Source organism: Emys orbicularis, chromosome 24, assembly GCF_028017835.1.
Source record: "Emys orbicularis isolate rEmyOrb1 chromosome 24, rEmyOrb1.hap1, whole genome shotgun sequence".
Taxonomy (NCBI): Eukaryota; Metazoa; Chordata; order Testudines; family Emydidae; genus Emys; species Emys orbicularis.
The window spans coordinates 15,338,740-15,405,476 of record NC_088706.1 but is presented as its reverse complement, the minus strand read 5'-3'; the positions used below and the strand labels follow the sequence as shown (position 1 = coordinate 15,405,476).

The following is a 66,737-nucleotide window of genomic DNA, read 5'->3' as shown; positions in this document are numbered from 1 at the left end:
CACCTGCCCCCAGAGCCGCTGGTGCCGCCTGGAGATGGGGGCAGAGCCAGGGGCCAGTGCCAGGCTGCAGAGCAGGGGCTTTCTGTCTCCAGGTTTCTAATGCATCCTCACCCTGGTATCTGGGTACCTGCCCAGGGCTTCCCCACCCCCGCCTGGCCCTCCATCCTGAAGCTTCATCCCACCCTGGCTGAGGTCCCCCACGGCCACCACCTGGGGCCGTTGAGCTAGGGACCCGATAGCCATTTCCTTTCAGCCCCCTGCTCCCTTTGGCCCTCGTTTGCTCCCGCCCCCATGTGCCGACTGGCCTGTCCGCACACCTCTGCATTGGGAGCAGCCCCCGGATGATGCTGCACTCACCCCCCCCTCCCGGGGGGAGCCGGCGCCATCCCACCCTGTTCGCTCCCCTTCCCCCACTCGTTCCACATGCTCCAGAGGGGAGAAACCGGTGTGTGTGGCAGAGTCTGCGTAGGCAGCCAAGCAGCAGCTGAGCAAGGCAGGGGGCTGCGCGCAGGAGCATTACTACACGCAGGCTGTAATTACCGCTAATTTCCTAAGAGCAACAGAAAAATGAGAACCCAAACAAAGCCCAGGCGGAGCGGGATGGGGCAGGCACAGCCGGCGACGCTGGGCTGAGGGGGACGGCGGGGCAGGTCCTCCAGCACCGTGCTGGCACATGGCTCCTGGCCACCTGCCCAGGCTGGGATGTGCCTCTGGGGCCGATCCCGCTCCCCTGCCCTGCTGGCACAGATGGATTTAGCCTTGCAGCACCCCTGGGGGAGGGAAACTGAGGCACGTGGCGCTGGCATGACCTCCAGAGCTCACAGAGTAAGCTAGCGGCACAGCTGGGAATGGAACCCAGGAGTCCTGACCTCCCCCACCCTGCCGGTCCTCTGATCTGATCGCTAGAGCACGTCCCCACACGTTCCCTTTGCGGGAGGAACCCCCAGCTGAGCCTGCCCCAGGAGCAGGAGGGAGCAGGACCCCTGCCCTGCCAGTGGCTCTTCTCCCAGGGCTCGGGCAGCTGCACCAAGCCCCTGCCCCTTCTCTGAGATTCTGCAAGGGACCCAGGATCCACCAAAGCCACCTGGGCTTTCAGGTTGCTCCCCAGTGTGGTGCCCCAGAATGTGCTGCTCCGGCCCCCCAGGATGGACCCAGTCGCCAGAACGCCCCCGCCCCCAGCTCTGCGGGTCCCCTGCAGACAGAGCTGGGACCTGGGGTGATGGGGTATCACCCCCCCCCGTGCAGCGGGGGCTGGGCAGTGACAGCCACACGCTGTTCTGCAGGGACGACTGTGGCACTGCAGCAGCTGCCCTGGCAAGAGTCCCGGGGGGTCATTGCCAGGCTGGGGCGTTGCTGGGGCCCGGTGCTGAGGCAGCCCCTGGGCCTGGTTCTCTTTGTTCAGATCTCACGTTTCTCAACCTTGCCGTGATGTGGAGCGACGTCTCTCCCCAGCCAGCCTAGCGCCCAGCTCTGCCAGCCAGCGCACTCCAGGCCCCAGCCCCTGCCCAATTCCCCGGTTCTCCCGCCAGGGCCATGGGCTCCGGCCCGTCTCGCTCCTCGAGGCCTGTCCTGCGTCAGCTACACCCCACCGGCGTGGCTCGTGTCAGCACTTGGACACCACGGTGACGGGCACTTGAGGAACACGAGAGAGGCCCCTTCCCGGCTCTGAGCGGGTGCTGGTACACTCCATGGCTGGGCTGCTTCCCTCGGTGCCCAGGGCTGGGCCTGCAGCTCCGGGCACCATGCTTATCCTCTGCCCAGGGGCTCGCGTAAGGGCAACTGGCAAGGGGGAGAGAAGGGGATGATCGCGTCCATCAGCTGCGGGGAGCTCCCACCCCAGCCAGGCCGTCAGACTCACCACGTCTGTGCCCGACAGAACCTGGCAGCCGAGACCCCAGCCAGCACGTGAGCTCCCTGGGCAATGGGGCCTGGCTGAGCCGGCTGGAGCCGTGTGGAGCAGCCCTGGGCTGGGAGCCCCGTCTGGTGGGTTGGAGGTCTCCGCAGGACAGTCCCTGGAGCCAGACTGTGGCACTTTGCAGAGGTGGCACATCCAGGAACTGGCAGCCATGGCCTGGGACTCCTGGCTGAGCATGGAGGGCACCGAGGGGCACAGACCCTCTGTCTCCCACTGACCGGGGGCAGCTCCCATCCCTGGCACATCCCCATTCGCCTCCAGCTGGGATCCCCCTCTGGGCTGCAGAGGGCAGGGGAAGGGAGAAAGGCAGGCGTGAGACATCCCATAATGCCCAGGCATGTGTCCATTTGCCCCAATGACAGTTGGTGTAACTGACCCTGGGCCGGCTCTGTGTGTTCGATGGGTCCAGCCAGACCCGCCAGCCTGTGTGTGCGGGGAGTGCTGGGCCCTCGCGTGTGCAGGCGTGTGCCTTCGCGCATCTGCAGCACTTGGTGACAGATACCGGCTCAACTACAGATTTAGAAGCATAAATCATATTGCCGAGGAATATCTGCCTGCAGTTCATCAGCGCCCGGGCTCCAGGCCGCTAACTGAGCTGCAGCCCTGGGGGTGCATGGAGCATGTGCACGAGGCGGGAGCGAGGTCATGCACTGTTCAGCCACTGCTTAAGCTGCAATGAAAAGGGATGAAGACACCTCCCCATCCCATTGGCAGATCGGCTATTCCAGCTAAAACGCTCCCAGCACCCCCAAGAGGGGCGCTTTGCTGGGGGAAGGCAGCCAGGAAGCCTCCCCACTCTCCTCCCTCCTCTGGTTCACGTCCTCACATGCAGTGGAGCTGGCCGGGGAGCCCAGCTCCTGGGACCCCGCAGGGCAGGTGGCTCTGGGAACCCGGGAGCGCTAAATACTCAGTGGGGGTGAGGGTGGGAACAGCCCCCGTGGGGCAGGTGTGCAGACCAGTAGCTTCCATAACCGACACAAGGTGGCGCTCTGGCTCCTCGAGAATCCAGCCGCCTGTGTGTTGTTCTGCTCCCGAAGGTGGTGGGCGAGGGGCGTTGGAGTGCGTGGGTGGGGGCATCAGTGGGGGCAGGTGGGGGGCATCAGCAGGCGTGGCAGGGAAGGCCCAAGCACTGCTCCCTCCATCCTGCTGGAGACATGGCTCAGTGGGAGATTTTTGGGCCCGTTGCCTGCCTGGTGGGGCCATGCGAACATGTTCACAGGTGTCGGGGGGGGGGGCGATTAACCCCGTCAGTGCCAGCATGCTCTGTGCAGTGGGGGGCAGCATACTCTGCTGTACCCTGGGGAGGGCAGGTGGAGCCTGGGGGCTGGGCACAGAGCAGCCAACATGATGCACAGTCTGGGGAGGCACCATGCCCTTGCCAGCCCCCTCCCCGCTAGTGGCCTGGGGAGAGTGGCGGTCACCGAGGAGGCGTTCGGGGACCCGTCAGCCTGACTGCAGGCGCGTGCTGAGTCACCGGCTGATGCCGAGCAATAGGCAGCTCTGGGCAGCCAAGCTGGCTTCAGACCAGCAACCTCCAGGTGCCAACCCAGAGCTCTCCTGCCCCCCGCCAGCCCCTCCCACGGACCGTCCCCACAGCTCCAGCCCTGCCACCTCTTCCCACTGACCTCAGCTGGCTGTCAGCCCCAGCGGCTGCCTCCTCCAGCCCCCCGCTGGGGGTCCCACCTTCCCTGCCCCCCTGAGCACTCCCACACTGCCCCCTGCTCCCTACGCTCTGCAAGGTCAAGGCCTGGGAGCAGGAGCCTCCTGCTCCGGGCTGCCGAGTGCCCTCGCCCATGTGCCCTCAGCGCAGCCCAGCAGCCCGAATGCAGGAGGCTCCCTGAGGGGGCCGTGCCTCCCAGGGCAGGTCACACGCCCACGGGCAGGGCTGTGACGGGCTGTCCGAACCCTGCGCTGGCCAGGACGGGGTTATGGAGCGGCCAGGGGGTCACAACCCCCCCCCCCCCCACACACACACACACACTGCGCCTGTGCTGGGGACATGTGGCCGCAGAGAGAGGGAAGCCCGGGCGGTGCGGCCGGCTGGGGGCGGGGGGGCGGGGACAGGCCGCTCTTAGTGGGGCCAGGAGCTATCTGGGGACTCGAGCCAGCCCAGAGTGGGGCCTGGGCCTGGGTCTTTGGTTTGACTGAAGCCCAGGCACTGGGCACTGAGTCACGCAGTGGGGGGCAGTGGGCTCCGGCCTGCTGGAAAAGGGGCTAGAGGCGCAGCCAGGCCGGGCCAAGGATTCCCTCACTTTATCCTGTTGTCATTGGCCCGTCACCTGGGCAAGGGCCAAGCTCACTGGGCTGACAATGTGGGGAAACTGAGGCAGAGCTGCCAGGAGGGTGGCACCTCTGTTACCAGAGGACACAACAGAAGAGAGCTCAGACCAGGTGGTCACAGCGGCCCCTTCTGGCCAGAGCATCTGTGAATCCGACTCCCCTGGGTGGGGCCCTGCAGGCTGGCCAGGATCATGCCTGCTGCCCGGTTCACTGTCACACAGCACCGGTGCTGTCCCCAGGATGAAGACGCTGGACGGGAAGATGGGCCACGGCTCTCCCCTTTCCCCATCACCCTGGTGCAGAGAAGAAAGCAAGAGTGTGCATGGAGGGGGGCGGGGGGGGGGAGGTTACTCGGTCTTTAAACCAATTCTCTTTCCGTGAGATTTCTACATGGCAGCTTGGCCAGGAAATCTCTTCTTAGGGGGGTTATTTCCCTCGCTGGCGTATCAGCGAAGGGGCTGTGTTCTCGTAGGGTTTGTACATGCCATGTTTATTATTGCAGGTTGTGTGTGGCTACGGGGTTGCACCCACAGGTTGCTGGGGGGCTGCTGATGCACTATGCTGACAGAAGGTTGCTGGTGCCTGCTGGGCCGGTTGTGCTGATCAGTGGGGGGGGCTGTGGGTCCTGGCATGTGGCTTGCACACACGGGCTGCAGGAGCAGGCTGAGATGCATGTCGCAGGTTGCTCCTGTGCATGGGGACGGGTTCTGCACACTGGCTAGGGGCTTGGTTGCCCTGAGCACCAGGATGAGGAAACAGCTGAAATGACTAAAAATCGGACTTTAAAGGTGCTGAAAAGTGCCTGGTAAGTTTCCAAAAAGCTCTGGCGTTTCTTTCTGTGCTGAAGGCCCATTGAAGAGTGGCTGGTGCTCGCAGCTTGGGGGGACGGAGGGGAGCCTGGAAAATCCCCTGCCTAGGGCAACCTTGCAAAACAGCCATCAGTGCTCATCAGCCCAGGCACAAAGTCTGCTTGGCCGCCCTTCCCGGGGGAATGGGAATAATGGGAAACAGAAGGTCTTTTACCTGCACGTGCAAACAAATAATTATGGATACAAACAGCGAGAGGTACACGCACACACAAACACATGCACACACACACATGCACACCCAGATGCACCCACACGCAGCCAAGGCCAGTCGAATTCTGCAGGGCTCTGTCAGACAACACCACTTCTCTTCTCTGTGTGTGTAACAGCCGCAGCAGCAGGTTCTGATGTCCTGCTCCCCTGTTCTTTATCAGTTTGTGGAAACAGGATCTCTGCTTCTCCATGAGTCACCCGCTCCCACTGCTCATTCCGATGACCTCACCCGGTGACATCACCACTGGCTCTGCGATGTCACCGAGAGCATTGGAACAAGCTGTGGGAGCTGGGAAGCTCGTCGGAGACCCAGGGCCCTGGTTGCCCAGAACACGGGGGAGAGGATGGAACGTGCCAAACGCAGCAGCCCGGTTCTGGGGGAAGGCAGAAGAGTTTCTGAGTTCGATTTGAACAGGCCCACCAGGCACCTCAGCAGGGGCGGAGCTGTACACGGAGCCTCCTGGGGGACTGAAAGGAGAAGGCTCAGGGGCCCAGCATGCAGAGAGCTGAGCCCAGCCGTGCGGACCTGCCCCTGCATGAACCGGGCTCTTCGTTCTCCGGGGTCCCTCCCGCAGGGATTGCAAACGTGGGTTCTGCCGTTCCCTGGCAAAGCTGGCCCAGGATGGCTAGTTCCGCAGGTTATGAATCCTGTGTTACTGCAATGAACAATCATCCCCCGAATGCATCTTTCAGTGTGGTTTATGAATGGGGGGGGAGCAAAGGAAATCGCCCTTTCTTTCCTCGATCCTTCCCATGTCCAAACACGCCGGGCCGGCAGGGAAAGGAGAGCCGCTGGGCTCCCAGGGGAACTCGCCCCGGTGTAACTGTGGAACTCCACGGAGTTACTGAGAGCCAAACTGGGCCCTTAGCTCCGGGGTGGGGGGCAGCCCCTCCCCCAGGGCCAGGGCCACCTTGGGCATCTTCAGCCCTGGGGTCGCCACCCATCTCCAGTGCTCCCTCGGCCCTCTCGGCCGCCCTTTTGGGCCAGCCTGTCTCAGCTCCAGGGCCAAAGCTGTCTGCCGACGGCAGGAGACAGCTCCAAGCCCAGCCAGACCTCTCGAATGGCTGCGGCTTCCTCCCCACCACTCAGTTCCATGGAGCCCCCCAGCCACGGAACTGGGGGAGCGGGTTCAGCTCCGGGTGTCACCCCGGTTCTGCTCTCCTGTCGGCCAGCGGCAGCTCAGTGAATTCAGCAGAGTCGCTCTGGATTTCCCAATGTCACAGAGCAGAGCCGGGTCCCAGGGATGTGCAGGCAGCTCCAGCACAGCTTGCCTGACCCAGGGTTTAGAGAAGAGCAGGGGCTAGTGGTCAGATCACAGGCCTGGGCCCCAGACACTCCTGGGCTTTCACTAGAGCTGCCCAGCATGCGGTTGACAAGACGTGTTTTCCTTGCACTGCAGCGGTTTGTCAATGCTGGAAAGTTTCACAGCGATGTTGTGATTTGGGGGAATGTGAAGGGTTCTCATCTGAGCTGAGATGGGGCCAAGCAAAGCCCAGAGCCGGCTGCCGACTCTCCCCAAGTTGCTGAGCTCTGGCCGGGCCCACTGCAGAGAGAGGTTTGGGTCACACGGCTCTAGTCCCCCCTCCCCCTAGTTCTGTGTGAGTGGGTCAGACCCAGGTTTCTGCCCAACCCTGCTCCAAAAATCCAGCACCAGGGAAAAATCAAGAGACTCCAGCCTTATTCTGGGGCTTGTGAGGAAGATCCCCAGTGCATGAGTGCCCCCTCCTGGCCCCACGGCGGCTGTGACAGGGCCACTCCTCACCGTGGGTTCCCCGCGCGCCTTTAAACCTCCTCTGCTCATTCCACACAAAGCCCTGGGCAGCGTCACCCCAGCACCTCTGTCTTTATGGGGTTGGCTTGCGGCTGAGCCAGTCAGCTCCCCCCTTGGGATTTCAGGGCTGCAGGACGCTCCTCTCTTGCTCGGGGGCTGCTCGGCGGGGTGTAAGCATGGGGGCCACACCGGGGCAGTTTTCCAAGTAGCCATGGCTCCAAGCGCTCCCATGGGGGGGTTGAACGTGTGGCATCCAGATTACAAAGTGCTCATCCACCCCCACCTCCCCCTGGTGATCAATTCAGCAGAATCAGGGTTCGACGGGCTGGGAGATGGAACCTCAGCCAGGTGGGGGCGAGGCCTGTCCCCCCTCTGTCTTTGGGGCAGCCAGGCTAGCATCAGGTTCCCCTGTGCAATTCACCAAGAGAGAGCCCGGGGTGCGGGGTGGGGAACGAGTGGGCATCTGCTGCTCTGCACAGGGTGGGAGTGCTTGGCTTGTGGCCTGGGGCTGGAGCCACCCCACGGGGGAACGGGAACCGTAGCCTCCCCTGCTGACAGCCCACTGGCACCCATGCACCGAGGTCATGAGCACCCTTGAACGGGAAGCCCCTGGCACAGCAACAGAGACGCTGGATCCCAGTGCTGAGATACTGGGGCGAGAGGGGGCGGCACAAGAACCCAAATAGAATTGCCCCCCCATCTCCCTGGGGATCCCGCTCTGCCCACGGAGAAGTGCTCTGACTTTCCACACAACGCCCCCCGGCCCCGCTCAGCATCTCCTCCCCTCCATCCTCCTCTAGTGGGGCCTGGGCCACAGGGAGCAGAGAGGCCGATGAGCTAGCCGCAGCCTTGGCTGGGCCCTTAGCTCCGGGCTGCTGACAACCCTACTCGGGGCGTGAGGTGCCATGTGCCACAAACCCCCAGTGTCAGCAGGGAGGCCCCGGAGTTTGGCCTCCGTCTGATTCCCAGCCAGTGAATGCAACAGCCTCTCGAGAGGGGCCGCAGGCAGAGGGCGCTGGGGCTGCAGGATTTGCCTTTTCACCCACTTGGCTGCCCCAGGCCCCAGCCAGAGGCCAAGCAGCGCGGATGCTGGAGGTGTAGTTTGGCTGCTGGACAGGGACGACTGGCCTGGACACGGCCTGTGGGGGTCAGTGGTGACTGACCCTGAGTGCAGGGGACTTTGAAACACAGCCCCTTGGCACATCCATTCCCAGCAAGTGGTTTCCACGATATTCGGAGAGTCCCGAAATCTCTCCCAGCTGGGCTCCCTGCACCCCGAGGAGGGGCAGTGTTCCTCTCGGCCGGGCCTCCATGTCCTGTCCAGGGGAGCCCTGGAAATGTGCATTCCCCTGGGTTAGCACCCAGATGTGCCAGTCACACACGAAGCAGAAACAGACTAGCAGTTTCTTCTTCCTTCGAAGCCAGAGCCAGACCCGGCAACCTGCGCACACAGGAGCTGCTGAGTGAAAATACCCATGGGGCATCTCCAGGGAAAGTGGAAACAATGAAGGAGTTTCCTTCCAAGTGGGCATTCACCCACGAAAGCTCATGCTCCTATACGTCTGTTAGTCTGTAAGGTGCCACAGGACTCTTTGTCGCTTTTTACAGACCCAGACTAACACGGCTACCCCTCTGATACTTCCCAGCCTAGCTGGTCCTGAAATGGTTTCCCAGCATGAGGGACAAACAGCAAGAGGGGGTTTGGCAGAACGCAGTGTCCAGGGCTGGCAGAGGGGTGGTGGGAGCAGGGGGGTGGGTGCAGGTTGCTGGGTGCTGGCAGTGGGGTGCTGGGAGCACTGGGTGTGCTGGGCGAGGTGCTGGCAGTGGGGTGCTGGGTGCAGGTTGCTGGGTACTGGCAGTGGGGTGGTGGGTGCAGGTTGCTGGGTGTTGGTAGTGGGGTGGTGGGAGCACTGGGTGTGCTGGGTGAGGTGCTGGCAGTGGGGTGCTGGGAGCTGGGTGCTGGGTGCAGGTTGCTGGGTGCTGGCAGTGGGGTGTTGAGAGCACTGTGCAGGGTGCTGGTAGGGAGTGTGGGGTGGTGGGAGCACTGGGTGTGCTGGGCGTGGTGCTGGCAGTGGGGTGCTGGGAACAGGGTGGTGGGTGCAGGTTGCTGGGTGCTGCGAGCACTGTGCAGGGTGCTGGTAGGGGGTGTGGGGTGCTAGGAGCACTGGGTGTGCTGGGCGAGGTGCTGGCAGTGGGGTGCTGGGAGCTGGGTGCTGGCAGTGGGGTGCTGGGTGCAGGTTGCTGGGTGCTGGCAGTGGGGTGCTGGGTGCTGGCAGCACTGGGTGTGCTGGGCGAGGTGCTGGCAGTGGGGTGCTGGGAGCTGGGTGCTGGCAGTGGGGTGCTGGGTGCAGGTTGCTGGGTGCTGGCAGTGGGGTGCTGGGTGCTGGCAGCACTGGGTGTGCTGGGCGAGGTGCTGGCAGTGGGGTGCTGGGAGCTGGGTGCTGGCAGTGGGGTGCTGGGTGCAGGTTGCTGGGTGCTGGCAGTGGGGTGCTGGGTGCTGGCAGCACTGGGTGTGCTGGGCGAGGTGCTGGCAGTGGGGTGCTGGGAGCAGGGTGCTGGCGGCACTATGCTGGGGCTGCCCATGTTAGCCTTGGGTAGAGTCTGAGGCTGGAGGAAGCACGTGTCAGTGTGATGGGGGTGATCGAGGGGGGCGCCAGGCCGGGGGGTGTCACGGTGGGGTGTCTGCACCGTGCGGGGCGGGGAGAGCGCGCGCGCGTGCAAAATCCCCCGCTCCAGCCTCGGCGTTGCCCTTTTAAGAGCTGAGCCGGGGCGAGGGAGGTGGCGCCGTTCCTGGAACAGCCAACAGAGAAGAGAGAGAGCGCGCGAGGGCGAGCGAGCCCCCCCTGCCCGGTGCCTGCGCGGCGGTTTCAAGCTCCCCCGCCCGAGCGCCGCTGCCGGGTTTGCGGCCGCTGCTCCGGGCCGGGGCCGGCGGGGTGGCCGTGGCTATGGGGCGCTGCGCCGGCCGCGCTCGCTGACGGGCGTGCACAGGCGAACCCGGCCGCAGCATGTACGCCAAGGGGAAGGGCTCCGCCGTGCCCTCGGACAGCCAGGCCCGGGAGAAGTGAGTCCGCCGGACCCCGGCGTGGGCCGGCAGCGGGGGGCGCGTGGGTCCCGTTCCCCGCCCCCTCCCCGGGGGGACTCCACGCGGGAAGTTTGCCGGGCGATTGGGGCCGGAGTTGGTCGCCCGCACGTGGGGGCGCAGCCGGCAGCCTCCGCTCCGCTCGCCCTGGGCTGGGGGCGGCGTGTGGCCCCCGGCGGGGCCGGGCCCGGGGCAGCGGGTGGGGGTCGGGGGTTTTGCACCGCCGCGGACGGGAAAAATCGGGGGCTGCAGCCGGCTCGGAGCGTCTCAACTTTGCGCCGCCAACTTTGCGCTCTTGGGGAGGCGCAGGGGCCGCCCGGCTGGGGGGCCGGAGCCGGGCGGTCCATGCAGGGACTCGGATCGGGGGCTCGGGGTGCCCGGTGCGCGCTGGGCGGCTCTGAACGGGGCCGGGGCTGCGGGGGCTTGGCTCTGAGAGCGGCTCCGCTGGCCCGGGGAGGCGGCGCCCAGCGCGGAGCCAGGCGGGTCCGGCCCAGCGCGGGGGGCTGCGAACGGCCGCCCCTTGGGTGACTGCAGTGGCTCGGCTCCCCGGGGCCCCCCGGCCCTCCCGGGAGGGAGTCTCCGGGAGCGGGCGGGGGGTCAGCAGTGCCCCGGGGGCCGGGCAGCCCGGCGGGGGTGAAGTGGGGGCGGGGCCCCCGTGCTGCTGCTGGTAGCAGGTGTTGGTCCTGTCGGGGCCCCGCAGGACCCAGTCCCAGCCCTGCTGGGATCTGGGCAAAGGGGACTGGGCAGGCGGAACCCGCCGCTCCTGGGCGCTCAGTTTTCTGCCCGTCTCAGCCTGAGCCGCAAAGCCCGACTGGCAGCGGCCAACCGAGGCAGCAGGTTGTCCTGTGCCCCCCGTACCCCGTCCTCAGGCTGTGGCTGGGCACATGTACAGTGGGGGGGCTCAGTATGATGGGGGGGGGGGAGTGCTAGCTTAGCCCTGGGTGTTGGGTCTGGGGGAGGTGCCAGTTCGTGCAATGCCTCACCATGTGCAAACAGATTTTCCCCTGGGGGGGGCAGTTACTCTGTGGAGAGCCCTGTCCCCCTCCCCGCCCGCCTCTGCCCCGGGGCAGCTCCCAGCGGGGGCTTTGCGTCTGTGCCCAGGCCGGCCCATCACGGCCGTCCTGCGCTGGCTGGAACGGGCCCTTTGGCTCGGTGCGCAGCCTGAGCCCTGGTGTTTGCTGTCAGGCAGACGTGGGATCCCGCAGGGCGGGGGGTGAACCTCTTCCTAACGAGACTGGCACTCGGACCAGAGAGTGAAAGGAACCAGCCAGAGACCCTGGAGGGGGTTGGTAGCCCCCCCCCAAAGTCTGGCCCATTTGGGGGGACTTGGGATATTATTTCAGCTACAAAGGAAGACAATGCAACCTTGGGACCAGACGGCCGCTGCTGTCGCCTGCCCCTGGAGCTTCCCGGGGCTGGCGGGTGACAGTTGGGAGCAGGGGGGTTCCTGTAGGATGAGGCCCGTCTCCGCCAGTGGCTTTGTGTGTGTCTGATCCAGGGGCCAGAGGGTGCTTCGCGGCCCATCGGCTGCTGCTGCGACGGGGCCAGGAAGGCTGCGGGTGCTGGGACGGAGGGGGCGCAGGGCTGGAGCGTTTGCTTAGGAAACGCTGGGGCTGCTGCACAAGCAGGGAAAAGGCCGGACGAGGGAACCCCAAGACCGAGCTGCTCCCCGCGGTGCCAGGGCAGGTGCTGGTATTCGAACGGAGTCCGGACAATTCTCCTCACTTTGATTCTGGGGCTGTCCTGGCTCAGAGCCTCTCCTCTCCTGTGGGGTACAGGGAGCAGAGTAGGGGAGCTGCCGGGGTGGCTGTGTGGGCCCTGGGGTGCCAGGCTGGGCCCTGGCTGAGTCACTCGCGTGAGCCAGATGCTCGACCCGCCTTTGGCGCCGGTCCGTCCCGTTGAAGCAGCCGCGCTGACTCTGGATCCAGGTGAGCAGCATCTTCTTAGCGGCTGCTGCTGGATCCGTCCTCACGCTGTCACTCGCTCATTCATAAAAGCGGCTCCTTGAGAGCAAGGGACGCGCCTCCTACAAACACAGCAGTCAGCCTGGGGGGGCTCTTTGCCTGTGTGCGTCTGTCCGTCTGCCTGCCCTGTGCATGTCTGTTTGTCACCACGTCTCCCTGGCAGGTCCATGCAAGACCCTGTTCTGCTCCCTTTCCCCAGGCGATGCTAGGCCAGGGGGGCCGAGGGACCAACCCCAGCCTGGCCCGTGGGGGGTTCCCCGGCCCCTTTGAAATGTCCCCGGCTTGTATCTGGAATCCAGGGGAGAGGGTCTGTTCCATGACATGACCATTCTGGGGGGTGGGGGGATTGCAGGCTGGCTCAGCGGTGCTGGGGGTTGTGAGATGTGGGGGCCCAGCTCCCAAGGTGGAGGGAATGGCTAGAAGAGTGAGTGACCTGCCCCAGGAGCCACGGGGCCTGCGGTTCCAGACCCTGGCCTGGTTTAGTAACTCGGGAGGGAGGGAGGGGGTGGGCAGTCGGTGCCCCCGGCTGGTTGGCTCCACACGGGGTTAGCTGCACACAGGGGGGTGACTGCATTGGAGTCAGTGCAGCTACTCAGGCGAGTTTACTCACTGCAGGATTGGGGCCATGGTCTTCCTCTCAGGGGGGAGGGGCTGCTTCCCCCCACCCCAGCTTGCTGGCTGGGAGCCCTGGTCTTCTCGTCTCCGGCCTGGGGTTCAGAGTGTGGCCCAGGCCAGCTTCCAGGCTCCTGGACAGGGGCATCTGGGCCCCCTCTCCCAGCACAGAGCCGTTCCCCCCCCCCCCCCCGTGCGGTGCCCCTGCTGTGTCTGTGCTGGCGCTGCCAGTGCTTCCTGCCTGCCTGGTGAGGACAGCTGGTGCTGCTAGGGTAGGTCAGCCTGGCCCCGTGGGCACCTGGGGCAGGCAGAGCTGGGAGCTGCTGCTGCGGAGGCTGAGGAGAGAGATGTCAGAGGTTGGGACTGAGCCTGGGGGAGATACCAGGGGCTTTGGGTGTCGTCGTCGACGACCCTTCTGCTTTCCCTGGTGTGGCAGGAGGAGAGTGAAGAGCTGGGGGTGGGGCTGGAAGGAGACAGGTGCGGGTGGGGAGTGCTGCCCGTAGGGGCCCCGTCCCAGCCAGGTCCCATGGTGACACTCACCAGCGATTGTTCCCGTTGTTTTCTGGGCTTGGTTGGTGATGTCTTAGAAGCTGGGATCTCAGCTTGGACTCACTGGCATTGGTTTTCCTCCAACACTTGTGTGCACATAAGTTTGTTATTGTAGGGTTGCCAGTAAGGGCTGAGCCTGCATGCACTTCTTTGTTGTTGTAGCTGTCATAGGGGGACTGGCCCTTTAAGGAGGACAAGGCCAGTGCACCTGTGACTGCGCATCTGTCGCCCAGCTGAGCTCTAAAGAGGTCTCCTGAGCCCGGGGGCTGGGGGCCCGGAGAGGGCCAGGGCCAGGCAGGCGTGGCAGAGGGGAGGGGGACCAGGGAGCTGTTGGGGAGACTGCAAAGTGCAGAATACGATCAGTGAGGCCGGGCTGGAGCTGGGGAACCTCTGGGGAGTTGCAGGAGCTCGTGCAGCAGCTCCTGGGAACGTGGGGTGATCACGCCTGGCTGCGGGAAGCCAAGCCTGAAACGGTGGATCCCAGCAGCCGGGGCAGGGCTTCCTGGTGAATGGAGCATTGGGGGGGGGGTGAAGCCCCCTTGCAGCAGGCCAGAGTGGGAGGTGCTGGGAGGAGCCCAGGGGATAGGGGTTGGTGCTGGAGGGAGGATCCAGAGCAGGGGGTAGGGCTTGCAGCGGGCAGACCTGGCTGAGGGGAACTGCAGGGAGCCCTGGCCTGGGGCTGGAGATGGGGCAGGGGGGAATTGAACCGGGGACCTCTCAGGTGGACGTCCTGGAACGGGGGCAGAGAGACTGGCACCAGCCTAGACCTGGACTGGTGGGCGGCTGAGCTGGAAGGGATGTCCCTGGAGGGGGCATGGCAGTCCGCTGGGATTCGCTGCACTCGGGCGTTTGGGGATGACTGTTCTGTGGGTCGGCTCGGGGCTGCCCTGCTGCTGGCGAGCTTTGGGCCTCCCTGTGTTGGTAGGTTATCGCAGGTGAGCCCTGGGCTGATGGCTTTGGCTTCGTTTGTTTTGCTTTAAGGAAAACTTTGCATTGGAGCGTTTTCACTGAAGCGGAAACACCTGAAAGCGAGCCGAACCCTGCCAAGGCCCCAGCCTTACCTGTGGGAGGCGCTGCTCTCTGGAGTAGCAGGAGCAGGCGAGAGCCGTGCTGGGGGGAAGCCGGGGGGTGGGCGTTGTGCCACCATCCAGGATCTCTTGGAGACCCTAGAGCATCACTCTGGGAATCTGCCCCATATAGACTGTCTGGGGCGCCCCTGCCCTCACCAGCCCCGGTCGTTCCAGTCTGTGCATCCCCTCATGTGCCAGCCAGCCACCTCCTGCAGCCTTCCCTCCATGCAGAGGATGAGAGGGGTGGGATAGTATGGCCTTCCCGGGAGGGGGCGCCTGCTCAGAAGACAGGGTGGGAGGCAGTTGCAGCAGCAGCACTTTCTCCAAGAACTTCTTCCATGTGTCTCCTAGAGAGTTTGGCCTTTCGCGGAGTGTAGGGGGAGAGAAGAGAGCTCAGTGCCCAGGGCTCCTTCAGCCCTGGGACTCTGCCCTGGCTGCCAGCCAAGGTGGCCGTTCACTTTCGATGGGAGGCCAGTCTGGTGCCTCCTGTCCTGTTTGTGCGTCCCTGGTGCCGTGCCGTGCTGGGCGAATGGAGGGTGCTGCTAGCTGCAGGCCTGGTTGGAGATGTGGTTTGCATTGATTCTCTCCTCTGCAGCAAGAGGCTGCCCGTGAGAAAGCCCAGAGCAGCGCCCCCCGCTGGGGGAGCAGTGCGCCTGTCTCCGTGCCTGGGGGGGGCTGAGGTAACTGCAGCTGTGGAGCTGCAGGTGTCAGACCAGCAGAGGTGGGGAGTGGAGCCAGCCCCGGGGTCTGTGCCTGGGTGTGGGCACCGGCTCTCCGGGGTTTGTCCGTTCCTGGCTGCTGCTCCGGGAGGGGAGAAGACGACCTGAGGCCGAATTGTCTGCTGGTGTCGCTCTGCCCACTGCAGTGGGATGAGGTTGGGTTGCACCAGCTGAGGATCTGGGCCTGGGAAGCAGGGGCTAGAGACTTTCCCTTGGACTGTCTCAGGGAAGTGCGGAGTGGCTGTTCTCTGCAGGGCCTTGCCCACAGTACTGTGTGCAGCACAAACACCGAGAAACAGGACCGGCCCTGCCGTCTCGAATCAGGCTGTTGCAGATTGTGCCTCCCCGCCCCCAGAAGTCTAGCCTGGTGCCCATCACCATAGTATCTGGGCTCCTTCCATGTCCGGAGCAGTAGCCGCGTCCCCAGTGGGCTCCGTGGAGTGTCTGACCCCCCCTTCCCTTTCGGGGAGGTTTGCGTCTGGCTGGCTCTTGTCAGAGGCTGTGTCCTGGGGCTGTCTGGGGGGGAAGGATGCTCGCGTCACTCGGGCTCTCCACGAGGAAGGCTTTGCAGAGACGCTCAGGCTGCGCTGGGTCCCCTCCACTTGGGCCTCAGATGTCAGGCTTGTTCCCGGGCTTTGTGAGCCACGGCGTCCCAGACCAGCGCGTCCCAAGGGTCTCTGCCGTGCTGCCCACTGCTCCCCCAACTCCAGAGACCCCGCTCTGCCCCCAGCCCGGCCCCAGGCAGCTCCCCAGTCAGGCAGTGGTGGAAGCCCACAGGGCTCGGTCCTAGGAGCTCCTGGCTGCGCTGCTGGGGTTCCAGGGCCGAGGCTGGAGCGAGGTCTCCGTCACTGGTGGCTGGGGTGGGAAGCCAGCGTGTGCCAGCCAGGCCTGAGCGTCGGGGCGTAGTGGGAAGCTGCTCCTGCTCTCCCCTCGCCTGGCCCTGCTGCTGCTGGCTGCTTGGGCCCAGACGTGGCCCATTCCCCTGGGGGTTTCTCGTCCCAGGAAGCCCTGTGCAAGTGACTGTGCCCAGCAGAGCAGTGCTGCCCAGCCCAGTAACAGCCCTGGGTGCTCTGTGAACCCCAGCTTGGTAATGGCAGGGCCAGAGACCCCGTAACTGCCCACGGCACGTGCCAGGTAAACCGTGGCCAGGGGACCTGTTCGCAGGATGGGCTCCCTGTAGGAGTGTAGGGAACTGGGTCCTGGGCTAGAAAACCATGCACCATCTGTTCCAGCTGGCACGCTCCCGGCTTGCAGCCCCTCGGCTCCTGCCCCCCACGCACCCCTGGGATGCCCTGGCACCATGGGGTCATTTCTTGGCAGGCTGCAGCGTCAGGGTTGGGGTGTGGTGGAGCCTCCCTCCAATGCACTGAGCTGCTGTCACAGCCCTGCTGTTGCTAGCCATGGGGCTGCAAGCCCCATAGCAACCGCTCAGAGGGAAGCAGGAGGGCCCCGGGAGAACCTGGGCGTGTGGCGATCCTGTCTTGGGGGCGGCTGTACTGGGCTGGGGGAGGGCTCGGGCTCTCCTGGCACCCAAGGTATCTGTACAGCGCCTAGCGCTGGGGGGGGCTGTAGCTGCTCCTCCCGGGGAGCCAAGCAGGACATCCCCAGCTCCCCACCCTCCCAGCTGGCTTCGAGGCCAGCTCAGCCCTTGCCACATGCACGGCTCCCGTCAGGGCCTGCCACTGCCAGCAGTGGGGGGCAGTGCAGAGCAGTGGGGGGCCGTCCCCCTGCATTGGTGGGATGGTCCCATTTCCAGCCCCCCACCCCACCCCTCCAGGGACGCAGCTGGAGCAAGCAGGTGCCCCGGCTTCTCTGCCATCCTGGCTGTCTTTACCCTCGCACAGAGGTTACCTCGAGCCTGGCGTTCCTGCGCCGTCTGGCTTGTTCTAATCCTCTGCCCCCCGTAGCATTAAGTCCCGGCACTGGTGGAAGCGCGCGGTGGTGTTAACCCCCAGGGTGCTGGGCAGGAGCCGATGGAGCCAGCAGGGAGGGTGGAGATCTCCATGCACGGCCCTGCTGGGTTGGGGCTGCTGGCACCTATAATCACCGCTGCCTGGCATGCCGGGCGGGGGCCCTGGCAGGACTGCGGGAGCGCAAGGGGCCAGTGTGCAGAACGCCCCTGCGGTGAGAGGATGAGCAGTGCCCGGCTGGGAGCGTGGGCTGGGCCCTGCTGTGGAGCCAGGGTGGACGGACAGGGGGACTTTCGGGCAGGGCCTGACCTGAGCTGGGCTCTTCCCCTCTGGAGACCCACAGGCCATATCCTGAGCCTGGCCGGCTGCTAGCCATGACTGGGGGCGGGCTGGGCACCTGGCCGATCCCAGGACGCTGTGCCCGGTGTTCGGGTGCTGGATTGTGCTGTCTGGTGCATCCCCAGCTAGCTGAGTGGGCAGGCGTGCCAGCGCTGCCCCCGCCACAGCTGTGTCCACAGCAAGTGGGCACTCGCTGTGCAGCGTGAGTGACCTGGGGTAATTCTCTGTCCTGGGGACACTCCCATCTCTGCCTACTCTGGGCTGCTGCTCTCCAGCCGGCCCTGCCTCCTCATGCTCCATGTGCCAGAGCAGGCCGGCCGGGCCCCTCAGGCTCCTGCACCGATAATGCTGGGGGGGGGGCCCTTGCGGGCCAGGCAGCCTGGTGGGGGAGCTGGTTACTCGGGCAGAGCCGGAGCGGTTCTCTATGGATTTGTCCAGCACTGCGCTCTTCCCCCATGGCATGTCTGTGTGCCCAGCAGGGCCCTGGTTGGAACCCAGCTCCTCCCGTGGCGAGGGGCACCTCCCTGCCTGTGCCAGCTGCTAGCAGTGTAGGGAGGTGATGGCCGTGCCCCGTTCTGAGAGCTGTGGGGCTGAACTGCCTGGCTCCAGCCCTGGCACAGGGAAAGGCTCCTGGCCATGTGTTGGGTGGAGGTCCATTCCTGGCATGGCCATGGCTGGGGGGGCAGGTTCCATACCCCCTGTGCCCTCCAAATGGGGCTGTGAGGACAGCAGGAGGCCCCTCCCCCGTGTGTCTAGATGCCAGCCCCCCATCCCAGTGCTGGTGGTGCAGGCTGGGCTGAGGGGTCTGAGCTCCCCGGTTTCGTCACCCCTTAGAACTGGTGCCCTGCCTGCTCCCCATGGGGGCTCTTCCCCTAGGAGCAGAGCAGTGCCCGTGAGCCTGTTGGCCTGTGTGCTCGCTGCATCCCGGGGAGTGGAGGGAAGATGTTGCATGGGTGGGGAAGTGGCTGAGTCCCCCCCCAGCTTATCCCTCTGCCCCCCGCTTTTCCCTGCTAATCCCCCCTCGTGCTCTTTCTCTGCATCGCTCCATGGCTGGGCTGGCTGGGAACACCCCACCCGGCAGGACTCGGTCACCAGGAACTGTTGCCAGTGCAGTGAGGTTTCACTGCCTGCGGCCCCGGGGGACCAAGCCCTGCATGGGACGCTCGTTTATGGCTCCTGGTTTGCCAGACGGGTACTGGCTCTTCCCTGCCCTGGCTGCCGGGGGGTGGGGGGCGGCGGAGGTGCTCTCAATCCAGGGGTTAATTCTTGGTGCTCTAGGAAAGCTCCATCTGCGCCTCTCATCATCCCCCTAATGTCCTTCCCAGCCCCGCGGATCCTCCCTTGGGCCGGAGGGTCTGGCTGCCTGGAGGAGCGGAGGTACCCTGGATTCTGGCAAGCCCAGCATGCTGGCCCCTCTGAACCAGCTCAGCAGCTGGGCCCTGTCCAGCTCCCCGTGTAAACCCGGCAGGGCTGCGGGGGAGGGATCAGCCCCTGCTCCCAGGTGACACTTTAACACCCAGCCCTTGTGAGTCTGTGTGAACGGGCTGGCCTGGCATGCTGGGGCCACAGGGGGGTGAAACAAACCTTGCCCCCTTCCCTCCACTAGTGATGGACGAGTGGGTACGGTGAGGAGAAGGCGCCAGCTGTGAGAACTGGGGCTTGTGGGTCAGCACTGGGGCAGGAGGAAGGGTGGGAACCGGCCCCCAGGGAGCCAGGGTTCTGCAGACGAGCGGGGTTGTGGGTGAGGTGCGTGAGGGGGACCAGGCAGCGGGGAGCACGGGGCATGTACCTCCCGCTCCGCAAGGCCTGCTGGGCTCCCTGCTGGGGCGCGTCTCAGCCCAGCCGTGCGGTGCCTTTGTCTGGGGGGCAGGCGGTGTTGACGCTCCGGATTTTCTTGCATTGTGGCGGCTTTTCAACCTGCTCAGGATGTTCTGAATAATTGATGCTTTGCGGTGCTGGCAAATGGATGGGGAAGCAGGAGCCAGTGGCAGGGCTGGGCAGGCCCCATGATGGGGGGCAGGGCAGAGCCCAAGGTGTAGGGGGACGGGGCGGAGCCGCCCCACTCTCCCTTGGACAGCCTGGCTGGGAATGCATTTCCCCTCTGGTTCTGGCTGTGCCTCGTGCCCCAGGGGTCGTGGGGGGTGCCGGGGGGGCTGCGTGGTTCGCTGTGGACTGTGCAGTGTCTTGTCCCGCCGGACCCATCCCCTCCCCCAGCCAGAGACCCCTGTGTGGGCTGATGTGTTCCTGGGTGCAGGCTCTGGGCCGGTCAGGGCCTGTGGCAGACAGGGTGTGCCCAGGGGCTGTTCTCTGGTCCCAGCGCTGTGCCGGGGCAGCGAAAACCCCTCTCCCTGCAGGGAAAGCCTGGTGCCCAAGGGCGCTCCCTGTGTCACTTCCAGGGCACCGCATGGCACTGGGGGTGCCTTGCTGGTTGCAGAATGAATGCCCTGACCCCCAGGTGGATCCCTGGGGCACTGCCCCTCCTGCTGCAGCCAGGGTTACCCCCTGGCTGGGTTTTTTCTGGATTTGCCAGTTGCCAGAAAAATAACTTAATCTGCTGGGTTGGTGGTGGTTTTTTTAATATGGGTCTAAAGATTTGCATCATCACCACCATACACTGGGGTAGCAAATGGTGAAAGTTTCGGTGTCCAGCCAGAGATGCTGCAGCTTGAGATAACAGATCAAAACGGTTGCAAATACAGCAGCTGCCTGCCCACCAACGTGCCAGCGCCCCACGCGGGCGTGAGAGGGTTTGAGTCACGTGAGAGTGGGGGGAGGGGTTTGCGGCGTTGCCTGGGGGTGCAGCGGGCTTGTCTTGTGCGGGGAGTGTGCGCCTGACTTTCTGCATTTCAAAGGTGGTAACCCCAGCTGCAGCCCCCTCATGCTCTGTGGGGCAGGAGTTGGGCACCCCTGGGGCACATGGGCTGGCACTGAATGGTCTAGTCTGAGTCCTTTGCCCAGCCCTCCCTGCTCCATGGAGCCTGGCATGATGCCAGCTGCGCTGGGCTGTCTGCTCTAGACACAGGTCCCAGCATGCTGGACTCTGCCCTGTGGGCCTGGAGGGCGTGCGGTTCCCCTTGGCTTTAGCAGGGCCTGGCAGGGATGGGCACTTGCCAGACTGACACTGTGCTTGGTTCTGTGGGGCACAGGGTATTTGGCTTCCTGCCCCAGCCCGGGGTGTGGCACGGCTGTCGTGTTCCACTCCAGAGGCAGCTGCTTGACCCACTAGCTCCCCCAATGGGAGGCGCTTGCTAATGCTAGATCTGGGCCTGGGGAGGGGCCTTTGTCTGCATCCCTGTTCCTGGCAAGGGGAGAAGGAAACCTCTCCCCATGGGGAATCTGGTGTCCAGGGGGCTCCTGGAAGCACTGGCCACATACTGCTCCCCACAGCCCCTGTCCTGCATGGGCAGAGCTGTGCCCGGAGGGAGGAGATGGCAGAATTGGGCTCCCAGGCCAGATAGCCCAGTGGGGCTGACCTAAGTGGCCTGGTCTGTGGAGGGTGGGGGAGGGGTACAGGCCCCCCGGGGCTTGGCTCTGTGGGGCGTCGGGACAGAACTAACCCGATTCCTCCTGGGATCAAACGCTCTGGCTGGCTCGGCCCCATGGGCCCCTTGCATGGGTCCAGGTCCTGCTCCAGAGCGGGCTGGGGGGGGGGCAGGAGGCATTCCTGGGACTGAGGCATCTCTCGTCTCGCGCAGGCTGGCGTTGTACGTGTACGAGTACCTGCTGCACGTGGGAGCCCAGAAATCTGCACAGACCTTCCTCTCGGAGGTAAGACCAGGGTGGCCTGGGCACATGGCCCAGCTGCTCTCCCATTGCCTGCTAGAGCTTCCATCTCACCCCTGCTCACGGGCCAGTCCCATGTACTGGCCAGGGCCGTTTTGGCACCATGGGCTGCCAAAGCTTTCGATTGGCCCTTTGTAGGGGGCAGTCCCAGGCTGGTGAGGGGCCCCAGGTGCATGGCTCCCAGCCAAGGGGGGCTGGGACATAGGGTCTGCAGCTGGGGCAGGGAGAGGGACGCCCAAGTGCGGTGGGGATGGGTCCGGCGGAGGCTGGGTCACCTGGGTGCTGCCACAGCTGGCTCTGTGCCGCTGCAGGGCATTGGGGCAGCCCTACTGCCCGGTGCGCTAGAGTGGGGGGAGGGAAGGGCTCTAGGGCCGGAACCCTGGGGTGATTCCTCCATGTAAGGTCTTGGGGGGCAAGGAGCCGGCCGAGGGGCTTCTCGGCTCTGGGGTGATGGAACAAATGGGGGCTCCGCACAGCACGTTGCTGAACAAGGGCCCCGGAGCTCTGGTGCCCCTCGATCCTGCCCCGCAGCCCCCACTGCTCTCCTGGGTGTGGCTGGCTCAGCGCACGGGCCACAGGAGGGGGATCCTTGCAGGGACCGCACACCCTGGAGACCATCAGGGAGCTGGAGGCGTGCCCGGAGCCCCGACCCCTCTCCTCCCTGACCGTACGATAACCCCCGCACTGAGTCGCCCACGGCAGATAGCTTCCTGCACACCAAGCCTACAGGCTGGAGTTGGGGGGCCAGCAGACGGGAACGCTGCAGGGGTTTGTGCCTGCTGCTGCATTTCCAACTGGGGCCCCCTGTCCAAACATGGCTCGGGTGACCTGCCCTCTCTCTTGCAGATCCGATGGGAGAAGAACATCACGCTGGGGGAGCCCCCGGGGTTCCTGCACTCCTGGTGGTGGTAAGTGCCCTTCCCAGCTTGCGGGGGGGGTGGGGGGTGGGCTCTCCCCTGGGCTACAGCCATGGGGTGGGTATGCAATTCCCCTGATCAGCTGGGCTCTGCGTGGGGGGAGATGGCCCCCTGCCCTCTCCTTGTCAGCAGAGCAGGGAGCGGGGGGTTGTTAGTGGAGTGGGGAGGGGGAAGGGCTGGTCCCCCCCCCTCCCCCCAGTTCCTGTCCCTTGTGGCTATTCCCTCTGCCGCTGACACTCATCACCTCGAACCCCATAAAGCTGCTGCTCTGCTTTTCCCATCAGCCTGCAGGAGCAACTGGAATTTATTTTAGGTCTCCCCCCATCCTGCTTCCCGGAAACACCCCGGCTCCCCCAGCGCTGGGCCCCACCAGGCCCGGCTCACACATATGGAGACAATTTGGCTGGCCCCAAAAAGGCAGAAAGCACCGTTCCTAGGCAGCCACGGGGCTTCGTCCCGTTAGATCTGGGCCTGACCTACTTTTCCGTGGCACCCCCACGTTCTGGGACCAGCGGGATCCTCTCAAGTTCACACAGCTCAGACAGGAGCGCAAAGGAGACAAGGGCCCAATGGACAAACGAGGCAGGATTTGGTCTTGTCCTGCACAGCTCCTCTGTTAAAGGGGGGTAGACTTAGGACTCCAGGAGGAGTTCATGGTCGGGGTTCATTTCTTTCCTCCCCCAGGAGCCTCGCTGGGCTGGGTTTGGAGCCAGGTCTGGTTCTGGGCTGTTCTGATGGCCCAGGCTGGGGGGCGCGGAGCTCCCATCCCCGCCCGCTGAGCTGTGCGTGCCCTGTCCGGCCTGTCTGCACCATGACAAAGTCGCTGCCAGATGCCCTGTGCCTGGCTCCACCTTCTGGTGCAGCCCAGCTGCCGGGGGCGTAAACCGCGCCTGGCCCCCGAGGGAGGGGCTGGCTCTGAGCTGCAGAGAGCTCTCCAGCCCCACAGCTCTGTGCTGGGACAGCCCGGCTGCATGGGGCTGGGATGCCTGATGCAGCCTGGCATGGACTCCTGGGTCTGTGGGGAGTGCTGACCCAAGGCATGTCTGGCTGGGGGTGCTTGTGGGAGGATGCAGGTCGGGGGGGGGGGGGAAGAGGAGGGGCTCCTACCTCTCCTTCATGCCCCAGCTAGACGGGGTTATTCAGGGTCCTCTCTGTGCAGCCCAGCCAGCTGTCTCTTGCTTCAGAGCTTGCCCCCCCCCCATCCTCTGTTTGTGACATCACAATAGTCCCCTTGGCAACCAGCTGTGATGTCACAAAGAGAAGGTGAAGGGCCAGGCAGCCTAGGGCAGTGGCTGGAGCGCAGGGGTCTGGGGTCTGTTCCTAGCTCCATGTCCTTTGCCCCCAGAGCCGCAGGGGAATAGGGCCCAGCTCCTGGAATGGGGCTGCTCGTGTTGGGTACCCACAGGAGATGCCGGGGGGGGGGCTCGCCTGCCAGCCGGCCCTGGGAATCTGAGTCCCCCTGCGTGCATGCAAGGTGCTGTAATCTCTGCTCCTGTTCCTGGGGGCTCCTGGGGGTGAATGCAGCAGAACCGCTCCCACCCCATGGGACGGGCTGGTGAAAGGCCCCAGAGCTCAGGAGAAAGCTGGGGTGCAGTGAGGCTGCTTGACCCACTGTTGCCTTTGTGCTCAGGGTGTCTGTCCATCCACTGTGCTGTGCCTCCGTCCTGGGGGTGTGTCAGAGCCTGCTGAACTCTGGACGCCCCAGCTGTAGCATGTCCGTGTGGGGTGGTCCCTGCTCCTGCCGGGAAGGAGGAAGGGGTTCAGGGCTGTTGGGGGGGCTGTGATACCCAGGGCAGGGTATCCCAGAGCAGCAGGAGGGATCCCCTAGCAGCTGGGGTTGTGGTGGAGGGCAGAAGGGGGATGAGGCAATGGTCCATGCCGATGCCCAGGGCCGTGGGGTTGCGCCCCTGAGGTCGGGGGTTTATGGCTGGACGGAGCAGCGTCGCTGGTGCCTGGCCTCCTGCAGGGGGCGCTGACGCTGGCCAGACAAGTGCTCCATGATAGGGTCAGTGCCCCCGGGGCCTGGCCCCGCTGCCCCACCTCCCCTATGGGCACCCCTGGAGTGAGCTGAAGTTCAGGGCAGGTCCGGGGGTGTGTGTGAGATGAGATGGTGACATCAGAGCACTCAGCCACTCACCACCTGGCTCCCCATAGTATATTTGCATACCGTCATCCTATTGGTTGGAAATGCCAGGAGTGGTTGACAGCTATTGGTTTTTAAAGGGGCAGTGCTAGACATATTCAGGGCTGGGTGAGTCCGGCCCCAGCCGGGGGCGAGCGCTGCTGGATCGGCCCTCTCCGCTTGGCCCAGTGGCTTCGACGGACCTGGCGCAGCCCCTGCATGGCACCAGGCTCTGTGGGCCATAAATAAAACCAGGATCGACCGGGGAGAATCGCCGCCAGCTAACTCGGGGCACAGCTCCCAAAGCCCCCAGCCAGCAGCGGGGCGGAGGAGCGGGTCTCCAAATGGCCAGCTGCAGCCAGCGTGTGTAACTGGGGCTCCTGGAGCTTAGGCACATTGGCAGGAAGAAGCAGGGCTGACAGCCTGGATCACCGGGGAAGGGGTCAGTCTGGGAGTCGTGGTAGCCAGGTTCAGTCCTGGCTCGGCCCCAGACTTCCAACGTGACCTTGGGCAAGTCCGTCCGCCTCTCTGGGCATCGCCTCCCCGTCTGTAGATTGAGCAGGATAGCTCTGCTCTCTGCTCGCAGAGACAGACCCATCCTGCCGATCTAGCTACAGGGCCTAGCAGCAGTGTGCCTGTGAGTGCCCCCACCCCACCTTCTCCTGGGGCGCTGGGAGCCAGTGGGGTGTTTGCCTGTCGGGACCTCATGTCTGTGTATTTAGCTGTTTCCAATAAACTATTAGGCAATGGCTTATAGCAGGCATGGGGGGGCGATTGGGATTAACCCTTGGGCTGCTGGAGTAGCTCCCCGGAAGGCCTCGCTGGTGCATTATGCCATGGCCGAGCAGGGGAGCAAGACGTGAGTGAGGCTGGTGGCTGCGTGATCTGCACGTCCGTGTGGCTCACCGGGGCCACGCCGTGCTGCCCACAGAGCGTGAGCAGCCACAGGCGAGGGGGCTGCAGGCTCCCTTGGGGATTCAGAGATCGCTGAGCCTCTTCCCAAGCCCTGGGCTGCCCAGAAACATGGACACGCACGTCCCATCCGCCCCGTAGCCCCCTCCTGTGTGCTTGTCAGCCCAGTGCATGAGCGAGCCTGTTCGGGGCAGGGTGGGCGCCAGCAGCAGGGTGGCTCTGGCCGGGCCCTGGCCTCCCCCTCCCCAGGATGCCGCAGCCTGGTGGAAAGTTCTTGGAATTTTAACTTCAGCTCCAGCTGATGTTCTTAGCAACCGTTACCGGGGAAAACACTCTGCGGTGGAGCCTGCGGGCTGAGCGGGAGCCGGGCCAGCCCCTGGGCCTGGAGCAGCCACTGCATCTGGAATGGGATGGGCCAGGTGCAGCTGTGCCCTTGCTCCCCCAAGGGCACGGTTATTCTCCGCTGCGGGCGATCGGCCCTGACCCCGTGGGTCCAACCTGACCCCACGGCCGTGGCTGGCACCAGCACAGAATGGGCCTCCAGGGGTTCAGATCCGTGGTGGAGTGAGTTTTGGTGGGTCTTGGCTGAGGGGCTTCAGCAGTGACTTTGTGGCACTAGTTAACCCCTCGTGAGCTGGCTGGCACTAGGGCCCCTCCCCAGCTCAGACTCGGCCGTAGGCCTCATTGTCTACCCTGCAGCTCAGCATAACTGGGAGCTGCTGCTCAGGGAGGCCCCGGGCTGGGGGAACGGGGCTGCAGGTCAGTGAGGGGCACCGGCAGAGCTGGGGGCTGTGGGTTCGGATTGAGGGGCACTGGCAGAGCTGGGGGCTGTGGGTCAGGATTGAGGGGCACTGGCAGAGTTGGGGGAGCCCAGGGCTGGGGGAACGGGGCTGCAGGTCAGTGAGGGGCACCGGCAGAGCTGGGGGCTGTGGGTTCGGATTGAGGGGCACTGGCAGAGCTGGGGGCTGTGGGTCAGGATTGAGGGGCACTGGCAGAGTTGGGGGAGCCCAGGGCTGGGGGAACGGGGCTGCAGGTCAGTGAGGGGCACCGGCAGAGCTGGGGGCTGTGGGTTGGGATTGAGGGGCACTGGCAGAGCTGGGGGAGCCCAGGGTTGGGGGAACAGGGCTGTGGGTCGGGATCGAGGGGCACCGGCAGAGTTGGGGGAGCCCAGGGCATGGGGAGCAGGGGCTGTGGGTCGGGATCGAGGGGCACCGGCAGAGCTGGGGGCTGTGGGTTGGGATTGAGGGGCACTGGCAGAGCTGGGGGAGCCCAGGGCATGGGGAGCAGGGGCTGTGGGTCGGGATTGAGAGGCACCGGCAGAGTTGGGGGAGCCCAGGGTTGGGGGAACAGGGCTGTGGGTCGGGATCGAGGGGCACCGGCAGAGCTGGGGGGCTGTGGGTTGGGATTGAGGGGCACTGGTAGAGCTGGGGGAACCTGGAGCAGGGGGCTGCGGGTCAGGATCAAGGGGCACTGGCAGACCTGGGAGGAGGTGTTGCTGGGGGTTGCCGGCTGGGCAGGGGACAGGGCCTGACTGATACGCTCTCTCCCCACAGCGTGTTCTGGGACCTGTACTGTGCGGCACCGGACCGCCGGGAGACGTGTGAGCACTCCAGCGAAGCCAAGGCCTTTCACGACTATGTGAGTAACTGCGTCCCCGGCGGTGGCTGGGGCAGGGCAGAGCCGGGGCTGCGCGGAGGCTCCTGTGCGGAGGGCTTGGGGCAGGCCAGTCCCACAGTGCTCTTGGCTGGGCTAGGGTGGGGGGGCCTGTACTGAGTAGCCCCAGGGGACCCAGCTGTGTCGGAAGAGTTGTGGGGCTGCTGTGGGGTGTTGTGTAGCCTGGGGGTGGGGCAGTGTGCTGTGACAGGGCGGGGGGGGGGGGGCAGTGTGCTCTCGCACAGCCGTGTCTGCTGGCTGGGTGCTTGTGAGGAGCCCCCTTCCCTCCCGGCCGCACTTGGGGCTCAGGTGTTGTTGCTGGGCCTGTAGCTCCAGGCCCTGTGTTCTGACCTGACCCCGGCTGGACGCTGTGTGGGGCCTGGGCAAGGTCCCGCCTGGCAGGGCTCTGGAGCAAGGCGCTGAACATCTGGGCTGCAGACTGACCCCTCCTGGAGAAGGGCCCGGGGGGCTGGGTAACAGGGAGCCCTGCCTGTCCACGTCCCCAGCCCCTGCATCGGGCGGTCCCTGGGGCAGGGAGCTCTCAGCCTGGCCTTTTGGCTGCTCCAGCCGCCCCATCACCCTGTGGGGCCTCCCCAGCCTGCAGTGGCTCCTGGCAGCTCATGCGCCCTCTGCCCTCCCTGTGGGATGAGCCTCCCACCCCCCTCCCCTCCCCCACCCCCACCCCATGTCCAGCTCCACGCGGCCTCGTGTCTGGCTAGCACCGTGCTCACACCCAGCCCCTTCCCCACCATGTGCTGCACTGACGGGGGATGTGGCGTGTGCCCCGGAGCTCCCAGGCCAGGGGGGTGGCGTCTATGGGCTGGGGGCGCTCTGAGCCAGCAGCAGGCTCTTAGCCTCTGGATTCCCAGCCAGGAGGGGGTTAGCTGGGCGGCCCCAGAGCTCCTGGCGTCAGACTCGGGCACTCGCGGTGGTTCCTGGTGGGCAGGCTGCCCCCTCAGGCCTGTGTCTTAAACAGCGCCAGCATCCCGGGGGTTAAACTAATCCTCTGGCCATGCAAGCTGCCTCCCGGCCAGCAGTGGGGGGGAGGTGACCTATTTTAAACAGGACATGGAAGGTGGGGGAGACGGACCCTGTATTTCCAGGCCAGAAGGACTGTTGTGACAACCTGCGTAACACGGACAGAGACTTGCCCCCACCATTCCTAGTGTGGAGCGGTTAGGGAAACAGCCCAGGGACGGAGACTTCTCCCCAGCCAGTTGTTAATTACCCTCAGATCCACCCCTTATCCCCTGTCTGAGACTGGGGGGGGGCTGTGACCTGGTGGGGTGGGAGTGCCCAGGTGTCACCCAGTGGGGGCTCTGCTGGGGTCACCCCGGCACCCTGCTGGGTAGTTCCTCACACATCCACTGTGATCTCTGACCCCCCCTGTGGGTGATCATAGACCCCGGGCCATGGGCAGGCGCCATCTCCACCTCGGGCGTGAGCTGCCATGACCCACCGCCCAGGTCCCTCCCCGAAATGGCAGGCATGCGTGCTCTCTTTGCACGCGCATGTGCAAGCACACTCGCCCGGTTGTGCAGGCGCAGCAGGGCGTAGGTGGTTCTCGGCACCTCCCAGCTAGCGGGTGTTGGAGGAGGTCAAGGCTAAGGGCTGGAGCGTGCAAGGGACACCTCTCTTGGGCAGGTGGAGAGCAAGGGAGCCCTCAGGCAAGCGTCCTGGGCTGGAGAGTGGCTGCCCCCAGGGCGGAAACCTCCTGCAAGCACCCAGCCCACTGCATTGAGTTGGTCTACCTGACAGGGCTCTGTGCCGCCCATCTCTGTGCGTCTGCAGGAGCAGCCTGGGGCGGGGAGCCCCCGCGGGACCCGCTGCCCCATGCCCCGTGCTCCTGGCATAACTGGAGGGCGTGAAGCACTTGGACTGGATCTAAGCGGGGAGTTCTCTGCAGGAGCTGGGCGTGGGGCTGGAAGTGGGGACAGGTTTGCTGTTACTTTGTGCCGACAGCTTCCTTTCTCCTGTCGTTCAGTTTGTGTTTTCAGCTGTATTGTCTCCCTGCTAAACACCCTGTTTGCCAGCCGCGGAGACGGGGCGTGTGATGGGAACGTTTGGACAGGTGGCTCGTGTGTTTTGACTGCGCTCGTGGCGCTGTGTGTGTGTGTGTGTGTGTGTGTGTGTGTGACAGACAACTTCTACACAGCCAGGGCTGGAGCCATTTTCCTGGCACCAGTCCCCGTGTGCTGCGGCCAGCTCTGGTGCAGGACAGGGGCAGTGATTTAACCACATGCCCAGGTGAGAAATGTTAACAGGCTGTTGCGTGGAGACTCACTTCTCAGCCCCCCTCCCTCTGCTGCGGAGGCCGCCAGCCACATGGCCAGACCAGGCCTTCTCCCCACTGCAGGGCTGACCCCCGGGGAGCCAGCTGTGAGGGCGGCTGCATGGCACAGGCACCCATCCGTCTGGGACCAACTGAGAACCTGCAGACTCAGGTCACACAAGCCATTGACTGTTCCTCAGGTGGCGTCACTGAAGGGTGGGGTGAGATTGGACCCAGTGCCCACGAGGGAAAAGCCCCACCCTGGGGCTGGATCCGAGCCGGTGCCCCCTGGAGGGGAAAGGTCCCAGCTCCAATTGCCCACCCCCCTTGCCAGCCGTGGCCGAGCACGCCAGGGGCTGGGGAATCCGTGGCTCCATGCAGCTCCCAGAGCAGGTGCCAGCACCTGAGATGGTGGCCCGGGCAGCAGAGAGGCCACGGACTGGCTTGTGCAGCGTGGGCCCGGCAGAGCAGGGCAGCCTCAGGGTCCACTGATGAAGTCTTGTTGTGTGGGGCAGGGTGGCAGGCTGGCGTCTGGGCAGGGAAGGGTTAAGGCTGTGGTGCAGTTGTACAGAGAAGGGGAGATTGGTTCGCAGGGTTTGCCTCGTGAAATCAGTGGGGAGCTGGCTGGGTGCCAGGCTGTGGGGGGCAGGGGCTGGCCGCTGCACGTGGCCCCTGGTCACGCTCTGCCTGCAGGGGAGAGCAGCAGGGCTGGAGCTGGGAGAGGGAGGCCCTGCCCCGGCCCCTAGCTGGGATTTGGGGGCTGGGCCATGTTGGCCAGAGGGCGTCGATGTCCGGACTGGATGGGACCCAGGTGTCCTGGCTCTCTGCACTAAGCCTGGGCCGCACGCCCTGTGGGAGGTCGTGGCAGGGCAGGGAGGGGCTGCACCCCACTCCCAGCTCACTGCCCTCCTGGGGCGAGGGGCAGGGAGTCGGGGTTCGCTAGGACCCAGCGGGCTGGCGGAGCTCTGCTCCCCTCCAGGCGGCTCTGGTTACACCAGAGAGGGGGAGCCTGGTGCAGCTGGAGCCAGGCCCAGGCCGCCCATTACCAGCTGCAGCCCAGAGCTGGGGAGGTGTCAGTAACAGAGAGCAGGGGGCACAGCTGGGCGTGTTTAGGTGCAGAGCCTGAAGGGAGGAGCAGGGGGCTGCATGGGGCCGGTCAGGGAGCGGGGGGCTCCTGCCAATCTCCTGTCCTACTGACACTGCCCCTCAACCCCGACCCACAGGCCCCTGCTATCCCAGCCCCCACTCCCCCCAGCCCTGCCGGTGTTCCTCTATCCTGACCCCCAGCCCCCTGCTATACCAGCCCGGACTCCCCATTCCCCCCCACCCTACTGACACTGCCCCTCAACCCCGACCCACAGCCCCCTGCTCTACCAGCCTGCGCTCCCCCCAGCCCTGCCGGTGTTCCTCTATCCTGACCCGCAGCCCCCTGCTATACCAGCCTGGACTCCCCCGCCCTACTGACACTGGCCCTCAACCCTGACCTGCACCCCCCTGCTACACCAGCCCAGGCTCCCCCCAGCCCTCCTCCCCGCTATCCTCACCCGCAGCCCCCTGCTCTCCCAGCCTGCGCTCCCCCCAGCCCTGCCGGTGTTCCTCTATCCTGACCCGCAGCCCCCTGCTATACCAGCCTGGACTCCCCCGCCCTACTGACACTGGCCCTCAACCCTGACCTGCACCCCCCTGCTACACCAGCCCAGGCTCCCCCCAGCCCTGCTCCCCGCTATCCTCACCCGCAGCCCCCTGCTCTCCCAGCCTGCGCTCCCCCCAGCCCTGCCGGTGTTCCTCTATCCTGACCCGCAGCCCCCTGCTATACCAGCCTGGACTCCCCCGCCCTACTGACACTGGCCCTCAACCCTGACCTGCACCCCCCTGCTACACCAGCCCAGGCTCCCCCCAGCCCTGCTCCCCGCTATCCTCACCCGCAGCCCCCTGCTCTCCCACCTGGGGCTCCCCGCCCCCCCTCCCCCCACTGCTGTGCTGGTGCCCCGGTCCTGCTCTCAGCCTGCAGTAACGCAGGCCCCATGCAGGCTGTGTGGCACCTGCCTGGCAGTGGTGCAGGAGGCTAGAGCAGCGCCCTTCATTCCGGAGTGGGCAGGGTGCTGGAAGGTCCCAGGCTGGCTGGGGGCAGGAGCCAGAGACTGGGCTGGGAGGGGGGTGGCGGTCTCCCCTTTGAGCTGGCTGAGGGGCTTTGTGAGTAGCTGGGATGCCCCGGGGCACGGTGGGGGTTTTCCTTCGGCAGGGCTTGTGGCCTGTGAGCAGCCCCCCAGCCCAGCCCCTTCCTAACCAGTCCTAGGCCTTGTGGGGGTGGTCCAGGGACTCCTGCTTCCCTCCTCTTTGTGCAGAAGCCTCAGCGCCCGCGGTGGGGTGCCTGGCCGAGCCCGCGCCTGCTGCCTCGGGCTGTGCAGAGCAAGCAGATGGCAGCTACCCCCTTCCCCGGGTGCCCCTGCAGCTCCGTAGGGTGTGCGCAGGGCGGCTGAGGTTCACGGTGCTGGCCGCGCTCTTGCCCTGGCTGCCCTTGGCTGCCCGGCTGCTGCACGCGGGGCATTAATATTTCAGGCCCGTGCTGCAGGGAGCGGCGCAGCTCCTGCTGGCGCTCTGTGCACATGAATAATTTTCTGGGAGGGGAGTGGAGCGCCGGGCCGGGCCCCGTGAGAATCAGCCAGCACGCTCCGGAGAGTGCGGGGCGCGCCAGCCCTCAGCCTGGGGGGGGGGGGGGGCTTAAAGGGGCGGCGGCTCATTCCCAGCGGGTGTCTGCCGACTGCCCCCTGCTCTGAGCTCAGCCATAGGTGCTGCTGCCCCAGGCCAGGCCTGGCAGACTGTGCTCACACATACACGTTGTGCTCCCAGAGAGAGAGACGCACCCCGTACACGGGAGCGTGCACAGAGCATGGCCGTGCGTGTGCACACAGCCCCTATGAACACACACACACCACACAGTCATGCAGATACACACCTCACACGTGTGCGCACACCCACTGTGATAGAGACACGTGCACGTGCCCCATCATGATCCCAGGCCCCTGGTTGCTCCCCGGTGCCCCCCTCTCTGTCAGCCAAGTCTTCAGGGTTCACTTAAATCCCGTTTTCAAGGTTTAATTTGTAACTAGAAGGGCTGCAAACCGGGCCCCTGGGGCTCAGGAACCAGTGGCCCCGGGCTGGGTCTGCGTCCCCTCGTGTTAAGCAAGGCCTGGCCTGGGCAGGCCATGGATAGCAGACCTGTGTGGAAATGGCTGGGCTGGTGCGCATGGGGGTGCTCTCCCCGCCAGTGCTGACCCTGGTGCCCTAGAGCAGTGCTGGGGGGCAGTGCTAGGGGTGGGCAAGACGTTGCCGCCTTTTCTCCTCTTCCCAGAGACCTGGGACAGCCTTGGTCCCTTCTTCATCTTCCTCTGCCACCGCGAGGGGGGTCAGTTTCACGCACCTCCCGCTGCCCAATGCATGCAGAGTCCCTCCCCCTGCACTGGCAGGAGTGCTCTAACGAGCAAGGGAGGGGGGGCATGGCCTCAGCTTTGGGCCCCATTGTGCCTTCAGCGGCTCCGCTCCCTGGCACTGCGCAGGGCTTGGCAGGGTGAGCAGCAGTGGGGCAGCCAGTCAGATTGCCCTATAGCCCAGCCTGGCTGTGGGGCAGGTGTGGGGTGTGCTCGGGGGACTCAGGAGGACGCCTCTGGGAGTGGGGCACTGGATGTCTCTAGAGCTTGCCTGGGGAAACGGAGCACCGGGCTCGCTTAGCTTGGCTGTGGGGGGCCGAGCGCCTCGGCCATCTGGAGAGAATTAGCCCTGGGAGCAGGAGCCAGGGGCAGCCAGCAAACGGGTTGTCGCTTCTCGGCTGCGCCGGGCTCTGGGGCACCCTGCCAGGCTCAGGGCTGGAGTGGCACCAGATTAGCCCCTGCGGGCCCCGTTCCCTGCACACCCTATGTCTCAGGCAGCCACAGAGAGAGGCCCTGCTCCAAGGTCGGGCCCAGCACAGGCACCATCCCACTAGCCAGAGACCACCCTGGCTTCCCCTCCAGTGCCAGCCCTGCAGGGACCCCATCCCCATCGCTCAGATGCTGCCGCTTGCCCCTAGGAGTCACTGCAGAGCCCGGGGGATGGAGCGCACTGCGGGCTGTTCCCCTGCCCCATGGTGCTCAGGCAGCGCTGGGGGTCAGGGCTCCGCAGCAGCTCGGGCACTTATCTGCACGGGGCTCCTGGGGAGTTAATCAGTGGCCACAGAGTCAACAGTGCAGCTGCTGCCCCTGGCTGCCTGTGTTTGACTAGTGTGGGGCAGGCTCCCCAGCTGTTTGTCCTGGCATTGGCATTGCTGCTCTGCTGCCAAGCGCCGAACTGCCTGGTGGCTGGCGGAGTCGGCAAATCCATCGCTGTGGGCATGTGCCATGCTGTGCCTCGGCCATGGGTGGGCCGGGCAGCCCCTCTGGCAGGGCAGGGTCCTGGTGGGACAGGACAGCTCACCTCTACACTGGATGGGCTGCCCAGGGCGGGGTGGGGCTCCTGGCCCTGCATTGCTCAGCAAGACAGCAATGGCCCTGCGGGGGATACCCGCTGTGCAGAGTGGGAGGGAAGCTCTGCCCCAGCACTGAGGAGTGTGTGGGGCACCAGGGAGCCAGCTGGTGAAGTGGGCAGGGGCTGTGGGGCGCTGGTGCTGGGGGGTCCAACTGGCTCTGAGTCCAGCCCCAGGCTGCAGCAGGGAGACATGCTGGGATGGGCAGGGGTGGAACATGCCCATGGCATGCTCGGGCCCCCATGCTGGAAGCCTGGTGGCTGAGGCCAGGTGCGGGGAGGCTGGTGCTGGATGGAGGGCAGTGAGACTACTGGTGGAGATGACCCCAGGGGGCACACCGATACCTGCTATGAAGGAGCCCCCTTGGCATGGCACAGTGCTCCTGGCATGGCCCCCTTAGCACGATGCCACCCCTTCACCCTGTCCCTGGCATGGTCGTCCCCTTCCCAGCTCTGCCCCCAGCATGGTGCCCCCCTCCCAGCTGCCCTCCGGCATGGAGCCATCTGTTTGTTTTGCTGGCTCTTTAATTACTCGGGTCTATTTACTGACACTGCAGTCAGGCTGCTGAGAAGGACACGAATTGCCATGTGTGTAATCCCTGGGCCATGCAGCCCCAGCACCGTGGGCACATGCCCTCCAGGCCAGGGTCCCATGCGCTCCCAGCTCCACGGTGCAGCCTCAGGGCTGGGGCCTACCACAGGCCAGCTCTGGGCAAGGGGTGCTGGTGTGGGGCAGCTGTGGGGTGTGCCAGCTCGGGCCCTGCACTGGATCCTGCCCAGGGACTGGCTTTACTCAGGGCCTCTGGTGCTGGGGGGGCCCTGGCAGCTCAGGAATACTCTGACCCCAGCTGTGGGTGCTATTGGGCCCTGCCCCCATCGCAGCCCCGGGGTGGCACGGGCCCCCCCAGCCTCCTTTGGGGAAAGTCCTGAGTGGAAGGAGATCCCCCGGGAGGCCAGCGTGATCCCAGCCCTGTGCTCGGCACCATGGGGGGGGATGCGTGTGTGTTGGGGGAATCAGCCGTTTCCAACCAGCCTGCGCATGGGGGGAGGAGATGAGATGGGCCCCACTGACTGAACCAAGGGGCCTCCTGCCTCCTACCCTGCCTGGGCAAACTCTGCAGGGGGAGAGGATGCAGGCTCCCTCTGTCCCATCCCCCACTTCCCTCCCCCCAGTCTAGGTTGGCTCGAAAATGCTGATTTCCCCCCCCCTCCCCCAGTGCTGCCACTCCCCCCCCCCCCCCCCCAGCACTGGCCCCTTTGTCTCCTCCACGTGGAGGCAGGAGCCGGGCTGGGCTGGTTCCATTGTCCGTGCCAGCCCCTCCCACCCCATGGCTCCCTGGGGCTCCTGCCACCCAGGCAGCATCTTGCCCAGGAGGGGGTGCCGGCGTGACAGCTCTTGGGGCCCATGTCCCCCAGCAGCAACAGGACACCCCCTATCCCCGTTACCTAGGGGAGGGGCTGCCTGCATGCTCCAAGCCCCCTGCACTGGGCTCTACCCAGAGCTGGAGGAGGCTGGCTCTGCCTGGCTTCCCTGGAACGTTGCCCCATAGGGCTTGGGGGCTCTGCTGCTCTGCCCAGCACATGCCCCTGGAGTGCCCCAGCCTGGGTGCCGCTCCCGGACGTAACCAGCTCTGGGAAGACACAGGCTCCGGAGAAACCTTCTGGGCAGAGCCACCCCCACGCCCCCGGCTTGCCCAGCACCCCCTCCACCAGGTCTCCCCCCCCCCCCCCCCCCACACACACACCCTGGATCACCCAACCCCCCTCCCCCAGGCCTCCCACGCCCTCCTCCCCTGCATCTCCCAGCCTCCCCACCCCCACAACCCCCCTCCCCTGGATCGCCCAGTTCCCCCTCCCCCTGGATCTCCCACTCCCTGCATCTCCCAGCCCATTCTCCCCCCCCCCCCCCCCCCGGATCTCCCAGCCCCATGCCCCCCTCCCCTGGATGGCCCACGCCTTGCTCGGTCAGTAGCTGGCGAGGGGAGGGAGAGGTCAGGCCTAGATGCTGGAGGCTGTGTGGGGCTGCAGCCCCCTGCCCTGAAGTTAGTTGGTGCCCTGCAGCCAGGCTGTTGCAGCAGCCGCTCGCAGGCAGTAGGTTCTAGTTGTTACAGGCGGGGTCGGGGAGTCAGGCCTCCTGGGGTCTGTTCCCAGCTCAGCCCCTGAGTCACTGTGTGGCGTTGGGCAGGGCTGAGTCTGTCTTTCTCTGGCTGCAAGGCTGTCCTCTCTCTAGGACGGTGTCTAGGTTCAGCCCCCCGGGGTCCCTGCCCTTCCCCTCTGGCCACGGGGGCTGCGGGTTTGCCAAGTGCTGAGTGTTTTATCAGGTGAGGGTGCAGTGGGGAGGGGTGCTGAAGGGGTTAATGTGCTCTCTCCCCCCACCTTCCAGCCCCGGGGAGCAGGGGGGACTCAGAGCCAGCTCTGTGGTGCTCACGCAAACCCGCTTGCCAGGGGCCCACGGCGCAGCCAGGTCCTGCTGTTAGCAAAGGCCCCCCCGCCCCCCCCGGCCCTGTGCTCTGTGCAGAACTGATTGCCACGCTGGAGTTAATGAGAATCTGGCGCAGCGACGCCGCTCGGGTCAGACGGCACAGGCAGGCCCCGTTGCCATGGCAGCGCTGCCTTGCATATGTAAAGCGAAAGTGCTTTGGGAGCAGGGAGGCCATTGGGGGGCTGGGAGCCACAGCAGAGGGGTGCAGCCATGGGGGGTCGGGGCGCAGCCCCACAGGTCGCTGCCCCAGTGCCAACCCCCTGCCCCCGTGCGAGGGTGAGTCAGGACTGGCACCAGCGCAGCTCACCCCCAACGCCTGGCCTGTGATCGATAGCCAGCTGAGTGGCATGGCTGCCTCTCTCAGCTCCTTGGCTGCAGGTATTTGGGCAGCGGAGAGAATTGATGGTATGTGGAGCACACAGCGACCAGCCTCCTGCCGGTACCAGGCTGCCTGGCCAGAGCCCACGTGGGCACCGGGGCAGGCCCCAGAGATCATGGGGGTGGCTCTCTGGCCAGCAGCAGAGCGGCTGAGCTCACCTGGCTGCAGGACCCGGGTCTGACTCTGGATTGGCTCCCTTGGCCCCTTCCCTGGTTCTAGCCTGTCTGGTGTTGGAGCAGCAGGGCTGAGAGCCCCCCACTTGTGGGGCTGGGGGAACAGGGCCCCCAGAACTTGCTTCCCAAGCTCCCACCAAGCCTCGGTGGAGGTGCCCTGTCTGGGAATGCGAGGGAAAGGCCCTCCGGGCTGGGGCCCTGTCTGCAGGGGGGTCCTGGGGCTGGCCGTGGTGGGGACCTCGACACCCAGGCCTGGCGCTGGGAGCGGAGCTGAGCCCTGCCAACGAGATTTGGTGTCGTGCCACAGGGGGTGTGCGCTGACAGCCCCCCACGTACCATGGGCAGGACCACGTGCATGCGGCTTAGGACACACACACCCTGGGCTGCACCCTGCTGTCTGAGCTGGGGGCGGGGGGACGCGCATGGGGACCAGCTGCCCATCTTGGCCGCCAGCCAAACCCTGGGGCTGCCCATCCAACCCTAATGGCTGATGGTTCTCTGCAGCGCGCTGCCCCTTGCTGGTGCCCCACCTTGGGGAGCGGGCAGCAGCCGCTCTGCTGGACTTGAGAGTGTCTTGACCGCGGGGGGCAGAGGGGGGGGTGGCTGAGTGTGCGTGTGGGGACAGGGCCCTGGCTGGGGAGGGATTGTCTGAGGAGCAGTGAGGGGAGACGCTGTGTTATCTGCCCCCCTCCCCGCTAGGCTGGCATTCGCTGGCCGGGCACTGACGCCTTCGCTCAGAGCTGGGCAGGGTCCACTGCCCCCACTGCTGGGCAGTGTGGAGGCAGGGGGCGGTGCCCTGGGGGCGAGGACACAGGGCATTGGCAGGGGCTGAGTTCCAGCGAGGGGCACTCCAGGACCCTGACAGACACAGCGGGGTCAGGAGTAGAGAGAGCTGTGCTGGCAGCCTGTCCCCTGGAGCCTGGGGAGGACACGGGGGTGCTGCATGCATGGTGGGGGGCCCCGGCCCCTCTGCTTTCATGATCCCTGAACAATGCACCCCCCGTGGGGGTGGGCATCAGGGAGGTGGGGGAGGATTCTCATGCTAAGGGTGCATGTGTGTGTCCACACAAACATGCTCCCCCGCCCCACGTGGCTATGCCCCTCCCTCCCTGTGCATGGTTATGGGCCTCAGTGGCTACTTAAGATATTTGTGCTTCTTCCCAGGGGGAGGTGGAGACAGCAAGTCTCTGCCCCTCTCCCTGCCACAGCAGGTGGTGTCAGAGCAGGGCAGAGGGCGTGGGGATCCTGCACCCCTGGGGAGCTCACTGCCTGCCTGCAGGCTCCAGGCAGTCCCTCCCCCCACTCTTTATTCTCTGTTAATGCCTGTGTCTCCCTGTAGTGCCCGTCACCGTAGCCTCCTGGCGCCGCTGGCAGCAGTGGGCTGGTGCAGGGCACCAAAGCTGTGCCTGTGCCCCCCGGCCACGGTTCTTCCTGGGAACACCCCTGGGATCCAGGCCCTGCTACCCTGCGCACCCCTCTGCGTGCTGCCCAGCGGCCCTGAGTGTGGCACCCCCAGCCCCTGGCTATTCCGTGACGGAGCCTGGCACCAGCGCGTGCCAAGTGAAAGGGGCGGACAAGTGAAAGAGCTGGTGGGGGGTTGGAGACAGGCTGGGGGCAGGAGGAGGTGTTGCTGGGACAGCCGGTGCAGAGGGCAGGTGCTTGATGGGTCTTTGGGAGCCCCCCGCTGCCGTTGCTCGCACCCCCGTGCCCCCACAAGGGCCTGCCTCAAGGCCCTGGCAGCTTCTCCCCCCACAACTTTGGTGTGCCCCCCCCCCCCGCCACGGATGCTCTCCCCTCCCCCGCACATCGCCTCCCATCCTGCCCGTCTCTTGCCTCTCCCAGCACCCCCTCCTTCCCCTCCCCCGCACGCCCCCTCCTCTCCCCCCACCCCCCCTCCCTCTCGTTTCTCTCGCTGGTTTTCGTGACCTTGATGCAGAGACTCCCCAACCTGTTGCCATGGCAACACCTGCTTTGCATCTCCAGGCCTGGAGCTGGGCTGCGATTGACAGCGCTGGGGGGGTCCCCAGCCCCACTCCCCCAGCCCTGGGCAGCCCCTCACCTGCCTTTCTCATCACTGCCTCTGCGGCAGCGCCCGGCCAGCCGGTGTGGAATTGGCCCCAGAGCCCATGGCCAGCCGCCCCATGGAGCTCGGCTGGGTGACGTCCCCAGGAGCTCTGACGGGGGGCAGCTGGCCTGACCCCTTCTTCAGCGCTGACCAGAACCAGCCATGTCCCAACTCACCACACCCTGCTCAGGGGGCGTGTGGGGCCTGGCGCCGGCTCGGAAGACGCGTGGGGCCTGGCGCTGGCTCAGGGGGCGCATGGGGCCTGGCGCCTGCGTGGACGGCTCAAGGGGGCTTCCAACCTGTGGTGCCAGGTTCCCTCGGGTGCCTCCTCTGTTGGGGCGCTGGGCGCTTGCCCTGCTCTGTCACACACACTCCTGGGCACTGTCAGCCCGCGCTGCCCCTCCAACTCCTTCCTCGTTCCCCCCCTACACGCCCCAGCCCTGCCTTGGAACCGTGGGCCAAGGCCAGGAATCTCCTGGACCCCACGTGTTCTACGGGCAGCTCCTAGCGACCCTGCTGCAGACACTGCTCCGCTGTACGGACACCTCCAGCTTTATCTCTCTCCGGGCTGCCCTGTCCGTGCTGACGCCAGGCATCCTCAGGACTCACCGCCCTGATGGACATCGTCCCCTGCCCCCACATGGGCTTTCCTGCTGCCCTTGTGTCCCGCCCACCTTGGGCCCTGACAGATGCCAGCTGGGGTCCAGCTGGCACCCCTCACCCTGCTGCCTGAGTTGGCTTCTCGGCAGGGCCATGGGCAGCAGCTGGCTGTTGGTGGCCAGGGGGACGCTGGCAGGATGGGAACGCCAGGTCCCAGTCTGTACCGTCTGTGGGACGGACTCAAGACCACAGCTGGGAGCGAGCCCCAGTGCCAGCAGCTCTCCTGGCCATTCTGCTGCCACAGCTAGCTCCCCCCTCCCTGTGACGGCTCCTCCCCTGCTCCCGGCACTGCCCTGGCATCCCTGGGGCTCTGGGCCTGGCCTGCAACGGCATGGTCCCTGGGGGCACCAGAGCTCTGCCCAAGCTGGGGGCAGGGGTGCCAGCTCCCTCTTCGAGATCCTTGCACTGGCTCTCTTGATTCTTGAGTCGCCCCAGTGCTTTCTGTCTTTCAAGGAGACATATGCCAGCAGCCCTCCTGTGCCGGGGTGCCCACTACCCAGCCCAGCGCCCTGACCCTACCAGCCCTGCGCTTACCATTGCCCCTGCGATAACATGCATGTGTGCCCTGAGCTGCGGCGAGGAGAGCAGCTGCAGCGATGCGGGGAACCCCGAGGGGAGACGGCAGCTGGCTGGCGATGGGGGGCCCTTGGGGAGGCCTGGAATTGGGGTGTGCGTCTAGGGGGATTTGCCAGCCTGCCAGGCCTGGGTGGGGCTGGGAGCCAGCCCAGTGGCAGTGTGGCTGGAGGGGGGGTGCCTGTTGGGGCGAAGCGGGGCCAGGCTGCGGCCAGCCCCAGACAAAGGGCTGCGTGAGGCGGGTGCAGGTGGCCAGGCGGCGAGGGGGTTAACGAGCGCGGGTGGAATGGCGGGGGGGGGGGATTTGCGCGGCTGGCGTTGGGGAGGCCGGTTTCATGGGGTGCCGCTCGGCTGCCTCGCCTCCGGCGCTGTTGGTTTTGGCTGCCTGCACAGACTCTCCATTGTCTTGCAAATGATTTGTGCATGGCTGTAAAGTGAGTTCAGCTGGGCCCAGCCTGCTCTGATCCTGCAGCTGATAAATGAGGCAGGGGGCCATAACCGTGTCTGCTCGGCCAGCTGCAGGGCCCTAGCGCTCGCTCGCTCCCACTGGAGCAGAGAGGTTGCCTGGGCCAAGCCCCTGGCCCACGGGGACAGGGCATCAGGGCCCCGGGGCCTGGCGGGGGGGGGCTTCCTGCTGCCTATGACCTGTGTGACTTCACGGGGGAGAGGGTGGGCATGACCCGTGATGCCGACTCAGGGATGCAGCATTGCCCAGTGCTCTGCCCTGGGGAACATGTCCCCGCTGAGGCTGCTGCTGCCTCCTAGAATCCTGTCTGCCCCCCAGCGTCTGGTGGGAGCGGATGGCATGGGGCTCCGTGTGTGGGACTGGCTGGATGGGAGTCCCATGGGGCCTGGCTCTGGGGCTGAAGCACCATGAAGGCAGGGGCCTCGGCTCCCCGGGCTGCAGGTTGGCAGCAGATGCTGCACACGGTTCCTTTAAGCCCCAGCACTTGCCTCCTTGGGCCAGTTCACAGGAGAGCCAGCCAGTGGAGGGGATCGTGGTGGTGGTAGCCAAGTGCCCTCGGGCAGCGTGGCCCCCTGGGTGCCCATGCACAGTGGGGAGGGCATGTGAACCATCTGGCAATGAGCACCGGGAATCACAGGTCAGTACTCCTGGGTTCCATCCCTAGCTCTGTGGAGTGGGAGTGAGTCTGTGCCTCAGTTTCCCAATCGGGGGGGTGATATTCCCCTCCTGCGTGGCGGGGAGCTTGTGTCACAGAGTGCGCTGAGCCCTGGGGTGTGAGGTGCGGCGTGACTGGGTGCTTCTGCCCAGGCCCCACAGTCCAGGGGCTGCCAGGAAGGTTGTTCCGATGCCACCTCTCCTTGCTGGCGGGTCCCCAGGGGGCTGCTCACACACGGCACCTTAGTGCACTCAGGCTTTTCTGTGGCTGCTGGCTCAGCGGGGTCACTAGGAGCCAAGTGCCCGTTTGCCTCTCCGCTCCCTCTGCCTGGCCAGCCCAAGCAACGTCACTGCATGCTAACAGGAGTGGGCTGGTCATGGGGGGCTCGGCCCTCGGAGGGCCCCAGGAGCCCCCTGAGGATCCTGCCCAGCCCCACCAGCTCCCCAGGAGGAGCTCTCGCTGCATCTGAGAAAGCGCCTGGCACCACCCGGCCATCACGGCGGTGCCCAGACACGTCCACCAACCCCCCCCTCCCATTGCAAACAGCCTGGAAAGAGAACCCCTGTGTTTGGTTTGTCCTGAGTCTCGGTGCTCCTCTGCCCCCCAGCCTGCACCCGCCCCGTGGTGACACACAGCCGGGGCAGGGGTGGGGGTTCAGCCAGAGAGGAGAGAAGGAGCCGGGCGCTGGCTCTGCATGGGGGGGGCGCAGCTGTCAGTCTATTCCTGCCCCAGTTGTGATTGTGTCGCGTTTCGTCACTCGGCAGGGAATTAGTGAGTGAGCAACCCACCCGCCCACACGGCCTCCTTATCTCTGCCGTCCATGCCAGCGCTCGTTGGATCCCTGCCGACCCAGCGGGGAGGGGGCTGCCCGACAGGACCACGTGGGCATGGTGCCCTCACCCCTCCCTGCACCTCCCCTGCCAGGAGCCTGCAGCTGGCCAGCCCCGGGGCTGCTGAGCTGTGGGGCCGTGCCCAGGCGGGCGGCCGGCGTCGCCTCTCCATTTAAGCGTGATGGAGGGAGTGTTTCCAGCAAGCCCGGCTGTGTGCAGCGCCCGCTTGCTCAATTGGTGACATCTGTCACGGAAGGGATTAGTCATATTTCATGTAAATGAGTCACTGGCTCCTGAGAGGAGCCGCTGGGCTCTGTCAGGTGGGGGCGGCTGTGGGGGCTAGCGGAGCACACACCATGTGAGGGGCTGGAGGGTGCACGCACAGAGCTGCCCATCGCTAGCCAGCCCGATCCCGGAGCGCCAGGCAGCTCTGCTGCTGTGGACGGCAGGGAGATGCCCGCAAGCAGAGGGGTAAAAATACCCAGCTGCTCTAGGAGGCTGGGCAGAGTCCTCCAGCTGGGCCGTTGTGACATCACTGGGAGTGGCCTTCTGATGTCACACCAGCCTGTGACGTCACAATGCCTATGGCCAGCATGTTCTGGCAGGGGCCTGGGGGTTTGGGGATGGGGCATGAGCCAGCAAGTGGAGGCCCATGCTCCATGGGGGGGGGGTGTCCTGTTCCCGTATACAGCACTCGGGGTGGGTCCCTTTGGGGCACCCAGGGTTGAACGTGCTGGACACGGAGGGTCTGGCCCCTTGGGCAGGCATTGGCACGTGGCGCCTGTGGAAAGAGCCGGAGACGGTGTGTCAAGCAGCCGGTGGGCGCGGGGCTGAGATCACTATCTGCGCCCAGCGGGAGGGTGCAGCCTGGGGGAGCAGGGGGGCAGCTAACGGGCCCCCTCCCCCCATATGCTCAGCAAGGGCTTCCCACGATAAATACAGCCAGCACAGGGGGGCGGGGGGCCTGGCACTGCGAGGCCCGGGCTTGCATTGACAGCCCTGGGGACGCGTCTTCCCCATAGTAGATCCCAGGGGCAGCAGCGTGGAGCCACCCCCTAGTCTGGAAGGGCCCCACCACGAGGCACCAGAGGATACCAGCTCCAGTGAGTCCATCCGCGTTCAGAAGGGAATGGGTTTGGGGGGGCTATTGATCTGTTCTGGTTCCAAACTGGCAATGCCTAGAGGGGGAGGCCCTATTCCCCCCCAAGCCAGCCAGTCCCCTGCCATGGGGCTGGCACAGAGCTGACACCCCTAGAGGGGAAAGGCCCCGTGTCCCACTGAATCTCCCTCACCACCCCCAAGCCAGTCTTGCTTAGAACCAAATCTTCTTTCCTGTAGGGTGGTGAGGCCCCTGACTCTGTTAATCGCCTGGGGGGAGGTGGAGGGGGGCTAGTATTAACCCTCGGCTTGCCATGCGGCTGGTCTGGTCGCTTGCTGAGCCCTGGAGCCCAGCTGGGCCGTGGGACTGGATGTCCTGTGTTCTCTCCCTGGTAGCCCGGCCCTCTATCTGCAGTGGGCGGCAGGAGGTGGCTGAAATTCCCTGCCGGTGGCGCCAGCTGGGGGTCTCCAGGGCTGGTCTGCCGCGGGGGGTGGGGGGGTAATGCATGTGGGGCACAGGGGCCTGCCAGGCTCAGCAGTGAGACAGGCAAGTGCTAACACCCTGTGCCAGCCCCCCCAGGGTGCCCCTCAGGGGGTCACCGCTCTGTGCAGCCACGCTGAGCTGTAAAGGGACGTGGGTCGGGAGGGAGGGAGGGAAACTGGCCTGATGCAAGGGTGAGGGCCAGACGCTGTGCCCCTGAGCTACAGCTGCAGCCTCCCCCAGGGCTTGCCAGGTGGGGGGGACGGACCCTGGCCTTGGGTGAGTCATGCTCAAAGGGCTGCGGGGGAGAGAATAGCTGTGCTCTGGGGATGGCTAGACTGGTCCCCCAGAGCAGGACCGGCCGGTGTGCCCAACCTGGCTCTAACAGGGCCCTGGGAGGGGATGGGGCATCTGGGCTCTGTGGCCTGGCTGTTTCTGGCGCTGGTAACGAGTGTGCCCATCCCGCTCGCTACCGGGCCAGCCCTGGTTCCTTTCACCACAACTGGACATGCTTTGTTCCAGAGCAGGGCAGTCTGTGTGCGTCCTTCACTGCTGGTTGGTCTGTCTGTCCTGTCCGGAGGCCCTGGCCCCGCCCTGCACCGCGTTTGCCGTCTGCCCCGGGGCCAAGCGGGCACAGATGCTGCTGTTGGGATTCCGGGATGTTCACAGCTGCTGTGTGGGGGGACGCTGGGCCCCAGGTGCCAGGCAGGAGAGTCAGGCTGTTCAGCTCCTTCCCACCGTCCGTGTGGGCAGAGACGCTGCCTCTGTGTGCTGTGCCCGGGTGTCACCCGCTCCCTCTGACCCATCCCTCCTGTTCGCCGCCATCCCGCCCCGCCTGGGCTGTGTCCCCAGGGGCAAAGGGGGGGGTCTGCCAGGCCGTGGTAGGGCCGGCTGGGGGCAACTCCTAGCGTTCCAGTCGGGGCAGGCCCTGTCCAGGCAAAAGAGGGGAGGGCGGCTCGGGGGCAGGGGGCCTTACAGAAGGGAAGATCCCCGGGCTGATGGAGGGGGGTGGTCCCAGCGCAGGGGGCAGAAGGAGACGACAGGATCAGGAGGAGGAGGGGAGATTGCACGGGGCCCTGGATTTGGCAGTGTCTCAGCCAGCCCCATGGAGCGGGGCCCCCCAGCCCCTTTGCAGGCCCCTTCCCCAGCACGGCCATGGAGGTGCAGAAAGCAGCCGCCTCCCTTTCAAATTGAAACCATTTGTGGCCGAGCAGCGAGGGGCCGAGCCGGAAAGCCAGCGCATTCCTTGGCTTTAATAGCTCCCCTCGGACGGACGCGGGCGGCGGGGCCCGTGTGCCCCCCTGCACACAGCACACCCACACGGGCCTGCCCCACAGCCCAGCCCAGGCCTGCAGCGCCCCGCCCCACAGGTGGCCTGACTCTGACTCCCCAGGCAGGGGTGGGGGCTCTGCCGAGGGGGGGGAAGCAGCTCTGGCTGGATTCTCCACCTATTTCTGTCTCTCTCGTACTGAGATGTGTCCTGGCTGGATGATCGGGGGGCAAGGAGGCGCTCGCTCACTGGCTCCTGGGCGGCTGTGCCCTGGCCAGCGGGCCCCAGCATGCTGGGCCCCATAGCGTCCATGGACTGCGCCGCCCCATTGCAGACTAGCGAGGTGCAGGCCAGGTTTGGCCTGGGAGGGGGGTGCTTAGTCTGGAGCTCCCTTGGTCTCTACTAAGGGCGTCCACTCCTGGTGCATGGTGGGGGCAGGTGCGGGGGGTCTTGGAGCAGAAAGCAGCTGCAGGGAGCCCCCCACCTGCTCCCACGGCCCCCAGTTCCCTGACAGTTATGGAGAGGTGCAGAGCAGCTGCGGGTCGGGACCGAGGGGCATTGGCAGGGAGCTGAGGCCTGGGCACATCCCCGCTGCTCTGGTCGGTGCTGGGTGGGGACCCCCTGGGCCAGCTCCACCCAGCCCTGAGGGATGGTTCGTTCCCCCGTCCTGATGCCTCGCTAATTAGTGCCGTTAATTTCATCCAATTAGCTGCACGTTGGCCATGAGCGCGGCCCCAGCTGCCTTGACTGTCAGCTGTGCCGGGGCCAGCGCCCCTGGTGCCACCTGTAATGAGGGCAGTCGGGGGAGCTGACCTGGGGCAGGGGCTGTAATTAGCACACGGGGACCATGGTGACCGGAGCCGAGGGGTAATCTGCAGCCGCGGTAACGAGCGGGCGCCGGGCTGAGCCTAATTGAGTTTGTTTGCTGGTGGCGGCCCTGAGCCTCGCCGAGTGCCTGGGGGCAGCGGGCTGGGAGGAGGGGTGTTCCCCGAGGGTCTGGCACCTCGGCTGGGTGCGGCAGGCTCCTAGGCTGGCTGCGCCATGGGCAGGGGCACATTCCCAGCCCTCCGTTCCTGGTGGGGAGCAAGGGCCCACCGCCTCCGAGCTGCTGGAGCCAAAATCCCGGCTCCTCCCTGCTTTGTGGGGCCGCAGGGCCTGGCCTGAGCGTTGTTGCCCCAAGGAAGCCGAGCTCCCCCCTGTCCCCAGGAGGGGGTGCTGCCCTCGGGCATGGCTGGCACCGGCTGTATCCACACGGGTTAGCTAGTCTTTGGCCAAGACAGGCATCACTGTCAGGTGCCGAGAGCTCCTGCGCCCTAGGAGAGAGGCATTGGCTCCAGGGTCCTGGCCACCCTGGCGCTCTGTGCCACCCCCATGCCCAGCCCACACATTGACAGCTCTCAGCCCTTCCCTGGCACACCGCGTCATTCATTTACCTGGCTGACAGCCCGGCTGTTCAAAAACAAGCCATCCCGCCAAGGGGCCAGGCCTGTGGCCACCCTGCTGACAGCCAAGCACATCTGCCTCCTGTCTGGCCTGACAGCCCCTTGCCCCCAGCAGGGTGAATTCCCTCTCTGCCAGGAGCAGAACCCCTCTGGGGTGAGGGATGGACCCATGGCAGGGGCAGGAGATTCACCTCCAGCTCCCCACAGAGGGCCCCAAGCCAGGGCAGAGCACACGTCTCTCAGCAGCGTCTGTGGGCATCGGCCCAGAGCTCACGCTCATGGACAGGGGAGGTACCAGGAGGGGCAGTGACCCACCCAGGGTCAGTGGCAGGAATAGAACCCAGGAGTCCTGGCTCCCTGGACTGGGCCATACCAACTAGGCCAGGTTGCCACCTCAGCCCTGTGGGAGGTTTCTGTCACTGGCCAGCCAGCTGTGGGGGTCTGGCTGGGCAGGGATGGGGGGAGAGCTGGGGGGGCGCAGGGCATGTTCAGCAGCACAGCCTCCGGGGGGTAACTGAGGGAGCATGTGTGGGGAGGCTCCCCCCAAACCCCAAATTCAACCGCTGCCCTATGAGAACCAGCCCAAACCAGCGCCAGGGAGTGGGGGAGGGGCTCAGCACAGCCATGGGGAGTGGGGGGCACGTGTGGGGTGCTGAGGGAGGGGCATGCATGGGGTATTGGAGGGGCCCCCAATACTCAATACAGGCTGTCCCACCTGGAGAGGCCTCTCCCTGCCAGGGCTTCTGACCCCTCACTGCAGCTACCTGGAGGCTGCCCCCCTTCCTGGGCTGGGAGTGGGGCCGGGCAGTGGGGGGCGCAGCATGTTCCCAGGGGGACGCAGGGCAGGGTGGGGGGGCGGGCTGACTCCCACCGTCCCAGACTCCCCTCCCCAGCCTTGGACAGCATGTGACCCCTCTGGATGACCGCTGCCCTTTGCCCTTTCTCCACAGAGTGCCGCGGCGGCCCCCAGCCCCGTGATGGGGAACATGCCCCCGAATGACGGCATGCCAGGAGGACCCATGCCACCCGGTTTCTTTCAGGTACCCTGCCCCACTGCGCGGCCGGCTGGGGGCCCCATTCCCTGCGGATTGCGTGGCGCGCTGTGGGGCCTCGTGGCCTCGTGGTGCGCCGTGGGGAGCAGCAAACGCCCAGGGGACAAGGTGCCCGGGGGTGGGCGGTCCCCACAGGGATTCCCTGTGGAGGGAGAGGGCAGCCCCAGTCCTTTCCCTTGGGGTCACGTAACCCCTGGGAGCCAGCGCCCTGCCCTCTGAGACCCAGCCGGCCCTCCACAGCTCTGCCCTGCCAAGGGGGACCCCGTGGGCTCCTTGCCAGCTCTGCCCTGGCCCTGCTGCTGGGGACTCTGCTGGGTCGCTGCAGTGCTGGGGCATAGCTGGCACCACTGTCCCTCCTCCGGGCACCTCCAGCAGTGCCAAGGCCTGCTGCCAGCCAAGGGCTGTCCCAGTGCCCAAAGCAAGCGTCAGAGTCACCGTCAGAGCCTACTGCTCCCGAGGGCTGCCTGTTCCCACGGGGGCCCTGCTGCGTTGCGGGGGTGAGGGGAGAGTCGAAAGCAGCAGCCCCCCTCCCTCTCCCCTGCTGTGCTTCAGGAGCAGCCGCTGCGCTGCAAAGGGGGCCAGCCCCCCCCCGCCATGTCCTAAGCCTGGCTGCTGGGCCTCCAGTCGGGAGCTGCCTGGCCACCCAGAGGGGTGTGAACTGGTGCTGAGGGACGAGGGACAAGGGCCCTGCTGCTCTGTGGCCAGCGCCCCCCCGTGCGTAGGAACGGGCTGCCCCCGCAGTGGAGTGGATGTGGCCTGTGCACCTGGCAATCAGAGCTGTGTGCCCAGCTGCACCTCCAAGGGAGCCCAGCCCAAGGTGCTGAGTGTGGGGCTGGCACATGCTATGGGCACTGTCAGGACACACGGTCGGCTTCAGGCTCACCCGCCCCCTGGGAGTGGAGGACGGGCGGGTTCTGGCCAGGCTGGTGGAGCTGCTAGAGACATGGGGGGCAGAGGAGGTGGAGCCGGGGAGGGGAGCTGATGCCGTGGGCACGGAGGAAGATGCAGCTGGGGGGTGCACAGGGTCGGTGTGTGCATGGGGAGGGTGCCTGGGATGTGTGCAGGAGTGTGTGTGCGTGGGAAGGGTGTGTGTTCAGGAGTGCGTGTGCACCAGGGGGGTGCACAGGGTCGGTGTGTGCACAGGGAGGGTGCCTGGGGTGTGTGTGCAGGAGTGCATGTGCACGGGGGGGCGCACAGGGTTGGTGTGTGCACGGGGAAGGGGGTGTGTGCAGGAGTGCGTGTGCAGGGAGGGTGTGCGTGCAGGAGTGCGTGTGCACGGGGGGGTGCACAGAGAGGGTGCCTGGAGTGTGTGTGTGCACGACGAGGGGGGAGGGTGCACAGGGTCGGTGTGTGCACGGGAGGGTGCCTGGGGTGTGTGTGCAGGAGTGTGAGTGCACGACGGGGGGGGGTGCACAGGGTTGGTGTGTGCATGGGGAGGGTGCCTGGGGTGTGTGCATGGGGAGGGTGTGTGTGCAGGTGTGCGTGTGCACGGGGGGGCACACAGGGTCGGTGTGTGCACGGGGAGCGTGCCTGGGGTGTGCACGAGGGGGTTTGCACGGAGTGGTGCAGGTGCAGCCAGGGATTGGGGTGTGGGCATTGCTGTGGGTGTCGACGTTGGCAGCTGCTCTGCTCTGGGCTCAGACCCTTGGGGCCCAACTGGCTTCGCTGTGCAGCTGAGAGCCGTGGTGGGGTGGACAGGAAGGGATGTGTGGGGAGACGCTGCCCCCTAGTGTCGAGCCAGCCATGTGCCTCCTTGGCCGTCCCCTGCCGGCCTGCCAGGGCACTGCCGGTGCTGAACGGGAGGCACTGCTGTGCCAAGTCGTTATCTCCTTAGCTGGATAGAAAATGATTTTATTAATTGCATCGTTTAGCCCCGCGCGGCGCCCACGTCCGGATTGGCTGAGCCCGCCCGGCGGGAGCCGGCTCAGTATTGCCGCGCTGCCGATGCCATATGGTCCCCATTAGGCCGGGAGCCCTGGGAGGCTGAGTGTTAAATAGGGGCCAGCGGCACTGCCGTGCGGGGATGGGCTCGCTGGCTCCGCCGCAACCTCATACCAGTCCCAGCACCGCTGCCCCAAGGAGGAGACGGGAGCCCGATCCCTCCTGCGCCTGCCTTGTGCTCAGAGCCGGGTCGCAGCGCCCAGGGGTGGGACATGGGCCCCTCTGCATCTCCGTGGCCGTGGGCACAGCACCGATGCGCTGGCTGTCGGCGACATGCTGGGGACTTCGGGTAGACGGGCGGGGGCGGGAGAGGCTCTCAGGGCCAGGGTAGCGGAGCCACTGTGCAGCCTGTGCCACGCTGCCCGTGCACGAACCCCTGGCCTGCTCCGGCTGGGCACTGACTCTGCCTTGAGTCTGTGCCAGGCAAGATCCGAGGGCAGCCTGCAGCTCCTCACCTCCCCATGGGGTGGGAGCCAGGCGGGCAGCGTTCTGGGGGCCCTGGGGTCACCGCACCTTCCCCTGCAGGGACAGTCTGCTGGGAACACAGACGGGTGCCCACAGCCCCAGGAGTCGCCTGGCGCTGCCAACATTCAGCTCTGCCAGCTGGAGCTTTTCTCCTGCCCCTCACGCCTGGGGACGAGCGGCCCCCCCTTGAGTGCTGCTCCGTGGCTGCCCCTGCCCAGCCACACCCGGTGTGCAGAGCCCCCATTTGTGGAGGGGTGCCGGGGGGGGGTTGCTGCCACATGCAGGTGGACGTGGGGACCGGCTTGAGGCCATCCGGCTGTCTGGTGCTTGGGGCTTCCCCTCACCTCTGCCCCGCTCCAGAGCGCTGGGGCACCAGCGTCTCCGACGGCAGCTGGAGACACCCACTCCCAGTGCCTAGGTCCTGGGCTGCCCCCCACATGCCAGGCACCCCACATGTTCCAGACCCCACCTCCCCCGGCATGTCCCCCCCACCCGGGGCGATGGCCGTGGCTCAGCATGGGCGGGCAGTGGCCCCATGTCCTGGCTCAGGGCAGCAGCCAGGCCGAGGTGAGCGGGGAGCTCAGGTACACGGGGGGGGGTCTCTGGTTGGCAGTCCCCAGGGAGAGGGACCCACCAGCAGGGCCTAGGAGCAGGCCAGGGGCCATGGGCAGCGGATGACGGGGGCTCGGCCCAGCCCCTCCTTCCTGTAACGCTCTGTGGTTTGTTTCTCTTGAAGGGACCTCCGGGCTCTCAGCCATCACCGCACGCACAGCCTCCGCCCCACAACCCCGCCGCCCCCATGCTGGGGCCCCACAGCCAGGTAAGGCCTTCTGGGGCGAGCCGGCCCAACGCCCCCCAACAGGCTGGGCCTGGGGAAGAAGCCTGCCGACCCCAGTGTGCGCATCCCCCCCCACAAGCCACTCTGCCCCCCGCTTCCTGCATCCTCACCCACTCTGCGTGGGGTCGCTCACCTGAGGCTCTGGGGGCTCCTGGGGCCTGGCAGCTGGGCAGACGTTGCCACAGACCCGTGGAGATCCCCAGGTGTACCCCAGCCCCCCGTCTGCACCCCGCTCCACGCAGCCACACACAGCCCAGGGCTGTGCCCAGTGCCCGGCAGATTCCCATTTTCAGGCCCCTGCCCCCGCCCCCGAGCGCGGGCTCAGCACGGCCCCGCAGGACAGGCAGGGAGTGAGCTCCGCTTCCCATGTGCCCTGCCCCGGGCAGCTGCCCGGCCCACCCCGCTCCTCCCGGTGGGACTGCACAGCGGGTCAGATCATCTGCTTTGCCCTGGCACCCTCCATCCCCCAGCTGGGAGATAGGGGCCTCCAGGGACCCTCAGCCCCCCCCCCCCCCCCCCCGCCCCTTCACACGCTGACACCTGCCCCAGCCAGGCCTGAATGCAGGGAGCAAGGCTGGGGCCTGGGATGGGGGGGCAGCCGTGCAGAAGGGCTGGGCCATGCAGCCCCCAGGCCCCGCCGAAGCCAGTGCCAGCGTCTGTGCACAACACAAGGCCCCTGGCCCTTGCACGATCCGGGTGTCCGTCGCTGTGAGGGAGGGGCTGGGGGCGAGTGATGTGGGGAGACCCTTGCAGCTGGGAGGGACCAATGGGGTAAATTGGGGGCAGCAGGGCAGGGGCTTGGCTGGGCACCACTGTGGGGGAGCCCAGCTCTCCCTCAGGGAACGGGACGCCTCAGCCCTTAGGATCCATCCACTCCAGAGGCGCTGGGTCCCTCCGGCCCCCCTGGGCTCTGCTTCACGGGGACTGGGGGGAGTCCTGCCCTGGGGGGGTGAAGGGACAGTCCCTGCGGGACAGCTGGGGGGCTGGCTGGCGGGTGCCAGCCTGGGTGCATGGGCCTCTGCGAGGCCATGGCAGCGCGGGCGGCTCCCAGCCCTATCACGGCGGTTCTGCCCAGCGCCTGGGGGGGCCTGCTGCTGGGAGACGCCTCAGAACAAGCCTGGGAGCGCAGCTGAAATGCAAACCCCGTGGGCAGAAGCAGAGGGGCCGGGGCAGCAGCCGTAACACCAGCTTCAGGGCAAACCCCCTTGTGTCCGTTGTGTCAACGCAGCGACGCCAGGAACAGCAGCCCCACAATGAGTCCAGACGGCTCCGGGCGGGAGGCACAGGCCGGGCGCTTGGGAAACCTGCCATTGGTCGGCTGGGTGACCTTGGGCAAGTCACTGCCTCAGTTTCCCCATTGCCAAATGGGACACTGCTAGTGATACGGGGGCCCCCGGCAAAGCGCTGAGAGCCCCCTCGGGGGAGGAGCTGAGGGGTGCAGTAAGACCCTACCTCTGTCCCGTCCCCTGCGGGCACCAAGCCTCTCGCTTACCCAGGGCCGCGGGACAGGGAATGCTGGGTGCATCCGGTCTGGCTGGGCCTGGACGCCTGGGTTCCTGCCTTGCAGCCTCTAGCCGGGCCATGCATCACTGCCTGCCGTTAGACCCCTCTGAGCAGCGGGCGAGCTCCCAGCTCAGGCCGCCCTGCCCCGGCCCCGGGGGCTCCGGTCTCGCGCCCCACCCTGGCTGGGCTCTGGGGATGTGCTCTCACCTGCCCCCCTGCTCTGTCTCTTGCAGCCTTTCATGTCCCCTCGCTACCCTGGCGGCCCCCGGCCATCGCTCCGCATGCCAAACCAGGTGAGACGCCCCGTGGCCCTGAGAGCTGGGGCCCTCCCAGGGCGGGTCGCCCCATGTCCAGGCCAGCTCCCTGCCCAGTCTCTTCAGGCAGTGGGTCAGGGAGTGGAGCCCTAGGTATGGGGGGGCCTCAGTCAGTCTCCTTCCCCAGGGCGGAGTGGGGGGGGGTCGGTCTGTGCTCCTTCCCCAGGGTGGAGGGGGGGTGGTGTCGGTCTGTGCTCCTTCCCCAGGGTGGAGGTGGGGGGGGGGGGGGGTGTCAGTCTGTGCTCCTTCCCCGGGGTGGAGGGAGGGGGTCGGTCTGTGCTCCTTCCCCAGGGCGGAGGTGGGGGGGGTGTCGGTCTGTGCTCCTTCCCCAGGGCGGAGTGGGGGGGGGGGGGGTCGGTCTGTGCTCCTTCCCCGGGGTGGAGGGAGGGGGTCGGTCTGTGCTCCTTCCCCGGGGTGGAGGGAGGGGGGGGATCGGTCTGTGCTCCTTCCCCGGGGTGGAGTGGGGGGGGGGGTCGGTCTGTGCCACTTCCCTGGGAGGTGGGGGTGCTCCTTCCCCGGGGGAGCCCGGTCCATGCCTTTCCCTCCTGATGGCTGCAGCTCCAGGCTCACGGCCCTTCTGTTCCCGCAGCCGCCTGTGGGGGTCCCGGGTTCCCAGCCGCTGCTGCCCAACACCATGGACCCCAGCACGAGATCGCAAGGTGAGTCATGCCACCCGCGTGGCCCCTCCCCGCCACGGGATCTCCGGTCTGCTCCCCCCTCTCCCTAGCCACCTCAGGCCCTGTCGGCCCCCAGCTCTGGGGCACCAGCGGGACATGAGTGGGTCGGCCGCCAGGGAGGAGACAAGGGCCCCGGCTGGGAGCAGCCCCTCCCCCAAGGGGGGACCCTTCACTGCGAAGAGACAGGAGCCCCCAGGAGGGGAGGGGAAGCCCCACACAGCCTAGCCCAGGAGCAGCCCCCCCGCACCCCATCTCTGTGGGGAAGGATGAGGCCTTGCGCTGGGAGGGCACTTTGGGATTATGACCCTTCACTGGGAGTCCCCTCTCAGTGCTGGGGGCTCCCTGGGGGGAGCAGAGCCCCATGGGAGTGGGGGGTTCAGGGAGCCATGCCCCGGAAGTGGGGGGTTGAGGGAGGTAGGGGATCAGAGCTCTGGGAGTGGGGGTTTGTGGGGTTCAGGGAGCCATGCCCCAGAAGTTGGGGTTCAGGGGAGCTTGTGCCCTGCTGCCTTGTTCACCTTCCCCTCTCCCTTTGCACAGGGCATCCGAATATGGGGGGCCCGATGCAGCGGATGAACCCCCCGCGAGGCATGGCGGGGATGGCTCCTCAGGTGGGTGTTTCCCGGTGTGCCTTTTATCTGGCACCCCTGCGGGGTCCTGGCCCGGCCCTGCTGTGCCGTGCTGTGATCCGGGAGCGCTGGGAACGGCTGGTGGGCCCACAGCAGCATCCCGGCGGGGAGGGGAGGAGATGGGGGCAGCATGGGCACAGGTCTGGGAGCCAGGATGCCTGGGTTCTCTTTCTGACTCTGGGAGGGGAGTGGGTGTGGGGGGAGGGGCTGGAGCCAGGACGCCTGGGTTCTCTCTCTGGCTCTGGGAGGGGAGTGGGTTGTGGGGGGAGGGGCTGGAGCCAGGACGCCTGGGTTCTCTCTCTGGCTCTGGGAGGGGAGTGGGTTGTGGGGGGAGGGGCTGGAGCCAGGACGCCTGGGTTCTCTCTCTGGCTCTGGGAGGGGAGTGGGTTGTGGGGGTTGGGGCTGGAGCCAGGACGCCTGGGTTCTCTCTCTGGCTCTGGGAGGGGAGTGGGTGTGGGGGGAGGGGCTGGAGCCCGGACGCCTGGGTTCTCTCTCTGGCTCTGGGAGGGGAGTGGGTGTGGGGGGAGGGGCTGGAGCCAGGACGCCTGGGTTCTCTCTCTGGCTCTGGGATGGGGGTGGGGGGAGGGGCTGGAGCCTGGACGCCTGGGTTCTGTATGACTGGGCTAACGCAGCCCCTCAGAGGTTGCGCCCGTCTGCCCCCGCCACGCGCTCAGCTCGCTCCTGCTCCTCTCTTGCAGAACTACGGCAGCGGGATGCGGCCCCCGCCCAACTCACTGGGCGGCCCTGGCATGCCCACCATGAACATGTAAGGCACCTCTCCTCCCCCCCGTGCCCCAGCCACGCCTCCCTGCCCCCCACAACCCACAGAGCCAGCCCAGCGCCTGCAGGGTGGGCCGGGGACTCCTGGGCCACTGGGGGCCCTGCCCTGCGCCAGGTGCTGCAGATGGGCTCCCAGGCACTGGGCAGAGCTCCCAGCCGAGCTGCATGCCACCCGTCTGCTCCCGGCCATGGTCTGGGGCCTGCAGCCTCGCGCCTGGCAGTGGCCCCTGGCCCAGCACCCAGCACACGCGCCCCCCCCCCCCGCCCCGCCCTGCCCAGCGGAGCCAGAGCAATTGGCAGGCGTCCAGGCTGTCCCAGCGCCGTCAGATACCCGGGACAGACACACAGATCTGGGGATGGGTGGGCAGGTTTCGGGGGAGGGTGGGATGGCTGTCTGGGCCGGTCTGGGGGAGTCCATGGCTGGTGAGAAAACTGGGCGCCCCCCCAAAATCATCCAAGTGTCCCAGCTGCCCCGTGCCACCCTGCCCCATCCCCAGTGCAGGGGCGCCCCCCGCAGGACAGGGCGCATGCAGCAGTGGGGGGGGGGGGGGCGGGTGTACAGGGACCCTGGGGAAATGCCAACCTCAGGCCTGTTTGTGTTTCAGGGGCCCAGGAGGGCGAGCGCCGTGGCCAAACCCCAACACCAACTCTGTGAGTCCTGGGGCGGGACGATGGGGGCCGGGCATGGGGCTGTGTGGTGCACGGGGGGGGGGGGGGGGGCATGGCCAGGCACAACGCACGGGGGGGGGGGGGGGGGCGCACGGGGCCGGGCACGCTGCACAGGGAGCGCGCGGCCAGAGACGCTTCCTGTGCGCTCGGTGCTGACTCGTCCCCTCTCGTCCTTCCACAGATCGCGTACTCCTCCTCGTCACCCGGGAGCTACGTGGTGAGTGCCGCAGCCGCAAGGGGGCAGGGAGGTGCCCTGCACCTTGGGGGCAGATTGTGCTGGCCGGGCGCTGGGGGGTTGGGGGGATTCTGCCTGGGGCCGAGGCTCAAACGGCTCCTGGGCCTTTTGCTCTTCTCCCGCAGGGCCCTCCAGGAGGCGGCGGCCCCCCCGGAACCCCCATCATGCCCAGCCCAGGAGGTGAAGTATCCGCATGGTGCGGGGGGGGGGGGGGGTAGCTGGGGGGGGTGTTGCCCAGCCCGGAAGGGAAAAGCAGCGGACACGTCTATGCCTCTCGCTGGGGGGCGGGGGGGGCTGCAGGGCCGGTGAGCTCGTGCATGGCTGTGCAGTGCCCGCCCCCTCGTCCTCTGTGGGGCTGGCAGCACTGACCCCGCTCTGCACCCCACAGACTCCACCAACTCCAGCGAGACCATGTACACCATGATGAACCCTATCGGGCCCGCTGGGAACCGGCCGAACGTGAGTGCCCCCCAGCAGTGCCCCCCCCCCCCCCACGCAGAGCCCTGGGCAGCCCAGGCCTTGCCCCACCCCACAGCCAAGGAGTGCTGCTGGGGACCCGGCCACAGGCGCAGAGAGCAACCTCCAGCCGACTCCCACAACTCTGCCAGTGCCCCCTGACCCACGGACCCCTGCCATCCAAGCCCTGGGCTCCCCCTTCCCACACCTCTGCCAGTGTCCCCCGACCCACGGATCCCTGCCATCCCAGACGTGGGCTCCCCCTTCCCACACCTCTGCCAGTGCCCCTCAGCCCCGACCCCCTGCCAGCCCAGCCCCTTCCCACACCACTGCCAGTGCCCCCTGACCCACAGACCCCTGCCATCCCAGCCCTGGGCTCCCCCTTCCTGCACCTCTGCCAGTGTCCCCCGACCCACGGACCCCTGCCATCCCAGCCCTGGGCTCCCCCTTCCCGCATCTCTGCCAGTGTCCCCCAACCCACAGACCCCTGCCATCCCAGCCCTGGGCTCCCCCTTCCCACACCTCTGCCAGTGTCCCCCGACCCACAGACCCCTGCCATCCCAGCCCCTTCCCACACCTCTGCCAGTGTCCCCCGACCCACGGACCCCTGCCATCCCAGCCCTGGGCTCCCCCTTCCCACACCTCTGCCAGTGCCCCTCAGCCCCAACCCCCTGCCAGCCCAGCCCCTTCCCACACCTCTGCCGGTGCCCCCCGACCCATGGATCCCTGCCATCCCAGCCCTGGGCTCCCCCTTCCCACACCTCTGCCAGTGCCCCTCAGCCTCGACCCCCTGCCAGCCCAGCCCCTTCCCACACTTCTGCCGGTGCCCCCTGACCCACAGACCCCTGCCATCCCAGCCCTGGGCTCCCCCTTCCCACAGCTCTGCCGGTGCCCCTCAGCCCCAACCCTGGGCTCCCCCTTCCCACAGCTCTGCCGGTGCCCCCCGACCCACGGACCCCTGCCAGCCCAGCCCTGGGCTCCCCCTTCCCACCCCTCTGCCGGTGCCCCTCAGCCCCGACTCCCTGCCAGCCCAGCCCCTTCCCACACCTCTGCCGGTGCCCCCCCCGACCCACGGACCCCTGCCATCCCAGCCCTGGGCTCCCCCTTCCCACACCTCTGCCGGTGCCCCTCAGCCCTGATCCCCGGTCCCTCGCAGCCCCATGGGTTACTGGGGGCCAGAGCAATGCTGGGCGCGTCCCTGAGGCCCTGCGCCCAGTTCCCCTCCACTCCCATCAGCTCGTGCACGGAGCCCCAGCCCCCTGGCCCCACTACGCCCGGGCAGCCTGTGTCCAGCACTGACGCGCTCCCTTTCCCTTGCAGTTCCCCATGGGGCCTGGCCCCGATGGGCCCATGGGAGGCATGAACACCATGGAGCCCCATCACATGAACGGATCCTTAGGTGGGTAGCCCCGGCCTCTCGCCCGCCGGGGTGTGAGCTGCCCACACTGGTGGAGGGACATCAGGACGCCCCCCCCCCAGTCTGGATTCTGGGCCTGGCTCTGCCCTGACTGTGATTGTGGGCAGGTCCCTTCCTATCCCTTGGCGCTATACCTGGTGTGCTGGGGCAGGGTTGTGCCAGGTCGGGAGCTCTGCGGTTCTGGCCCCTGCGCTCAGACCTGCCCCAGCCTCCCCGAGGGGACTCAGCCCCTAGCGCTGCCAGCTGAAGGCGGCCTATGGGCCAGCAGCACCTCCCCCCGCAGCACGCTAGCATCACTTCCCCCGATGGTGCAGGGGGAAACTGAGGCAGAGAGGCGGGCCTTACCTATGTTGGGGGTGAGGGCAGGAGCCCTGCCGCTGTGTAGGACGGACACTGCAGCATGGCCTGGGCTCCCTGGGTGGTGGGTCCGTGTCTAGTGGATCAGGGGGTCGGGTGGCACCTTTCCCTGGTATGGGGCAGCGCTAACAGGACCTGCTTGTCCTTCCAGGCTCTGGCGACATGGATGGGCTGCCAAAGGTGAGAGCACAGTGCCCCACTTCCACCCGCTCCCTATGGGGGGTTCCCCTGGGCTGAACCCCTCCCTGGGGCACCCCCTGCCCCCTCCCAGGGTGGCCAGCCTGTGCCTCTCCCTTCCAAAGGGCCAGGGTGCAGCCAGCTGCTGGGGTGCAGCCCTGCCGTCTCCTCTGGGCACTGGGGGTGACTCTGCACACGGCCCCCCCCCAGCACTGAGGGCAGCAGGCCAGAGCTGTGCCCGCTCCCATTCCCAGGCGGCGGGTGCCAGCAGCGCTGCTGGGAGCTGTCGGCCTTTCACCCCTGGGGCCGGGGGGGCAGCAGGCCCCCCTCTAACCTGGGCTTTCCTGTGCCCCTGCAGAGCTCGCCGAGTAACATGGCGGGGCTGAGCAACCCGCCCGGGACTCCGCGGGACGACGGCGAGATGGGCGGCACCTTCTTAAACCCCTTCCAAAGCGACAGTGTAAGGGACTGGGCGGGCCCGCCGGGCCGGCGGAGAGGGCGGGGCGGGCGGGGCTCCCGGGGCGGGCGGGGCAGCTGCAAGGCATCGGCCACCCCCTGGAAGAACAAACCTGGCACGGCTGGACCTGTGGTGGGGGCCGTGCGCTGGAGGAGCCTCCCCGAGGTGTGAGCTGCCCCGCCCCAGAGGAAAGGGGCCAGCTGAGCCCCCAGCTCTGGGGCCAGCCGGCTCCCCCTGCCCTGCCCCCCCCCAGCGCGTCGGGCTGGCCCCCGCGGCCTCCCCCCGCCTGCTAACGCTCTGGTGTCTCCCGTCTCTCTAGTACTCGCCCAGCATGACAATGAGCGTGTGATCGGCTCGGACGTCCCGGCGCAGAGAGCCAGACGCCCCCGCGGTTCTAAACTCTATTTAAAACACCCGCAGGAACTGGCCGCCTGCCCTCCTGCCAGCACCCCCCCGTTTCCCCCTCCACCTGGGGCACAGTCCCCCCCCTGCACTCTATTGGCACACAGCACCCCCTCCCCCCACGCCCTGGCCCTGCCCTCCCCCTGCGCCAGGCAGAGGAGCAAGCCGCCAGACCTGGGCCCCATTGAACTGATGCTATGGGGTACACGGTTGGGGGGGGGGGGGCTGCTTGTGCCAGGCAAGAGGCTGTTCCCAGGCAGGCGGGGGGGGGGGGGGGGTGCTGTGGTGGGAGGGTGGAACCTGCTGACTTTTCAGGCTGACTGTACTGCGTGGGGGGAGGGGGGGGCAGAGCTGTGGCTGCATCAGGCAGCACCTTTGGGGGCTGGGAGCCAGAGCACTGCTGGGGGGGGGGGGGGGGGGGGTGTCCAGCCACAGGCAGCTCCTTCCCTGCCGGGCAGCAGCAATAGGGTGGAGTGAGGCTGGGGATGAGCCCCCCCTCAGGGGTTACAGGCCACAGCTGGCAGCCCTGCCCCCAGCTCTGCCCAGCCCCACACAGCAGGGTGGGGGGAGGGGGGTATTTATTTAAGGGTTTGTTTTGCTGTACAGGGTTTAATTTATCATGGGCTCCCCCCCCCCCCCCCCCCCACACACACACCACCTGCTCCTCAGCTTCCAGGGATCCCCCACCCCCCTCCAAGGGCCCCGGCCGCACCAGAGCCTGCTGTGGAGCCATGGGACAGACCCTGCAGCTCTTAAGCAGCTGGGGGGGGAATGCCTGCAGCCCCCTGCCCCACCCCACCCAGCAATCTACCCCCGACCCCAGTTCAGTTCTGCCAATTCCATCAGCTGCTCCTCCACAAATACCCTAGGTCAGGGGTGCCCCCCCCACTGTGCCCCTCCCTTTCTGCCCATGCTGCCCTGCAAGCCACAGCTCCTCAGCCCCCTGCCCCTGGTGGCACTGGGGAGGCCTGGCAGAGCCCTCCCCTCCCCTGGCTGCCAGCTAAGCAAAGCTGCCTCAGCCCCCCCCGCCTTCCTGTGAGCACCCCCATGGCAGGGGGAAATTGCACCCCCCAGGTGATTGCTCTCCGCTCACCCAGGAGACCTGCTGCCCCCAGTGCTCTGCCCCCCCCCGACCCTTCCACAGCTGGAAACACCCCATGGAGCCTCCAGGGAATAGGGGACCCCCCCCCACCCCACTCTGTTTGCTCAGCCACTGTGATTCCCCCTGGCCAGTCCCCCATGGACAGACTGGGCTCGGCCCCTGCCCTGCAGCAAAGGGAGGCAAGTGTACATAGGCCCCCCCCAGCAGCCCCCTTTGCCCCAGGCACCCGCCCCTGCCTGCCATCGGGACCACTTTTAACTTTCATATGAAGGATTCTCTCTCTCTCCCCCCCCCCCCCCCCCTTTTATAAACATGAAGGACCTCAGCAGCAGCCCGGCCGCGCTCCCTCCAGCTCTCAGCCCAAAGCTGCCCCTGCCCAGGCAATGGGGACGGAGCTGGGTTTTCTGTTGCTGTTCGGGGTGAGCCTCTGCCCGCCCCACTCGTGTGCTGTGCCCGCCGCCAGCTGGGAGGGGACGCAGCCAGCTGGCGTGTTGCCGCCGGGGGCAACGCCTCCCCTGCTAGGTTAGTGCATCTGTGTAGGGATTTCGTCTGTTCTTTCTACTCTGAAGGCTTTAGACTGAAAGTTGCTTATCAAAAAAAAACAAAAAAAACAAAAAAAAAAACAAAAAAAAAAACCAAACAAACAAAAAAAAACCACCCAAAAAACCTGCATCAATAAATGTAATTTGATTTTTTTCATAGCTCCGCCTCCTTTGTCTCCCCCTTTACCACCCCCCAGGACCCCTTCCACAGTACCCCCCCGGGAACAATGCACCACTGGCAGGGCGCCAGGCTGAATACAGGAGCACCCTCCTACCGGAGCCATGAATCCCACTGCCCTGTGCCGGCCCAGCACTCAGAGCCAGGACCCCCCCTGTCACTGGGCCCGCACCACAGGAAGGGGCTGAGGGCAGAGACTTGGGTCTTTGCCTTGGTTTCCCCAGCTGTTCCACGCCAGCTGACCTGGGTAAAGGCCCAGGCCACAGAGTCCAGGGCAGGGCTTGTGGGGCACACCCCAGGAGGACCCCTTTCACAGGAACACCGCTGGCTCTGGGCACCCCTTCCCAGGGAGGGGGGCAGGGCGCCAGGCAGTGCAGAGCACGGAGGGGGCGGGGGGAGACATGACGCAGAAGGATCAGTAGAGACAGCGACTTACATGCTCCCACTTTATTAAAAAAAAAAAAAAAAAAAACACACACATTCACAGCTTCCAGTTACTGTCAGTGGAGGCTGGGGGAGGGGGCTCCTCCTGTGCCCCCAAATTAATTCAAACTAAGAATCCCCCTACAAAATATAGCCCCCCAATGGACCACAGCTCCTGTCCCCCTTCAGGCTGACCATGGTCCCCTCTCCAGCAGCAGCAGTTCTGCCCCCCATGTCTCAGCCCAGACTCCCCTGGGAGCTGGGGGGCGTTGTGGCCATGGGGCAGGGCCCTAGTTGTCAATGTGCAGCTGGGCTTGCGAGGTGCCATGCCCGTTACTGGCTGGGCACAGGTAGCCGTTCACCTGGGCAGCTGCCCTCTTGAGGGAGACGGGGCACTCGGCCAGACGCGCTCGCTTCAGACTCGGACACGGCCGCTGCATCTTGTGCTCCAGCAGCATGTGGTTCTGGGGGGGCAGCCCCACACAGGCCCTGAGGGCAGGATCAGAAAGAGCAGCATGTCAGGTGGGAGGGGGCAGAGGCCTTCGCAGACAGCTGGACAGCCCACAGACCGGGCACCACCAGGTCCCTGAGGGGATCTCAGCACCAGGTCCCACGGGGGCTAATGCAACTTGCCCCACCCTGGCCAGGCTCAGTCAAGGGCCCAGGCTGCTCCTGAAGGGCCCTGGGCACCCCAGGCATGGAGGCGAGTGGGGAGCTGGAGACGGGGATAGAGCCAGCACCCCAGGAGTGTGGGGGGGGAGAATTGAGAGAGCCGGGGGTACCTCAGGATGTTCTCGATGCAGCTCCTCTGCCGGAAGAGGGCGTTGACGACAGGGGAGCCCTCAGGCACCAGGGGCGCCTTGCACAGGAAGCCCAGGATGGACAGGACGCTGTGGAAGCCCTGGAAGTCGGGGTCGCTCTCGGTGCAGAAGCTGATGCGTTGGCAGAGCTCGGTCAGGATGGCCAGGTCCAGGATGATGGGGCTGGCCAGCAGGGAGTCCTGGGGGTGGGGCAGAGTCAGTAGGGGGGCCAAGGCCCAGCTCCCTCTCCCCAAGGGAGACCCCACCCAGGGCCAGAGGGGCCAATGCTCCCCCCAGCCGCTGCTTCTCCCTGTGGTACCATCAGGGTGGGGGGGAGGGAGGGGGGTTTGACCCGTGCCCAGGGACAGGAATTCCCGGCCCTACCTCGCAGGTGTTGTGTATGACAATGGTGTTGGTGCCGCCCATCATGATCTCCGAGGTGTACTCGTCCAGCGCCCGCTTGCTGTCACCCACGTAGGGCACGTACTTAATCACCACCTGCAACCGAGAGCCACTTGAGTACGGGCCCCCCAGAGCCACCGCTGGGCAGGGGGTTCAGGGCAGCTTCTGCGCCCCCCCCCCCCAACAGAGCCAGGTACAACTCTGGGGGGCTCCCTCACTCCCCCCACCCCCAGCACTCACACAGTGATCGGGCTTCTCCTGGGGCCCATAGAGCAGGGGGTTCGACTGCACCATGTCGTCCACCACGTTGCTCTTGGAGGCCTCCTTGGAGCGGAACTGCTGCGGGGCCGACAGGTTCTTCCCATCGTTGTTGCCCAGGTGGTTGTAGCTGACGATGGACACTGTCTGGGGCAAAGGGGAGGGTGGGGGGGGCGGAAGATGGGTCACAGCAGCCCCACAGATCACAGCCGCAGCTGGGGGAGCCCTGGTCTCCCTGCCCGCCTCCCAAACCCGGCTGCTGGGGAGGCCCAGCCAGGGCTGGGGAGAGGGCTCTGCGCCCCCCCACGCCATGGGACGGGTTTGTCTGGATTCCAAGGGGAAGGGCTGAGCTGAACCACCGCTGGCCCCACTCCCGGGATGCTCCAGCCCCCAGAGCCCTTGGGGGTTATGCAGATGCGCCTCAGTCCCTACCCACAGCCCCTCCCCCTGCGGAGCTGGCCTGCACCCGGCTGCAGGAGGGTTACAATCCCTCCCACCCCACCCAAGGGCTCTGCTGAGGCCAGATTCCCTCTCCCCAGTGACTGGGCCGGGACTCGGCGCCTGGGCTCCAGGAGGGGAAACCTGCCCAGACCCCCGGCAGCCCAGCGGCGTCACCAGCCCGGCATGCCCCGCGGCGGGCGCCCCCGGCACCCCCTCACCTTGAGGCCGGCGCTGATCAGGAAATCCACCAGCACCGACTTGAGCTTGGTCTGGCCGGACTTGAAGTCGTCTCCGCAGATGAAGACGTGGCGCTGCAGGGCGAGCTCCATGGCGCCCGGCACGAAGGTGTTCTGGGGGGAGCCGTTGATGTAGGCGCAGCCCTCCAGGATGCTGGCCACGGCGAAGAGCGTGGAGGGAGACACCTCGAGGCCTCGCTGAGTAGATGGGGAGAGCTCAGTGCAGCGCCCGGGGGGGGGAGGGAGCCCCTGGGACACCCCCCCTAGTGCACAGGCAGCCCCCTCCTCCCCCCAGACAGCCAGTGGGAGCACCAGGCCCTCAGAGAAAATATATCACAGGGCGCCACTGTCAGCTCTGTCCCCACATCCCCACCATTCAACCCAGCCCCCCTAAGCAATGGGGCCACTGCCTGTGACGGAGCAGGGAGCGGAGCAGGGAGTGGGGCAGATTTGACCTGGGAATGTTGCACGGGGGTTGCATTGGGGATGGGGGACTTCCCTTGAAGGAAGCTACCTGAGCTGTAACCTGAGCCAGGAGGGGGGGGTTGGGAGAAATAACACCTGCCCAGGAGACTGAACAAAGGGGGGGGGGGGGGAGAAGAGAGCTGCTGGAGGAGTTTTTTAGTTTCAGTTTGGGCTGGGTGGTGCAACACAGGGAACCCCAAGCTGGGGTCTAAGCTCCCTGAACCCCCCAGAAGGACTTGATTGAGGGGTTCTGGTTGTACCTACACGCTCTGCTTGGGACTGTGTTCCTGTCATCTAATAAACCTTCTGTTTTACTGGCTGGCTGAGAGTCACGGTGAATCCCAGGAAGAGGAGTGCAGGGCCTTGACTCCCCCACACTCCGTGACACTGCCCCCAAACCCAGCTCCCCCAGTCCCATCCCCCCCCCCCAGCTATAGGACAGCTGCGGCCCCATTGAAGGACAAAGCCAGTGCCCCCGCCCCTGGCAGGAGCCAGAACCAGCCCACCAGGCTGGCTGCATCCGGAGCCCCAGAGACGAGACCAGCGGCCACTAGCCCAGCCCCCGGCGGGCGGGCGGGGGGGGGCCACATGCCCCTCACGGGCTCTCACCTCGATGGCCTGCAGCAGGTTGGCGGCCGTGTCGTTGACACCCGGCAGCACATCGCAGAAGCGCTCGGTGTTGGCCGTCCACAGGACCACGACCTTGTCCACCCCGCTGGTGGCCTTGAATTCCTGGATGTCCCTGCGGATCTGTGCCACCTGCACGAAGGGCTTGTCAGCGCCCGGCAGCACGAGCCCAGGATGGGGCACCGGCAGGGAAGCTGCCGGGCCCCCCAGACCCCTGCAATTTGAGGGATCCCGCCCTGCCCAGTGTGGGTCAGCTCCGGTGGGCCGCAGGGATGGTGCTTGGGGGGTAGGTGCCAGAACTGCGCCCCCAGCACCCGCCTGCGGAGCACAGGGCCCAGCCTCCCCAATGCTGGCACACGGCCCAGGGCTGCTCTTGGGAGCAGCGATGTCCCAGGTCTTGCAGGCAGAGGCTGCTCCGAAATCCCGGCCCAGCTCCCCCAGCCCGGGCTGCACGGTCAGAGCCAGCCCAGGAGCCCCAGGGAGCCTGCTGCATTGGAGCCTCCTGCTCCCCCACCCCAGCCATGGGGCTCACCCCTGCAGCAGTGGGAATGTAGCGGATGGGGATCCCCCACCCCACCCACCCACCTGCTCAGCCTTCGTCCCGCGGAGGACATGGTCGGCTCGGTCCTCCTGATTGGCTGCAACGAATCCTGGGATGTAAATGGATGGGCGGGGCTTCATCTTCACCATATGGGGCCAGAGCTGCTCCTGCAGCTGCCAGTCGAGGACCTTGGCCCGTCTCATGGCCTCAGCCAAGTTCAGGGAGGAGACATCCCAGCCTGAGACCCGTGAGGAGACGCCAGTCAGAGCTCTGGGCCCCCGCCCACACAGCCCCCCACTTGGGCCAGCCCCCGCCCACACAGCCCCCCCCCTTCGGCCACCCCTCCACCCACAACCCCCTCCCCTGCCTAGCCCCCCTCCCCCTTGGACCATCCCACCCCCCCACTAACAGCCCCCAGGGCATGCACACTCACCATCAAAGATGATGTCATTAGGGTGCACCATGGGCAGCAGGTCCCGGAAGGGCACGTAGACATCGCCCGTAGGGCCGGTTCCCAGGCAGACGGTGGACGCTTGCAGCAAGGAGCCGTAGTAGTTGGCGTACTGGGAAGAGGGAGAGCACCAAGGTGACACTGAGCCCCAGGGGCCCCCAGGCCGGGGAGCTCCCCCACCCCCAGGACCTTCCAGGAGGGCACAGAACATGGGAGCCGGGGGCCCTTCCCCAAGGTCCAAGTGCCCAGCCCTCAGCTCCCAGCATGATCACGCCACATGGCTTGGGGAGAACCCCCCGCGCAGGGTCTGAGCGCCACATTCCCATCGCCACCGGCCCCACAAGCGCTTCCCAGGCCGTGGCCAGGACAGATGCAGCCCCGCAGCACAACCCTGCACCCCTCAGGCTGGGAGAGCCTCAGGGGCCAGCCTGGAGCTCGGAGGCCTCACAGCCAGCCACACCCCAGCGGGGCAGGGCTTTGGCTCATCTACCCACTCGCCTGGGCCCAGGCTCCATCTCGTGGGCAACTGGCTGGGGCCGCATCTGGGCGTCTGAGATGAGCCAGCCGGTCACAGGCCCTGCAGCCTGGGGGGCTGGCTAGAGACCACCTGCGCCCTGGAAAGCGCCGCCAGACGCCAGGGGACGAGACTCGCTCACCTTCCGTCCGGTCTTGGTCATCCAGGAGAGGCCCAGCCTGTTGGCCAGCACAGCCGCTGTCACCGTGGTGCCGTTGTTGCCGCCCCATCCCACCAGCATCACCCCCAGGCGGGGGACCTGCCGCTCCGTGCGGAAGGTGAACTTGGTCGCCTGCGGCTTCACCTGGGAGCCCCAGAGACAGGCAGTGAGAACCGGGGCACAGCCTTCGCACACAGCACAAGGAGAGGAGGGGGGCGGGACAAGACACACGTGGGGCACGCTCATCCGCTGGCGCTGCAGGGGCACAGCAGGGCTCTGCACGGGGACGGGGCAGCAGCACCCGACCGATGCACCAGGACAGCTTGCCCGGCCCACCCCAAGGCTGGGCCCCTCTGCAATGGGGAGGCTGCTCCCACCAGCTCCTCAGAGCCCAGGGAAACCAACGGCAATGCGATCAGGCCCAACGCAGCACCGTTTCATGTTAGAACTTTGAGCCCTGGCCCCATGGCACGGACACCCCCAGGCTGCGGCGGGCAGAGAGGGGAAGCCGCCCTGCAGGCAGACACTGCTCAGGCTACAGGCAGGACGTGTCCCCAAGTGCCCCCTCGGCTCCATCGCTCCCCTGGCCCAGCGGAGGAACCCGCCTCATGGCAGCTCACACTCAGCCTGGGTCCAGCCCAGGCCAAGCAGAGCTCTGGGCCACTCCTACCAGTGGGGCAGGTGCATAGAGACGAACAAATGCGCTTCCCCCTCCAGTGGGCACAGGGCCACGGTCCAACGCTGGACCCGCCAACAGCAGGTACCTTGGTGACTCCGTCCTCCCTGCTCACGTGCACGGTGCTGTACGTGTACTTGGCCTCAATGTAGTCCTTGCTGTAGGTCACGTCAGGGCTCTCAACGAGGAACGTCTCTGCCATGTTTCTTGGAACTGCGACGTGGAGGAAGATTATTACAGACCCGTCAGGCCTCACGCCCGGGCCCCGGCAGGACCCAGGGTGAAAATCATTCAACACCCACTGCCCCTGCGACCAGGATACTCCCAGCTGTCTGCTAGGCCAGCATTCCCCCCCTTCCTGACAGCTGTCCCCTGGGCCAGTGTGTCCCCCTGCCCCAGACTGGCTCTTCTTCTCCCAGAGGCCTTTGCTGAGGAGGGGCATAATCCCCATTTTACAGGCAGGGAAACCGAGGCACGTAGCAGTGAAGAGGCTTATCCCCCTAACGCCACCCAGGTGGTGAGAGCTAGAACCCAGGC

At 66.3% G+C, this 66,737-nt stretch overlaps 2 protein-coding genes across 3 annotated transcripts; one reads left to right on the top strand and one right to left on the bottom strand.

Moving 5' to 3' along the window:
- Positions 1–20,539: 20,539 nt before the first annotated feature.
- On the top strand, positions 20,540–58,338 carry SSBP4 (single stranded DNA binding protein 4). Of its 2 annotated transcripts, XM_065422270.1 has the most exons (18): positions 20,540–20,701; positions 20,964–21,056; positions 21,918–21,979; positions 26,576–26,660; positions 46,969–47,058; positions 50,213–50,296; positions 52,051–52,110; positions 52,721–52,790; positions 53,346–53,416; positions 54,133–54,200; positions 54,820–54,865; positions 55,065–55,100; positions 55,244–55,298; positions 55,507–55,577; positions 56,895–56,973; positions 57,500–57,528; positions 57,884–57,985; positions 58,302–58,338. In XM_065422270.1, the coding sequence occupies exons 1-18, from the start codon at positions 20,540–20,542 to the stop codon at positions 58,329–58,331; spliced, it is 1,293 nt and encodes a 430-aa protein (XP_065278342.1). In that variant the 3' UTR covers positions 58,332–58,338. The 2 variants fall into 2 exon arrangements, with proteins under 2 accessions (XP_065278342.1, XP_065278343.1); XM_065422271.1 differs by lacking the exons at positions 20,540–20,701; positions 20,964–21,056; positions 21,918–21,979; ... (1 more) ...; positions 50,213–50,296; positions 55,065–55,100 and having other exon boundaries at positions 47,023–47,058; positions 53,346–53,422.
- Positions 58,339–60,673: 2,335 nt separating this feature from the next.
- On the bottom strand, positions 60,674–66,402 carry ISYNA1 (inositol-3-phosphate synthase 1). The gene is made up of 10 exons (XM_065422237.1): positions 66,289–66,402; positions 65,507–65,668; positions 64,833–64,962; positions 64,444–64,637; positions 63,841–63,990; positions 62,749–62,964; positions 62,072–62,236; positions 61,814–61,927; positions 61,412–61,629; positions 60,674–61,118 (listed from the first exon to the last, which is right to left on the bottom strand). The coding sequence occupies exons 1-10, from the start codon at positions 66,400–66,402 to the stop codon at positions 60,920–60,922; spliced, it is 1,662 nt and encodes a 553-aa protein (XP_065278309.1). The 3' UTR covers positions 60,674–60,919.
- Positions 66,403–66,737: the final 335 nt, after the last annotated feature.

What these genes read in the sequence shown, in the direction of transcription:
- SSBP4 (XM_065422270.1), top strand. Translation starts at nt 20,540, where the DNA reads ATGCTAGATCTGGGCCTGGGGAGGGGCCTTTGTCTGCATCCCTGTTCC. An exon ending in CCCCAGCACGAGATCGCAAG is followed by an intron (nt 52,791 to 53,345) that starts GTGAGTCATGCC and finishes CCCTTTGCACAG; the next exon opens with GGCATCCGAATATGGGGGGC. An exon ending in GGCATGCCCACCATGAACAT is followed by an intron (nt 54,201 to 54,819) that starts GTAAGGCACCTC and finishes TTTGTGTTTCAG; the next exon opens with GGGCCCAGGAGGGCGAGCGC.
- ISYNA1 (XM_065422237.1), bottom strand. Translation starts at nt 66,402, where the DNA reads ATGGCAGAGACGTTCCTCGTTGAGAGCCCTGACGTGACCTACAGCAAG. An exon ending in TGATCAGCGCCGGCCTCAAG is followed by an intron (nt 62,237 to 62,748) that starts GTGAGGGGGTGC and finishes CCTTTGCCCCAG; the next exon opens with ACAGTGTCCATCGTCAGCTA. An exon ending in AGGAGAAGCCCGATCACTGT is followed by an intron (nt 61,928 to 62,071) that starts GTGAGTGCTGGG and finishes TCTCGGTTGCAG; the next exon opens with GTGGTGATTAAGTACGTGCC.